Source organism: Lissotriton vulgaris, chromosome 3_1 (assembly GCF_964263255.1).
Source record: "Lissotriton vulgaris chromosome 3_1, aLisVul1.2, whole genome shotgun sequence".
Lineage (NCBI taxonomy): Eukaryota > Metazoa > Chordata > Amphibia > Caudata > Salamandridae > Lissotriton > Lissotriton vulgaris.
Genome location: NC_141689.1, coordinates 276,832,391 through 276,904,479, shown reverse-complemented (window position 1 = coordinate 276,904,479; position 72,089 = coordinate 276,832,391).

Below are 72,089 nucleotides of genomic sequence, written 5' to 3'. Positions count from 1 at the left end.
GGGGTTTACAAAGTCACGCAACTACCTAGATGCGTCACTTTGTAAATATGACTCAACAAGGTGCATTTTTTGCAGCACAGGTGCGTCACAAAAAGTGACGTACCGGTGGTGTAAAAGTGACGCATGGCCTCCTAAATGAGGCCTTCAGTCTTCTACTCATGCCTCATATTAAATATATGATGCATTATGTCGCAAGTACTTAAAGATACGTCAGTATTTCAGATGTATCTGTAAGCGCAAAAGTGATGCATCGCTAGAGTGTGTCACAAAAGTGACGCAACTCCAGCAATGCATCCTTTCACATGGGGCCAGGCCCATGTGAAAGGGCCTGCATCAGTCTTACGCCTGTTGTGATACAGGCACAAGATTTTGACACAATGGCGTCCTAAAAGTGACGCAGTGAAATCTCGTAGATTTCACTGCGTCACCTCTACGACCCTTTCTTGCGTCAATACACCCCTTTTGCATACATTACACCTGACGGAGGTATAATGTGGTGGAGGGGTTTACAAAGTGACGCATCTACCTAGATGCGACACTTTGTAAATATGACTCAAGAAGGTGCATTTTTTACAGCACTGGTGCGTCACAAAAAGTGACGTACCGGTGGCGTAAAAGTGACTTCCTTCAGTCTTCTACTCATGCGTCATATTAAATATATGACGCATTATGCCGCAATTACTTACAGATACGTCAGTATTTCTGACGTATCTGTAAGCGCAAAAGTGATGCATTGCTGGAGTGTGTCACAAAAGTGACACAACTCCAGCAATGCATCCTTTCACATGGGGCCAGGCCCATGTGAAAGGGCCTGCATCAGTCTTACGCCTGTTGTGATACAGGCGCAAGATTTTGACACAACAGCGTCCTAAAAGTGATGCAGTGAAATCTCATAGATTTCACTGCGTCACGTGTACGACCCTTTCTTGCGTCAATACACTCCTTTTGCATACATTACACCTGACGTAGGTATAATGTGGCGTAGGGGTTTACAAAGTGACGCATCTACCTAGATGCGTCACTTTGTAAATATGACTCAAGAAGGTGCATTTTTTACAGTACTGGTGCGTCACGAAAAGTGACGTACCTGTGGTGTAAAAGTGACGCATGGCCTCATAAATGAGGCCTTCAGTCTTCTACTCATGCGTCATATTTAATTTATGACGCATTATGTTGCAAGTACTTACAGATACGTCAGTATTTCAGACGTATCTGTAAGCGCAAAAGTGATGCATTGCTAGAGTGTGTCACAAAAATGCTACTACTAACCCATTGATATTACATTACTTACCTCAAAAACGATATTTATGTCTATATTCTGTCCATTCGATATTTTGCCCATTCTATATTTTAAACTCGATATTATGTCCCTTCGATATTTTTTACTCGATTTTTTGACTGTTTACCACGGATGATAACAGATTTTGCCCAAGAAAGTAAACAAATAGAAAAGATCTTGAGGAAGAATTGGAAAATTCTTCAATTGGAACTGTGAAGGAAATAGTGGGAAATCATCCCACAGTAACTTACAGAAGGGCAAAAAACCTTGAGGATCTTTTGATTCATGGCCATTTCAAGGGAAAGAAAAAAGAAGACATGTGGCTAAAAACTGAAGGATTTGTCAAATGTCATGCATGTAAAATGTACCAGATTGCGAACCCAACTAAAGAGTTCAAATTGGCAAACAATAAAGTGTGGGAAAAACGCCAATTCATCACCTGTAAAACACAATGTAGAGTATATGTAGTGGAATGTCCGTGCCCACAGATATCTGTGAGCTGAAAAAAAGAATAATGGAGCATGTGAGGGCTACAATACACAAAGACCGAACCAATGCAATTTCCAAACATATGGAACAATTCCATCAGGGAGACTGGAAACAACAAAAATTCTACGGAATAGAGACAATTCCAAAAAGAGACCTGTGGGGAGATCGAGAAAAGATCCTCCGCCAAAAGGAATCACACTACATCTTAAACCTAAGAACATTTAATCCACATGGACTGAATCAATCGGAGGAATTGTATATTCATTTGTAAAAAGAATTGTCCTCTACAATGAATTATAATGGGTGAATAAGAGGAATGATTATTAGCCCCACTGGAGGGGAGTAAATATGAGAATATATAAAGATGTAAGTAAAATATGGGACAATAAAGTTACTGTTGAAAAAATGAGGGAAAAAAAAGAAAAAACAGAACCAAAGAAGCTAGTGAACTGAAACATGAGAGGAGACAAATGAATAAAAAGGAGATATATAAAACAAAGATAACACGTTTTAAACAGTTTGAGGAGATAAACTGATGAACTTTCCAACAAGAATACAACTTAACACATTACTGAAAGAAACAAACAGAATAATTGGAAACTACATGTTCCAGAGAGCATGACATCATTGCATTTTGAATATTTTAAGGGTGAATGGTTGAGGCCCCAGGTGATCGTGAAAAAAGGTGTTTGGCAACATCAAAACGCGTCAATCTGAAACGCTTGAAAGCCCTTACTTAATGAAAATTAAAACCAAATAAAAAGTGTAAAATCATCATTTTGGGAGTGCAGCCCTTTTTTCCTTCAGAGGAAGGTTTTGTGCATAAATATATATATATTCACAGAAAAAACATAGGTTTCAGGGATGTTATAGTTAACTGGACATTTCACTCGTACAAAACCATTGAAATTCCTTTGTTATAGTTAGTTCTGCTAACTATAACTCGCGCACCCGCAATGCACTGCTGATGATGTTACATATTACATCATTCATGACATGGTCAGTGACATCACTGATGACATCACTGATGACATCATCCAGTGAATGTGGTTTAGTTTGAAATTTAAATATGTATTATATGTATACCAACATTTAAATATGTATTATACGTATACCAATCTGTATTAAAGATTGAGTGGATATATAACTGTCTGGATGGCGGATTTAGTAGCTGTCTGACTGTCTGTTTAAGTGAGAAATTAAAAGTGTCTCACTTAATACATGGATTAGTAACTAAACTATGTGAATGTGGGCATCACTGTCTCTGTTGTTGTATACCATGCTGCATCAGTTGGTCACTAAATACATGAGTGTGTATATTAGTTATTGATTAGTTGGTTGAGTATTCGTATGGGACACTGAGTTTGTGTGTGGTTGAATGGGGTGTGTGTAAATCTATGCATAGATGTGTGAATGGTTGATTGACTAGGTGTATAGGTTTAAGAGTAAATGTGTAAACAGTTGTTTGGATGACTGAGTGTATTTATTTGTGTGTTGGTGAGCGAATATATGTTTTAGTTGTACATCTTCAACAAAGTAAAAAAATAAAAGACATTGTATATGATATTTAGTGTATATAAATAAGTATATGTAAGAGTCAGTGATTGTGAGGGTAACTATATGAATGAGTATATAATTGTAAGGGAGATTTTTTTAACATATTAACTATGAGTTACTATGTGTTTGAATAAATGAGGTGTTGTGTGTATAATTGTGTAAGTGAGTAAATGTAAGTGTGATTAATTTTTCATGAGTGAGTAGGATGACTGCATAATCGACTAAGATGACTGCTGATGTGTCAATGTCTATATATGTGTATAAGTGAATTTGATAGTGTTCTATTAATTAGTGACTGCATGTATAAGTGATTCTGTTGTTGAATGGGTAGTTGTGTGTGTAGACGTCATCCACGGTCAAATAGTTTTATACGCGGCGGTCAGGAACCACAAGGAACCTAGAAGGCAGTGGGGTACTGTTATTATTGTGTACCAAGTCTAACGACAATCTAGCAGCCAGTCACGTCTTATTACTCCAAGACACACGGCATATTCGGATCTCTTACCGGGGAGCAGCACAAAGGCTCAAAGAAGCCCGGTAAGCGTCGTATGTAGCACTAATCCCTTGGGCATGCGCTGTGGACATGCAGAGGCGAGGATTGAAGCCTCCGTAGTGAACAAGCTTTAGCGGACTGCAGTCTGGACTAGCAGCATTTCACAAAATATTTGACCGTGGATGACCGATATATCGCCACCTTCAATAGGTATTTTTTTTTTTTTTTTAAGACCAACGGTCCCAAACTTTATTTAGTTTTACAGATAAGCCAGTAGTTATTCATACAGTGTCATAACAATGCATTATTGTCACAAACGGCACTCAGCAAATAGTACATGGTGACATTTCGGTTATACATGAGTGAAAATGAACATTAGCTGATGGAAGTGCATTAGTTCATAAGTGACGGTACCAGGAAATGTCTCATGATGCAGTGCTCGCAGGTCGTAGCACTGCAGAAGGACCAGCGTGGTCACGAGAGCCAACAGTCATTGTTCGGAGTTGAGTTCCCTGATCAGTACGGTAGCGGGCAGAGGCGGTGCCATACCCTCTGCTGTCGTATGGGTCGCCGGGTGCCTGTTCCCTGACCACGGACGCATCCAGCCTGCTTCATGCAAGACGTGAACAGGGAAGGGGGACCCAGCAGTATCATGAGTACAGTATGAACAGTCTCTGTGTCAACCAAAAGATATAACGGGGGAGCATAATACAAGGGGAGGGGAGAAACATTTCAATAACTGTTGGACTTGCATTTGCGTGGGTGGTAGTGTATCTAAAACTCTAGCTGTGTGTGGTGCATCCTGTGTGGGTCGCGCGGGGGTGGGGACAATTGGAGAGGCGGTGTCGCTGCGGCTGTAGGGCGAGGGGGGCGAAAGGCGAGGGGAGGGGGGAGCGGCAGGGGACATCTCTGTCGTGTGAGGTCTCAGGAGCCGGGGCGGGGGGGGGGGCGGTGGCGGCGGAGCCTGTGCCAGGTGTGGGTAGCAAGTGATTGTCGGGACGGCACTCAATGCCGGCCTGGGCGCACGCTCGGTGATAAGCGATTAGGGTAGCATCCCAGTCTTGGGCTATCGGGTATTTCCGTAGGCCTGCGGTTTCCTCCCTGTGTAGAGACACACTCTCCGCACAAGCCCAGTTGCCAAGAGAGCGGCGCCAGTCTGCAGGGCGCGGCGGGGCAGCGCTTTTCCATCGTCTGGTGATAAGGCGTTTGGCCGTAATGAGGCCCAAGTCCCAAAAACGCTCCCGTAGTTTAGTCTGCTTGGTTCTCTTGTAGAGTCCCAATAGGCATACTTCCCACGTCTTGGGGAGGGTGACGCCCGTTGCTGCCATCAGCATGTCTGTGACCGCCGACCAGTATGGGGTGAGATGAGCGCAGTTCCAGAGTGCATGTAGGAAGTCGGAGTCCAGGAGGCCACATCTGGGACACGCCGACGAAGTGAGTCCAAAGTAGCGATTCAGCTTATCCGGAGATAGATATGCGCGGTGGATGATGTAATATTGGATCATTTTAAATCGCGCGTTGCGGGGGACAACTCTGGCGCCTGCTAATATAGCGGCCCACTGTTTGTCCGTCCAGTCTGTGCCTCGGTCGTTCGCCCATTTTTCCCTCAGTCTCCGAGAGGAAAATTGAGTATGACTGTGTAGGGCTTGTGCAAGCCAGTGCACAATGTGGGACCCATCGCCCATCACACGTAAGTACTGGATGAGCAAATGAGTGGGTGGCTCATGGCTAAGATCACCCCATGCCTTCGTCAACTCATGCAGGAGTCTGCGGTGTGCCAGGAATTGACCCACTGGCAGCTCTGTGTCCGCGGCCATGGCCTCGAAGGGCAGTAGCTCTCCGTCGCTATACAGGCCGCTCAGGTCGTCCAATTCAATAGGTAATTTATGCCCCCCTGACAAATACCCCTCCCTTTGCCCTCCGCCCACACACACACGGTTTTTGGTATATATTATAACATGGTTTCTGTCTTCTCTCTCATTTCTGTCTAATTCTGCAGGAAGCTCTCCAGCCCACTATTAGTTCCCATTTTGAAATTACTGAGGGTAAGTTGTGTGTTGTGTTGGTGTTGTTGTGCTCATAAGTTTGGTCACTCTTTCATGCAGTCCCACAAGGTTATTTTATATTTTTTCTGTTTTGCAGAATTGTCATGGCCCTGAGGAGAATCCCCTCTGACTCAGGGATTCGAAACGCGTAGGCCCTTGTCTGCTCTTATCACTCACATGTCGACTTATAGTGCATTGTACAAGTGAATTCCTAGTACACAAGCCTTATGATATGTTTTACTGACATTTTGTTCTTTTGACAATTTGTAGTGATATTTGTAGTGTACAGTTTTGAAAACGCGCCACATAAACTGAAAGAGCAGTCTTCTTCCTCCCCAGTGTTGTTTTTCCCTTCCCCCCCCCCTCTCCCGAAAGTGGTACATTTGTTAATCCAGTTAGGTGGAGTGGTTGGTAATAATGCACGTATGCAAGTTGAATGAATGTGATACGATTGACTGAGTGTTGATGCCCTGATATTTCTATTATACTGTGTATATTCCTATTGTGCTGTGTCCAAGTGTCTTTTTATAACTGTATAGTATTGTGTTTGAATTTGATCCATTTATATTTCCTAAAAATGCTTTGAATAAACAGCTAGTTAGTAGCCTATCCCAGTTTGGAATAATTTTTCTGTTCTGGTTGTTAACTGTTGCCTGAGTTTGAGTTTGAGTTTGAAAGTACTTTTAGAGCGCACGTATACCAGCGGTTTCTTGGCGCTATAGCTAACGGGATCTGAGGTTAGAAGCAGGGAGGGCAGAGGGAGAATTTATTCGAAGGACTTCGTGAATAAGTGGGTTTTAAGGCATTTGCGGAATTGTGGGTAGAGGGTGATGGAACGAAGTTCATGGGGAAGGGAGTTCCAGAGGGTAGGGGCAAGAATAGCAAATTTGGATCCTCCCCACTTTTTTCTCCGGAAGCGTGGGATGGTGAGGAGGGACTGGGAGGACGAACGAAGATCCCTGGTGGGAACATATGAGACGATCTCAGAGGAGATGAAGGCTGGCGCCAAGCCCGCTCGGGCCAGGAAAGTGATGGATGCGAGCTTGAATTGGATTCTGGCTCGCACGGGGAGCCAGTGAAGAGTTTTCAGAAGTGGGGTAGAGTGGTGAAATTTGGGAAGATTGAAGGCCAGGCGGGCCGCCTGGTTTTGTATCTGTTGTAGGCGTCGCAGACTGTAAGCAGGAATACCGGCATACAGGGCGTTCCCATAGTCCAGGCGAGACACCACCATGGCAAGGATGATAAGTTTGAGGGCAGAGAAAGTGAAGAAACGGGACACCCTGCGTATAGTACGCAGTGAAAGGAAGGAAGAAGATACCACAGAGCTAACCTGGGAGTGAAGGGTGAGTTGAGAATTAAGTTTTATGCCTAGTGTTTTAACTGAGGAGGAGGGAACAGGAGAAGGACCAAGTGAGTGGGGCCAGAAGAGGGGGGGACCAGGGGCTGGATGAACCACCAGTCAACACCAACTCGGTTTTATCAGGGTTGAGTTTGAGATGGTTGTGGTTCATCCAGTCCCTGATATGGAGCATTACAGTTTGAAAGTTAAGGACAGCAGAAGGAGAGGAAAGATCGAAGACAAGCTGGAGGTCATCCGCATAATTAAATACGGCGACCTCCATCTGTTGAAGAGAGAAAATCAAAGGGGCTATATAAAGATTAAACAAGAGGGGGGAGAGAGGAACCTTGGGGAACCCCGCACTGAACTTTCCAGATGTCCGCTGTGAAGTGCCTTGGAATTTAATTATCAGTTTTGGCATTTCTCTTGTTATATATTGTTTGGTGCTCAGCCTAACTGATTAGAGCCAGCTCATTTTTGTTTTCAGTCAGCTGTTCTGGGCAACTCTCCATCTACCGGCTCGCAGACTCCTCACTCGTGGCACTCTCGGGAAGCTCCTCACTTTCTGGCTGCTCCTCCATGGTGAGATTTTGCGCTCTCCTCTGTCCTGCACAACTGTCTCGTCCGACCACCCACTGTTCTGCTAATGCCACGTCTTCTTCTTCTGACGTGTGTGACCTAAGCCGATGGTCATATCCAACCCTGTCTGCCTGACTTCCTGCTGTGCATGCTGCCCGACTTCTGGTTACTCTTATTGCTTGCGGCTGGAAAAGGGGAAGGGAGTACTCACCTTCATCTATGTCTCTCATCGGCTCTTGACACATCCCCATCCCTGGATTTTTCTGATTTGGAAAAAGGGGAAACCGTGAAAAAAAGTCAGGACCCACTGAATCCCTTCCCGATTTCTGCCAAATTTCAAATTGAAAGAGATGAAGAGAAAGGAACCATCTAAGGATTCTGGGATTTTTCCCTCATTCCAAGAAGGCACCACAATTCTAGTCACGGTAAGTCAGATACATGCCATAAATTAACCTGTGCTCACCCCCTGCTAGCTTGGCACAGAGCAGGCAGGCTGAACTTAAGAGGCAATGCTTAAAGTATTTGTGCAACACTTTGAAAAGTAAAACTGTGAAAACACCACTAAAAGACTCCACACCAGTTAAGAAACATTGATTATGATGTTATCAACAAAACAAGTTATTCAAAAAGGGATGTCAGGGGGAGAAAGGCTTTATAGGGCAGCCCCCACTCAGCGCATATCAAACAGAAAGCCCTATTAAGCCTGCATGCTATATTTCTCAGAATCTGTAACCAATGGGGCCACACATCATATCGTCTCACCCAGGAAATATAAATATATACTGTTACTGTGTTACAGGTCTGGACATGCCTTAAAATATATAAACATGAATGTGTACAGACTCACCCACATAGAAAAAATATGTGAGAACGCCAGGAAAGTACCTCACGGACGCAACACCCGAGGGGGTTCCCGGTTTGTTAATTACCGGTATACCCGCTTCTCATCATCGGCTACTTTCCTGGCACGGAGGATGAAAATAAGTGCAAAAGAGAAGTGCACCAGAGAGAATAGAGAAGGAGAAAGACAAGGAGTGTACAGTTACACTTCCTGGTGGGACAGACAGAGTTATTGATACCAAAAGTGCCCACACCCAACACACAGAGATACATTAAAAATGTGTAGTTTGGCTGGCTGAGTCGATTTTATTCTGGTGCTGCCAAACTGCACGTTTAAAAATGGTTCAACTGATACCATAAGCTTTTACGACTGGACCGACATGTTTCATTGCCTTGTCATTGGCAACTTCGTCAGGGCAAATAGTTGGGTCTCTATTCACAATCCTCCACCTTTTGTATGAGGACCTGTACACATGCATATATTAAAAAAGACAAACAGAGCAGAGTAGTGGTTGTTTAGTAAGTAAATGAAGGAGGCCACAGCATACAACACCACCCCAATGCCGGTGGTTGCACAGCACAAACATTACCTTATGCTCGAATATGGTACTCGTACCTCGAGCATCAAGAAGACGGTGTGTCACAGATCACGAGACCGTCTTGGAAACTCCAAAAAGTGAGTTTACCTGTGCAAAAAACATATAAAGGTGCCGTTTCTAAATTATGTAGAAAATGTATTAGAAATCAAAGCTTTACGAATTTCTGAGCGTGGTGAGGGATTTCTAGGTTCCCATCTAGCTGTCACCAGGATGTAAATGAAAGCACTGGGGTATATAGTGGTTAAATCGTATAAAGCCAACGGAGTAATCAGGGCTGAGACTCCTCCGAAAACAGGTTAGTTGAAAATGGCACTGGCGGCGCCCGTGGATTGTGGGGCGTATTGACAAAGCTGCGCACATATATCTCGTATGGTTATGGGCGCGATGCAGGGCTTACCTGCAGTCCAGATTGAGGAAAAGACCCACCAACCTTCTCGGAAGTGTGCGCAAGCGAGTCTTACACTGCAGCTTAGAATTTGTGTTCGCTGCAGCAGCGTCTCGCCTTCGATTTTCACCTACCGCTGCCGAGTCCCTCCGGCGCTTCCGACGTCTCACAGTGCAATGCTGGAAAGACGATACGGAAGTAAGCCCGGAGGGACTCCTCCCATCACGTGTCAAGTCGGCCATCTTGTGTAAGGATGGAAGTTACGGTAAAGGTGATTTTGAACGCCGATTTTTTGGAAGCAAGAAGATTGCTTCAAATACTGTTTTTAACGCACTAAGTTTGAGGAGTCTGAAACGGGCAGTTTTAAAAAAACTCAAAAATAGGGTGTACAGCCTGCAACACGCACATGAATTGAAAAAGCTCAGTCAGGAGGTAGTGGTGTATAGGGGCAGAATGTAATATAATGCAATACAGCAGTGTACCCTATGAAGGTTGTCATGAGTGAGTGTAAAGAGATACCTAACCCTACACAGAGTGGGACCCACGGGGATTCCTAGATGATCAATGGAACCTACTTAGGGATGCCACAAAAACTAGGGAATTTAGAAATATCCATTGTCTGTGACTACGTGACATTAATGCTACAGGGGGACCACCCAGAGAGCCTAGTGTCTGCTCACTTTATTCCACTCTATGGAATTGTTAAGCCCCTCTTTGTCTGCCTTCTCCAGGTAGATCCACCTAGCTTCTTTTCTTGCCAGTATCGTATCTAGGTTATGAGTATTTCCCACTACTTTCTCCAATACTGTCCAACACAGATCACCCTGTCCATGATTTTTATCTTTAAAGTGTTGTACCAGGCGTGTTGTGAGTTTCTTGGCCCGAATCGTGCTGAGGTGCTCCTGGATGCGGACCTTCACTTTACGTGTGGTAAGGCCTATGTAATGTAACCCACAGCTGCAGGTGATCCAGTAGATGACGTTTGTCGTATTGCAATTGCTGAATTTGGTGAGGTGGCAAATTTTGCCGTTGCGCAAGGTGATTTCTTTTGTGGCGGTGGTCAGTGAGCACACAGAACATCCGCCACAAGGGTAATGGCCAGCTGGGATGGTGTTGGATTCAAAGGTCATAGTAGCATCCCTGGTATGTACCAACTTATCAAGTAAGTTGGCTGCCCTTCTGAATGCAAAACGTGGTGCTGGCATTTTGTCATTTGGAGTGTCCAATAGTGTCCAGTTTTTGCGGATGATCTGTCTTATCTTCGTAGACAGGGGATCAAAGGTGGTCACGACCGGTAAACACGGATGATTTGATTTTACATTCCGTTCAAGCAGAGCCTCGCGTGGGGTATTAAGAACCCTCTTGCGTGCGTGTTTGATTACTCTGGTCGGATATTGTCTCTGTTGTAATTTGGTGACAAGCCCCGCTGATTGGTCCATGTAAGTTTCCGTAGTAGAGCAGTTCCTGCGATATCGCAGAAACTGGCCCACCGGTAAATTGTCCCTTAGAGCTCTTGGGTGGAACGAGCGGTAGTGCAAGAGAGAGTTCCTGTCTGTGTCTTTATGGTGAACAGTGGTGACCAATGTGTCCTCCTCCACCAGTATGTCCACATCTAAATACACAGCCTTGCTGTTGCTAATAGACCAGGTGAACCGTAAGCTGTCATCCGCTTCGTTTAGCCAGTTGAGAAATAGATGCAGTCGGTCCTCTGTACCAGACCAGATACAGAGGACGTCATCAATGTAACGTCTTCATTCCTGGATGTTACTTAGGAACGGATTCGAGGGATAGTAAATCACATTTTCCTCAAACTGGCCCACATAGATGCAGGCCAGGCTGGGGGCAAAAGTAGCCCCCATAGATGTCCCAGACGTCTGTAAGTACAGTTGTCCTTTGTACTCAAAAAATGTTTTAGTGAGTGCCAGCTCAATACATTGGAGGACAAATGATACTGGTGTGTCATAGAACCACTCCATCGCACCCAGGGCCCTAGCTGCTGCCACCAGTGTTGCGCCCTGGGGGATGCTGGTGTATAATGATTCTATATCGATAGTGACCAATAATTGTTTAGTGGGGTCAAAGGTCATATCCTTCAAGATATTGAGGATGTCTCTGGTGTCCTGCACAAACGATTTCTGTGTGATGACCGCTTCTCTGAGAAAAAAGTCAGAAAACTTTGAGAGGGGTTCTAGAATCGATTGGATTCCAGAAACGATGGGGCGTCCTGGCGGCGGCCGCTGTGGCTTATGAATTTTGGGCAAGATGTAAAATGCTGGTATGCGCGGATTCGTATTGATGATGAAATCAGCCTCCTTGGATGTAACCCATTTCTTGGATACGGCATCTGCCACTAGACCTTTAATAGTTTCGGCGAGCTCCCGGGTGGGGTCACGCATAAGTGGAATGTAGTTGGTACGTACAGATAGGAGTCTCTGCACCTCCATCTCGTAGTCGGTGGTGTTTAGCATGACTACGGCCCCACCCTTATCCGCAGGCTTGATGGTAATAGCGGAATTCTGCTGTAATGCTTTGACTGCTTGCCAGTCCTCTTTGGTCATGTTGTGTCCATGATAGGGATGTGATTGTTGTTCAAGGGCCTCCACTTCATGTAGCACTCATTGCTCAAAAACTGCAACTTCCGGACCCAAGACAGATACTGGAGGACAGAATGTCGATGGACGGTGTAAGTTAGTATCAAACAGTGATAGGGGAGTTCTTTCCTTGTCAAGAAAAAATTTATGCAATCTAATCTTGCGCATCATCTCAGACAGCTCAGTTCTGCAGAGGAAGGGGTCATGGTGGGGTGTGGGAACAAACCCCAATCCTTTGTTAAGAACACTCTTCTCAGTAGTAGTGAGTGTGTAGCTAGATAAATTCACTACAATGTCGTTCTCTGGGACTGGAATAGGAGTAGCCGACTCTATCATTTCTGGGATGTGCGGCCCCTGCTCCGTGTCACGCTGGGTGAAAAGGTTTGCCCCCTGTAGCATTAATGTCACGTAGTCACAGACAATGGATATTTCGAAATTCCCTAGTTTTTGTGGCATCCCTAAGTAGGTTCCATTGATCATCTAGGAATCCCCGTGGGTCCCACTCTGTGTAGGGTTAGGTATCTCTTTACACTCACTCATGACAACCTTCATAGGGTACACTGCTGTATTGCATTACATTACATTCTGCCCCTCTACACCACTACCTCCTGACTGAGCTTTTTCAATTCATGTGCGTGTTGCAGGCTGTACACCCTATTTTTGAGTTTTTTTAAAACTGCCCGTTTCAGACTCCTCAAACTTAGTGCGTTAAAGCAGTATTTGAAGCAATCTTCTTGCTTCCAAAAAATCGGCGTTCAAAATCACCTTTACCGTAACTTCCATCCTTACACAAGATGGCCGACTTGACACGTGATGGGAGGAGTCCCTCCGGGCTTACTTCCGTATCGTCTTCCTAGCATTGCACTGTGAGACGTCGGAAGCGCCGGAGGGACTCAGCAGCGGTAGGTGAAAATCGAAGGCGAGACGCTGCTGCAGCGAACACAAATTCTAAGCTGCAATGTCAGACTCGCTTGTGCACACTTCCGAGAAGGTTGGTGGGTCTTTTCCTCAATCTGGACTGCAGGTAAGCCCTGCATCGCGCCCATAACCATACGAGATATATGTGCGCAGCTTTGTCAATACGCCCCACAATCCACGGGCGCCGCCAGTGCCATTTGCAACTAACCTGTTTTCGGAGGAGTCTCAGCCCTGATTACTCAGTTGGCTTTATAAATTTAACCACTATATACCCCAGTGCTTTCATTTACATCCTGGTGACAGCTAGATGGGAACCTAGAAATCCCTCACCACGCTCAGAAATTCGTAAAGCTTTGATTTCTAATACATTTTCTACATAATTTAGAAACGGCACCTTTATATGTTTTTTGCACAGGTAAACTCACTTTTTGGAGTTTCCAAGACGGTCTCGTGATCTGTGACACACCGTCTTCTTGATGCTCGAGGGTACGAGTACCATATTCGAGCATAAGGTAATGTTTGTGCTGTGCAACCACCGGCATTGGGGTGGTGTTGTATGCTGTGGCCTCCTTCATTTACTTACTAAACAACCACTACTGTGCTCTGTTTGTCTTTTTTAATATATGCATGTGTACAGGTCCTCATTCAAAAGGTGGAGGATTGTGAATAGAGACCCAACTATTTGCCCTGACGAAGTTGCCAATGACAAGGCAATGAAACATGTCGGTCCAGTCGTAAAAGCTTATGGTATCAGTTGAACCATTTTTAAACGTGCAGTTTGGCAGCACCAGAATAAAATCGACTCAGCCAGCCAAACTACACATTTTTAATTTATCTCTGTGTGTTGGGTGTGGGCACTTTTGGTATCAATAACTCTGTCTGTCCCACCAGGAAGTGTAACTGTACACTCCTTGTCTTTCTCCTTCTCTATTCTCTCTGGTGCACTTCTCTTTTGCACTTATTTTCATCCTCCGTGCCAGGAAAGTAGCCGATGATGAGAAGCGGGTATACCGGTAATTAACAAACCGGGAACCCCCTCGGGTGTTGCGTCCATGAGGTACTTTCCTGGCGTTCTCACATATTTTTTCTATGTGGGTGAGTCTGTACACCTTCATGTTTATATATTTTAAGGCATGTCCGGACCTGTAACACAGTAACAGTATATATTTATATTTCCTGGGTGAGCCGATATGATGTGTGGCCCCATTGGTTACAGATTCTGAGAAATATAGCATGCAGGCTTAATAGGGCTTTCTGTTTGATATCAACAAAACAAGACCAAGCGACAAACATCCAAAAAGTAGAAGTTAAAATATGAATTTTCAAAGATTAAAAGTGAAAAATAGTGCTTAAAAGCAATAAGCGCCTCTTGGGTTATCTGGTTGTGCTTAACTGGGGCAAAGTCAAGATTTCAGGCCGACCGTGATGGAGCGCGGGTCGGATACAGGAGCCAAGCAACACCCACTGAACAAAAGTATTTTGATCCTGATCATAACAGCGTGATGCGGGGTGCAGCTGAGCAATGCATCTGTGTTGATACCACAGTCGAGGTGATGCATTGATTTTCTCCACACAATGATGGCAATGCGCTGGTTCCAAAATACAAAGGACAAGTTCTGAGATGCATTAGTTCCGAGTGTGATACACCGGGTTTCTCCAGACCATCGAGGGATACGTTGATCGTCTCTCCTACAGTGCCAGCGATGCAGTGGTTCCAATGGGTTGTTTCTGATGGTGATGCGGTGGTTCCAAGTGCGATGCACCGGTTCCATTCCACAACAGCAGCAAGTTGAAATATGAATTTTTAAAGATTAAAAGTGAAAAATAGTGCTTAGAAGCAATAAGCGCCTCTTGGGTTACCTGGTTTCGCTAAACTTGGGAAAAGTCAAGATTTCAGGCCGACCGTGATGGAGTGCGGGTCGGATACAGGAGCCAAGCAAGGCCCACTGAACAAAAGTATCTTGATCCTGATCGCAACAGCGTGATGCGGGGTGCAGCTGAGCAATGCATCTGTGTTGATACCACAGTCGAGGTGATGCATTGATTTTCTCCACACAATGATGGCAATGGGCCGGTTCCAAAGACAAAACACATGTTCTGAGATGCATTAGTTCCGAGTGTGATACTCTGGATTTCTCCACACCATTGAGGGGATACGTTGATCGTCTCTCCTACAGTGCCAGCGATGCAGTGGTTCCAACGATTTGGTTCTGATGGTGATGCGCTGGTTCCAAGTGCGATGCACCGGTTCCATTGCAGAACAGCAGCAATACGTTGATTGTCGCAGGAGAGGATGCGTCAGTTCTCCTGGATCAAGCACCTGGATCCACTTCCAATGGAGCAGGCACAAGAGCAGGGGGTAAGTCTTTGATATCCCTGAGTTTTAAAACATGAGGCATGCCAGCATGCCCTTGAGGATCACTCTGGGTTCAAGCAAGAGTCCAGTACTTCTTCATTTTGGCCGAGAGTAGCATGCGGCAAGGCAGAGGGTAACAGGAAGCAGGGCAGCATAGCAAAAAAGTAGTTCTTGAAGAGCAGCAGTCCAGCAGAGTGGCAGTCTTTGTGGCAGCATAGAAGCCCCCGTCCTGGCAGAGTTTATTCAAAGGTCCAGTAGGGTCTGATTTGGTGGGGTCAGAGACATAAATAATAAGCAATGGCTTTGCCAAGTCATCAATTGCCATGCCTAAGAATGATGTGAAAATGTGGTCCTCGTTTATGGTTCAGTAGGCTGAATGAAGAGTTATCCACCTTGTCAGTGAACAATTATCCTATGAAGCAGATCCTGTAACCATGGCAGGAATTGCTTTAGGCGAAAACATCTTAGGTGGTAGGACTGCGATATCATTTGTCATGGCCATTTTGCAAGCTGGGTCTGGTGGCTTAGTGGACTAATGCATCCACTGTAAAGGCCCGTATTCGACCTCATGGTCACAGGTTCACATCCTGGTGGGTCCACTCAGCCTTTCATCCTTGTGAAGTCGATAAAATGAGTACCATTGAGTTGGGTAACAATAAACATCTGTTATTCAGCGCCTTGAGACCCTAGCTTGGGTGATATGTGCGCTTTACAAATACATGTTATGTTATGGTGGACCTATCACTACATTATTTTCTGAAGAGATACCATCAAAGCAGACGTCCTTGTTCAGAAAAAATAAAAGTAATGTCCCTGTAACAGGGAGTTTTTTTTCCAGCAAATGAAGGACATTACTGGAATCTTTCTCTCTTAGTCTTCCAGGGTTTCCATGGTAGACCAGGACCGAACAGATGCCACCGGGAATAGGCCAGGCCCCTCATGGCCATTCCTGTTGACGTCAGTTACACCACAAAGGTTTTCCAATGGACCTAGGTGTCAACGGCCCTGCCATGGGTAAAACCACATTCTCAAATCAAGAACAGGGCAGACAGAGGCACATCATGACATTTCCGCATATATCTCATTAACTCATTAACACCCTTATCAAAATGAAAGGCTATGATTGCATCAGTACATATATTTGACATCTTCATTTACAACTGTATAATGATAAAAATAGGCTGTAGAAACCCGATAGGAAAAATATGTAATTCCTGTGCTCTGTTACATGTAAAAATAAAAGTAACAATGAAGTAGGTAGATTTTTACTGCCATTAACCACACTGCGTTTTTCAAAACTTGTCCTGAGATAATTAGCAAATCTATAAACTGTGTGAAATAAACATTATTGCTAGCAATATTCAGGAATTTCAAAGGAAAAATATACTTTACACATTCTTAATCATTTAGAACGGAATTCATGTTTTTAAAACAGTCGTGCATTGCATCGCTTACAAGTATCTGTTTATTCTTAACAAAAATTCAACTGCCATTATTAAATCATTAAAATATATTTTGTCTCTAAAGCAGGGAAGATTTCACTTCTTGTTAAACATGTGATAATATGCGCGGCAACAATCAGATACTGAGTTTTGTGTTTGTTTGTGATGCATATTTTTCTCCTGCTTTGTACAGCAGATTGGTTGCCTGCCTCCCATTGAGCGAATAAAATACTTGGATCACTTATCTTTGCGTCACGTGAAGAGCACGACGTAGCCGAGCGCTTTTTCGAGGTCTCCAAATCTCATTTCCTTCCAGTGCTCATAAAACTTCAAAGGGGCTTCTTGAATCAAAGAGGGCGAAGGCAAATGAGCTGTCCATTGTCATCTCTCGCGTTGGAAAGACTCTTTTAACAATGACAACATGATTTGAAGCTAACAGATGCATCTATAAATATGACAGTGGGCCATTGGAAGCCGAGGCTTGGCAATGGCGCAGACACATATCCACCGCTAATTAAAGTTTTAGTATTAGTGAAAGGATCAGCACACTCGAAGGCTTCCAATCACTTTTCACATAATATGAAGCAGCAGAAATTGCTTACCCCATTATGTCTTACTCAAAACGACTTTGAACAGAAAACAGCTACATCCATTTTGATGGGAAACAGCTCTGGTTAAATTGCTACCCATTTGAAGGCTTGGGATGGCTGAGAATATGTACAATTTGTTAAACTAATTTACAACGATTTTGGGGAATACTTAATAAATGTAATGTTGATTTCCCATGATAGGTAGGAAATCATGAAAGCACAGAGGTAAATGTTATGCCAGTGCATTTCAATGTTGCCCAGCCCAACAGAAAACATTAATAAATGATGTCACAAAGTCAAACATTTCTAAAAATAGGACTTTCCTCACACCCTCCAAGTCGGTCACCTTCACCATCTCCTGTAAAGACTGAACCTCGATCCTGATCTTCTACATTATAAACCTATCACTAGGATACCCTTCCGTGTCGAGATAATGTGCAGACTGTGTTGCTACTCAACTTGGAAAATGTATCTCTGACAACCATCTGCTGGGACAGCTTCAGCTGAGTTTCAAGCCACAGTATACAAAGGTCGTGGCTTCAAAGTTTTGCTGACATCCTGTGGATGCTTTGATGAGGGTAAGGCCTGCCTAATCGCACTTGTTGATGGATCTGTACCTTTTCATGCTACTGATCACAAAATCCTTTTCCACATCCTTAGCAGCACAAGGAACCACTCGAATGCTGTACTAGCATGGTTAAAACCATATCTACCAAAGAGAAAACTGTGTGTCAAAACTGGAAATTCCCTGTGTTGGTCCACTGCCATACCTTACAGAGTTCGTCTGAGTTAAATTTTTACTCCTCTTCTATTCAACCTATATGTTGAACCCTTGACTGGATAATTTACAAAGTCTCACACTGCCTCCAGTCAGTGTAGGGATGATGTACAATTCTACTTACAGATTGATAACTCTGAAAATGTTGATATAATCGACTCTGGTCTGAATGAGATTGGCTCCTGGGTTTTCTCCTCTCTCTTCTTGCCTGCATTTTCATTTAGAATCTATGGCCCACATGCATCATTGTTACATTTTGCACTTCCTAATTTGCGAAAAATAAGGAATCGCAAATTAAGAAGTGCAAAATGCTATGCATCATTGTTTTCGGTATTCATTTGGGATTCGGTAAAAATCGCAATTTTTACCGAATCCCAAATGAATACCGAATTCTTAAGTGCATTTTCGCAATTCCTTTTTTTTTTTTTTTAATTCTTTTTATTGACAGATTTGAAATTTTTTCCACCCTCTGGGACCCAGAGGGGGCGTGGAACAAGTAAACAATAATACATAACCATGGAATAATCATACAATACAACTCAGTATACCATAAACAAAAGAAAACTTATTCTTCATAACAAAATAATACCTCAATCCCTATTGAAATGGACTCAATATCATGAAAATTGCTTATTGATATCAGTTATATACATTTTATATACATTCGATATTATTATCAATTATATACATTTCCTATACACGTCATCCTTCTTCCTTCCATTTCGTTATTACCTCCCATATTTTCAAACCTAGTTTCCTCGAGTTTTTCCCCCTTCTTGAGTAGATTGCTCGTTCTAAATTATATATACTCAACAACCTAGATAACCATTGCTGAAATGTTGGAGCCGTTTGTTCTAACCATGCAGATGCGATACATAGTCTGTACACTGCCATAGCAATAAAGATACAGTATTTCCCTGCTTCGTCTTCATTACTTCCATCTACCCCTAATAAAATAATCACAGGTGTTAAATTAGCAGCTAGTTTTAGTGCCCTTTGTAAGAACATTTCTATCTCCGTAAGTAATATGGCTAAGCTTGGACATGATGCAAACATGTGAACAGCATCTGCATTTACACTCATACACCTAGGGCAGTGTATACCAGTTGTCGCCCCCCATTGTGCTAATTTAGCAGGGGTGTAATAAAGCCAGTACATGGTCTTATAATGCTGTGCCTGCAGTGATGCGGAACAAAGGATATTTATCCCTAAGTCTAATGAAACATTAAAACATTCTTGTTCTATACCCAGCTTCGTTGACCAAGTTTCCCTCCATTTAGCCGTGTCGTCTGATCTATGTTCATTTAACTCTGCGTAGAACCTTTTAATAGTGCAATCTACTCCAGTCTCTATTATTTCTAGTATATTATTTTTTTCAAATCCACTTGTCCCCCCTCTTTTATTTTGTAGGAAACTTCTTACTTGTAGGTATTTGAAGAAATGACTTCTTGGCAAATTAAATTTTTTCTGTATTGTTACAAATTGTTTCACCCCTTGTGTCCCCATAATGTCCCCCAGTTTTAGTACCCCTTTCCGATACCACTCTGTGTATATTGAATCAGAGAATATATCTCCCGGAAATGCCATATTCTCATATATCCTCGTATATCTATTAAATTTTCCCAAACCAAACTTTTTCATAAAGGCCTTCCATATATTATAAGCTCCCAACATAGTCTTAAAGCGTGTTCTTTTAAAATATGCCGTATCAAAGTTTTTCAAAAAAATGTTTTTGGTTTCTTCACCCATAAGAATGCCATATATTGCCAATGACCCCAGATGATCCTCTCCTTCTGCTTCAGCTCCACCTATTAATCCCATCATATACTGCAGAGCAGTAGCCCAGTAATAAAGCTTGACGTCTGGTAATGCCCATCCTCCTCTTTCACGTGGGAGTGCCAGGAATCTCGCCGCCCTTCTAGTTTTTCCTTTGGACTGGACCATATGAATTTGTTGATCATATTCTCAATCTTTTTAAACCAGACATTGTCAAACCATAGGGGGATTGTTCGAAAAAGGTACAGAAATTTTGGCATAATTAACATTTTCACAATGTTTACTCTTCCAACCAGAGTAAGGTGGAGGTTGTTCAGTCTCTCTAGATCTCCCCCTACTTTCTGTATAATAGGATCAATATTCAGTTCTACTACCTTTTCTAAAGCTGAGGTTATAGTTATTCCCAGATAGGTTCCCGTCAGCGCCACCCGAGAGTCCTGACATAGAGCTTTGTTATTTTTTATGATTTGTGTTTTTCCGGTGTTCAAAGAGTACCCAGACACCTTCCCAAATTCTTTTGCCTCTTGTTCCACATATCTTATAGCCTCTGTGGGTGAAGATGTTATAACCGCCACGTCATCAGCGTATGCCAGAATCTTACACTCCCCCCTGAGTGTAACGATTGGGGAGATGTTCCTATTTAGCTCCAGTTTTCGAATTAACGGGTCTAAATACATAGCGAACAATAGCGGGGAACATGGACAACCCTGCCTTGTGCCCCTATCAATTTTTACTTTGTCCGTTAACCCCGCGTTAATTCTAATTGCCGCACTCGGGTCTCTATACAATGTCTTTATCGCTGTCAAAAAGCCACTACCAAATCCCACTTTTTCCAAAACACTCCATAGGTATACCCATGATACACAGTCGAAAGCTTTTTCAGCATCCAGTAATAATACCGCAAATGGATCCCCGTTAACCTCTGTCATATCCATAAGGGTAATTAATTTTCTTACATGGTGCGTAGTCCCCCGACCTGGTATAAATCCATGCTGAGTGGTAGTGACTAGCGGTGTTATTACACTGGCAAATCTGATTGCCAGTGCCTTTGAATAAATCTTTGTGTCTGTGTTCATAAGAGTGATTGGTCTGTATGACCCCGGATCTGTTGGTATTTTTCCTTTCTTAAGGATGACCACAATTTCAGCCTCAGACCAGGTATTCGGTATTGAGCATCCCTTCTGTGCCTGTTTCAGAGTGTAAAGCATGTCTCCTGCTAACTCCTCCCAGAACACCTTATAAAACTCTAACGGGATTTTATCTGGGCCAGCAGCCTTTCCTGATGGTAAACTCTTCATAGCTGCTTTTACTTCCTCTAGTTCTAACAAGTTATCAATCCTCTGCTTCTCTGTTTCATCCAACTGCCCCCCCTCATAGTAATTCAGGTACTCCATTATGTCTTCAGGATTTTTTATTTGACTTTCAGAATATAGCTTCGTGTAAAAATTCCTGAAGACTTCCCTTATTTGTTGTACATTGGTTATCATCCTCCCTGAGGTATCTTTTATTGCTTTTATCTCACCAAAAGATGCCTTCTGTCTGGTTCTGGCTGCTAGCGTTTTGCCAACTCTTTCATTCAGCTCATAACAATTCTCTCTATTCACTGTGTATTGTATAGCTGCCCTAACTGCTATATACTCTTCTGCTGCCATTCTTATTTTTACAAGTTTCATATATGCAGGATCCATTGGGTCTCCATTATCAGTTTGGTCTGTCCTATTGGTTAGTTCCTCCTCTGCCAACAATAACTCCCTCTTTACCCGGTCACTTCTCTCTTTTTCCTCTTTCCTTTTTCTAGCCCCAAAGCTGATAGTCTCGCCCCTTACTCCGGCCTTAAAACAATCCCACACTATCCCTACGGATGCTGTATGTCTGTTTATGTTCAAAAATTCAATTATCCATTTCTTCATATGTTGGATGTATGCATCCTCCACTAGCAGTGCCCTTTCGAATGTCCACTCCGATGCCTTCCTTACCACTTTCATACCCTTCAGAGTAACAATGAGAGGATTATGGTCCGAAAAAAGCCTTGGTATTCTTTCAATCTCTGCCCCATCAATGCGTTGGCTACTTATTAAAAAATAATCTAATCTCACACTTATTCTATGAGGCGCTGAGTAATATGTGAAACCATCTTGTCCTGGGTTAAGAGTATCCCATACATCAAGTGATCCATTATTCCTAGCTAAGTTATAGATTGCTTTAAAAACTCTTTTCTTCCTCCCTTTATATTTAACTGGGGGTCCTAGCCCCAACCCCAATCCCCCTGCTCCATTGATGTTAAAATCGCCACCTATCAATATAAAGGGAGCCCAAGTTGCCAACTCAATGTCAATTTCTTCGAAAATCTCCGGATCATCTCCTGTAGATCCATAAATAGACCCCAGAGTGACCCATGTTTCTCCAACCATACACTCTACTAGAGCCCATCTGCCCCATACATCTTCCCATTTTTTTCTAGTACTTATATCTCTTTGTTTTGCCATCACAGCAACCCCCCTATTCCTGGTTCCCTGCCTAGAGTGTGCTATAACCGTAAGACCTAACTGTTCTAGGAGCCTAATTTCGGACACCTGTATATGGGTTTCCTGCAAAATTAAAAAATCCAGTCTTAGATTTTTGATCAAGACTGCTGCCTTCTGCCTTTTTGCCCTGTCATTAAGACCACATACATTCCATGTCATAATACGAATACTCATCCTGGGTTTTTGACAAACATAACCATAGGTTTATTCATTTCGAAAAAAACACACTTTGTTACCACAGCTTTATACATCACAAATATTTCTTCCATTTTGTTAGTCTTCTTATTCCATAATATTTCCTGTGTTCTATATTTCCAAATTACTCTGTGTTCCTTGCCCCCCCTGTGCCCCCCCCTGACCCCCCACCCCAACTAACCCACCCCCCCTACAGGCAAATAGGTCCGAAGGACCTATGTGTGACAGCTGTGTCTGTTTGGGTCCCGTGCCCCCCGCCCCCCCACTCCTATTGTCTCCTGCCCATTGGCAAAGAAAGTGTGCACTTGTTGATACCTCTCTACAAATTACAAACAATAAATACTATACAATTCTAGCTTCTTGTGCTTCTTCTTCTGCTTCTGCTTCCAGAGGCCATTCCCTAAATCCTGCTATCTTTAGCCAATAATTCTACCACCAATTCACTATCGGCATGTGCCTGAGAGTGTGTATGATTCTGCGAATTCCTTTCTTTGAGCCATGCCAAAAATTCAGCCGCCCTGATTTCAGAATAGAAAATTTTGAATTGACCATCTTTTACCACCTTCAGCCTGCTAGGAAACAATAGGTATGCCTCACAACCAATTCTCTGAAACGGAGCTATTAGTTCCCGCAATCTCCACCTACGCTCTACCGTTGTGTGGCAGAAGTCTGGTCTAGCAAAAAACTCTACCTCCTGATATCTACATTTTGTCTGTGGCCTTGCTTTAGCCATTATCTCTTCCCTCAGTAAATAGTTGCCCACATATATTAAAATTGCTCTAGGTTTATTTGAGCCATCCCCCTTCCTCTGTATGAATGGAAATCTGTGAGCACGTTGGATCTCTGACTCCCAATCCCAGCCTTTTATGTCTGGGAGTGCCCCCTTAAGGAGTTCTATTGTGTAGGCTCTAACATCCTTTCCCTCTCTTCCTTCCGGAATACCTAGGAGTCTGACATTATTCCTCCTCTGCCTGTTCTCGAAATCTTCGAGCTTCCATAACACATCACTGTTAGTCTTTTCTTGATCTTGTCTAAATTCCTTCCAACCTTTCATTTCATCTTCCAGAGTCCCAGTTCTTCCTTCAACCTCCGTGAGCCTCCCTGCCAGTTCTGTGCATGCCTTACTTACTTTCCGAAGGGAACTTTGTATTTTTTTACTTTCCTGTCTGGCTCTCTGACTCTCTACCCTCGCCTCAGTTTGGATTTGTTTAAGCATTGAAAAAATCATTTCAAGCCCCCTAGGTGACTCTTGGCGTTGAGGTTGTGACTGATTATGGGTCTGGCTATGGGTCTGGATCTGGGTCTGATTTTCAGAATGGCCTTGCCTAATTCCCTCCTCATTTATCCGTGTAGAGCCCATGGTTTCTTCTAAGGCTCCGGCACCCTCCTTATACATCTGAGATGTGGCTGCATAGTCCCAGTCAAGCCTCTTTGCAACATTAATAACTGCTGGGCTTATAGATCCTTTTGCTCTTCTCCTTTTTTTAGTCAGGACTTTTGATTTACGTTTTACAGCTATATCTTGGACAGAGAGCTCTCCCGAGCCTGATGTGGAGGTAGACCCTGTTTCTAGCCCTGTTTCTAGCCCTGACAGTGTCTGATCACTCCCCAAGTCTGCAGTAGAGGAGTCCTCCGACTCACCCCCCCCCCCGACTGCCCCCACCTCCTCTCCTTCCTCTTCACCCTCATTAACAGAGAAAAAACATTCATCGCTAGGGGAGCCAGTTATAGCTATCAGTGCCTTGGGATCACTGTTAATCATATCATTCATGTTATTGTCACCATTACCATCTCCTTTTTCAGCCCCCCCCACATCAGAATGTCTGCTTATACTGATCTCATGGTTACCCCCCCCCCTGTTACGGACAGATTGCAGACAGACAGATTAGAAACATTGAGGCTACCTTGTCCCTCCCTTTTTGCCTCTGTTAGTGCCTCAGTTAAAGTCAGAATATTGTCTGAGTCCAATTCAGGAGGTAAAGTGTTCTCCTCAGCGTGGTATGCGACACCACTACCCTCCATACTACCGGCACCGTTGTCATTGACAGTGGCCACATCACCCTCTTTTGTGCACCTCCGTTTATCCTGCTCCGAAAAGTTCTCTTCTTTCTCCTGTGCTTTCTCCTGTGCTGAGCCTCCTTGTGATAGTTCAGTATCTCTACATGCCTTCTTATTCAAAGTTTTTGCATTATCAGTCTCTATTAAAGAACAGGATATCGGCAGATTACTATCTACCCCTCCCGCGAAGGAGCCAGGGTCAGGGTCAGGGTCAGGGTGTTGTTCAAGAACTGAGCTCACAGTTTCTACTAATTCTGGTTGAGCAACAGCGGTACCAGACGTCAAAGAATTAGTAGCAGAAACAGGAAAAAAAGTCTCTGACACTAACGGCTGCCTCAAATTCCCTTGTTCTGCTGGTTTTCCCTTATTTCCTTTATTTGTCAGGGCTGCCTTACTTTTGTCTTTTTTCTTTGGTTTCTCCCCCACACAGCTGCCAACCTCCTTACTTCGTGCTGCGCTCCTTCCATGATCGGCAAGCTGTGGGTCCTCAGACTCCTCCTGAGTCCGTGTCAGTTTCTTCGTGCGAAGGTTAGCTGCCGGAGCGTCAGACTCGCTCCATGCAGCTTTCTCCTCCCTCAAAACCTTTGAAATCTTCGGCGCCATTACACGCCAAGTTACGGACAGCGCTGTCGCCGCTGAGCTCTGCTGCCGATGTTGCTGCTGCTGCCGCAACCGCCGATACTGCTGTCTCCAGGTATTCGCCTTCACCATCAGCTGACGAGCATTATCCAATGCCCGCGTCAGCACTATGTCCGCCGCCGGGAGAGCTAGTGCCTCCGTCAATGCCTGCACAAATAGCCACATCGGCCGATTTTTTCGCTCGTTTCTTCTTTTTTCCTTTTTTTTTTTTTTGAAAGCCGCCGCTACTGCCGCTACTGCCACCGCACAGTGTAGATGAAAAACGTTCCAAATCCCGCCGTTCAGTTATATCATATCATTCTTCTGGTCAGGAGCCGGGGAGCAACAGGGAGCACGTCCTCTCCCTACAGACTGTCAGCGGCCATCTTGCCTCCCATAACTCTGAAAATGTTGATATAATCGACTCTGGTCTGAATGAGATTGGCTCCTGGGTTTTCTCCTCTCTCTTCTTGCCTGCATTTTCATTTAGAATCTATGGCCCACATGCATCATTGTTACATTTTGCACTTCCTAATTTGCGAAAAATAAGGAATCGCAAATTAAGAAGTGCAAAATGCTATGCATCATTGTTTTCCGTATTCATTTGGGATTCGGTAAAAATCGCAATTTTTACCGAATCCCAAATGAATACCGAATTCTTAAGTGCATTTTCGCAATTCCTATTGCTTCCTATGGGCCAAAAGGCCCATAGGAGTCAATGGGAAGGCATCAGCAAATTGCGAGTGGCACTTTGAAAATTTCATGGGTGCAGGGGGGGTCCAAAGGACCCCCCCATGCACCCCTGAAATGTATTTTTCGCATCATGTTTCACACACACATGTCCTAAGGACATGTGTGTGTGAAACATGAATGTAGAAAAAAAAACATTTGCAGCATTTTAAACACTTTTTCCAAATTTACCGAGTGGTTCAACCACTCGGTAAATTTGGCACCCTAATTGCGACTTTGCACTTGTGAAAGTAATGATGCATTGCTTTTAAGAAATCGCACATCTGCGACTTCTTAAAAGCACCCGCAAATTTAGAACTCGCAACAATGTTACGAATTCTAAAATTGCTTCATGCATCCCAAAAAGCACTTTTGCATTCGCAAACGGCCGATTTTAAGTAATCGCACCGTTTGCGACTACAAAAATGCTTGATGCATGTGGGCCTATATACTCTCCCATGCACTCCAGCTCCTACATTATGCTTACTAAATATTCCTTTTTCTGTCATCATGACCTCTATAGCCCTCTTTTGTATCTCATTAGATGATTCCATCTTCAGCTTCATGAGCACCTTAGCTTCCATATCATCGTCAACTTTTATTTTTAAAGTTTAAAGCTTTATTGATCAAACATAATACTTGAATAGCTTCACTTAAAAAACAAATATTATACATATATTCAACTGCATCCAATAAAGTAAGTAGTAGATAACCAAGATCAATTAATAACATATTTTCTTCTAAATTCAAAACTAGCAAAGAAATAGTTATTAGCAAAATCTATAATAACATTAAGGTCCTGAATAATAGGGAAGGTGCTGTCTATCACACCTGATAACAATACAGCAGGGTACGCAATTTTCAGATAAGCCAAATAACTCAAAATATGGTACAGAAAATATGAAAACATTTCCCCTGCTAAATTTCAGCAGGTTTAACCTACATATATCTAACAAAGGTTAAGGTATTTAATGCATCCGATAATTATCAAAAGTGTTACATTTAAACCAAACCATAACTCTAAACCCTGAGCAAACAGTGGTTTATTCACAGGTTAGAGTCCAACACACTCGTTATCAGGCGCTAAAAGTTTAGAATGGTAAATAAGGTTAGGAGAAAGAAAAAAGTGGGGCATCAGTGTCATGACAATATCTGTAGACTAAATACTATAATATATAGACAACATAAAAAATGCTATGAAGTAATGAGTTGGAAGAAAACAGAGAGTTTGTAATCTCCTTTCAACTATTTCTTACAAAAAAGGCTAAACTTATAAAGAAAGTTTGCCATGGGCAGAGACATAGCCATTAGCTTATTACACAGCAGTAATGGAGTAACATATGTAGAATCTACCCTATGGTTATAACACCATGCCTTAAGGACAACATTTGAAGATGTTTTCCAATTAATCGTAATCAGTTGGAAGGCACTGGCTATTAACATATTAACTACATTACTAGCAAAAACATCCAGAGCCAAATATCCACTAATCTACGAAGGAATATGTACATATCCTTAAAGGGATGATTAATGTGAAAATGTTTGTTAATTTATCAAACCATTCACTAAAATAACTCAATAGAGACATACATTGTGCATCAAAACACATTGAATGCCATTACATGACTAACATTCAAAGTCAGTGCTTGTATATATCCTAGAAAGCAAACCTGGAGTAACAAACCAGTGGTTATATGTGAAATACGTTTGTGCAGTATTTGTTGATCTTGAAAGTTTTCAGTAATTTAATCCAAATTTTATTCCAAAATGCAACAAATCAACACAGATTCAAAACCTGTTCCCAATCCAATTCAATGTTGGATTTACATGTAGATAGAGTCTGACAGGCAAGACATTTGTAAATGAAGGAAGCCTTAAGATTTTACATTAAAATAGCTATGAGATTTTTTACCTCACGGATACAATGAATTATCTGAGTCAAGTAATGAAAGATTGCCCACAATTATGTTTGACATTATGTTCATATTACTTCTAACCTGCAATTGAATCCAGAAATAAAAAAGGTTAAGAATGTTGAAGGAATTGGCGAACTCACATTATATTTTTGTTTCCAAAAATAGATTTCCTATTAATCTTAATATTTTTTGCTATACCAAATTGAAGATTAAAAAATGCCTATTTTATTTATTGATTTACCGTAATGAAATACGAGGTGGGGAGTAGAAACAGCGCATTCAGGATTTGAGACAGCAAGGGAGACCACCATGCGGCTAGAGAACAACCATGCAAGACAGTAGGTCAGCATGCAGACAAAACTCTGAAATCTGTAATTAAAAGAGAACAATTATGAACACCTTTAGAAAACCACAACAAAAACCAAATAAGCATTACATTTTAACATATCGAGAAGATGAAAGCCTTGATATGTCCATTATCTCAACTATGTTTTCAGAAATTAATCATTTACATTTAGTAGGATCACCATATGTGATTGTCTTATCGTTATGTGTCACTTCAAAATAACATGGATGAATCACATCATATCTAAACCTGCATCAGGAGAGGAGCTGGACGAAAATCTGGAAATCCTTTCTGCCCATTGACTGTTTTTGAGCTGCATCCTGAGACTGAAAACATTATTGCCCATCTAAGAAAGTTGTTTCTTTATCTTAGCTACATTGAGGATCTTAATTAGCGCACTATATACCACAAAATTAAAAATAACACCTGTTATAAATAACCTGTTTGTTGGCCCCAGTCTATGAGCTTGTTGAATATTTAAACTTGTGGACTCCGGCAATGCCAACACCTTGGGAAATAAGGAGGCAAAGTATTAAATTGAATAATTTCCATTTCCTCTGCAAAACCATAAATGCATAAATTATTCTTCCTATTCCTGTTTTCAAAATCTTCTGATAGTTTTTTAGGGCATGTTATTTCCTACCGCCTAGAGTCAATGTTGCAAACTACATCCTAAATATTACAAAGTCTCTGTTCTGCTTCGAAGATCTTGTTTTCCCAAAAAACACCATTTATCATCCGTCTATTTGCTTCCTCAACATAAGGATGAAGGGCTTGTATTTTATCCAGTAAAATCTCCATGAACATATGTGAAGTAGAGGCTGCAGGAGATAGAGGGTCTTGTTTTTTTTTTTTTTTTAGCTGGTAAGCAAAGAAGATTCTTCTGATGATGATATCAGCTTAGGAGTTACAGGAGGCATATTGTTATGTTTCGATGTCAGAGAATCGAACATGTTAAGATGAGAGTCTGAAGAGATTTTATTGTTTTGATTATTGGGAGGTATTTTAGATGAGATTTTAAGATAACTTGTCTTTCCCATATACAGACAATAAATAATGCTGCAAAGTTCAACAAGAACACTAAAGTTGGGACAGGAAGCAACAATAGTTGAATATTGCTAGACCGAATGATAGTCGGATGTGCCAGAGGATACCAGAGAAAAATGAAGCAGAAATTAGACTAAGGCAGTCACATATTATCACAGGTCATTCAAAAGCTTCACAAAATGAGCATTCCTGAACAATGGTACAAATCCTACTTGAAATAATAGAAAGGGGGAAAGAAAATGAAACTTGCTGTTAAGTTGCTCACAAAAGCTAAAGTGGACTTTTTGGGGGCTGCCTTCTACAGCCAATCACTTCAATGCAAAGTCTTGTGGCCTGCTTGAAAGAAAATGGCTGCTGCAACCTCACGTTCCTCAGGAGAAAAGCATAGTAGAAGAAAGAACAGCAAAAAAGGCACGGCTGCTGTTCATCAGGTGCTTGTCCATAATCCTGTATCTTGGCAACTCCATCTCACTTTTATCATGGCATTCCAACATAGCTGTCCAGCATATAATATTACTGAAGTCACCACAAGACCAGAATATAGGTGGTAAGGCAGCCATCCCGAGGAGAGTAATAGACATTATTACTGCTTAGTAGGTGGAAACACAATTGGGATTCAGGCTTATAAAAAATGGATAAAACACAAAGGGCCTGATTATGAGGCCGACATCACAGCTCTCAGAAGCTTTCAATCAATATGCTAGCACATATATGTTTTATGTAAATTATTTATGAACAATTCAACACTCACCATTTAATGAGGACATCAAAAAGGACATAGTTCCAAAACTGAAAATGCACAAAACGAAGTTACTAAAATGACAAAAGCAAGAAAATGTACAAATAAAGTACAAATATTGATTGGTTCAACACAAAAATCTAATACATCTTATATTCCTTTTTTGAACCCAATATTTGTTAGTAATCCATGCAGTCATAAAAGAGGGTTGTAAAGTATACAAAAAATTCCATAATTATTTATGATCTTGAAGTGTTATGTGTAGGACACACTTAATGCAGTCTCACCCCTCTGTGGGCTAGATTACACACCAACACATTTCAACCTCCTTATAAGCAGGACAACAAAAGTTAGGGTTGAGGGCTTTGTCAGGGTGATACACTTAGGTAAATGGGGGGACATTAAACAATGAACAAATAACACATACTTATTGTTAAAGTCTTACAAATGTACTTAGATGTTGCAGCACAGGCAATGGTACATGGTACATAGCCATAGGTTTTCCTTTTCTACAGTGCTTCAGGTTACCTTTTCTAAAGAGAAGAGAGGGGTCTTGTTGACTGCATGTGCCAGGCAGGTGTCTACCACTAAATCTCCAGAAAGTGGCATGAATGACTTTCTCACCTTATTAGGTTTTGATACTGTTTTGACAGACTGGGAAAATGTGTATGTGCAGATTAAAGACTGCATTTTAGGCACATTATTTGCACACATTTTTTTAGAGAATAATAATGCCACTCATCAACAGTAGACTTGACTACGGCAATGCACTCTACACCGGTGTCACCCAGAAACAGCTCAGGAAACTACAGAACGTCCAGAACGCCGCAGCCAGACTGGTCCTAAGCATTCCCTGCCACAGCCACATGACACAACACCTCCAATAACTCGAGTGGCTCCCTATCAACAAGAGAATCACATTCAAGCTCCTCACACATGCCTACAAGGCCTTCCACAAACCAGGACCAGAATATCTGAACCACTGCATCGCTTTCCACACACCCTCCAGACAACTCCGCTCCGCCCAACTCACCCTGGCCTCCATCCATCAGATCTGCAAGACCAGAACCGGAAGAAGATCCTTCACCTACCTCACTGCCAAGACCTGGAACCCCCTACCCCTCCACCTGAGGCAATCCGAATTGTTGACCAAGTTCAGGAATGACCTCAAGACCTGGCTTTTCAACTGAACCTCCACTTCCAGATGAAAGAGCAGCCCACTGCCCTCCCTTCAGCACTTTGAGACCCTCACAGGTGAGTAGCAACACTTTACAAACTCCTAATTATTGATTGATTAAGAGAGATAGATTACTTTAGCTTTCAGAACTTTGTATGTGAACATTCATTTCTGAGGGAGAAGAAAGGCAGGCACTCCAAGTTCTTCTGAGCTTTGCATAGTCAGGGTGAGTCTGTTGCACGTCTCTGCATTCTTATTGGAAGCTGGCACTTGACGGGTTGTTCTCCAACTCTTTTTTGTTGACCTCCACTGGGCTGTCTGTGCCACACTCAATGTAACTACACACAGCAGGCCAGCTTCTTCCTTCAATAGTTTTCCTTTCCTGCACAAAAGGTCGGTAGAGAATAGGCTGATGATGTCATCATAAGGTGCATATACCATTGGCATGATTGGTGAAATCTAATGTTCGCGGTCGGTACATTTCCTTTACTTGGGCTTAGGATTGTTTGGAATAGCATGTATGGGACCTGTGAGAGAACTCTTTCTTGGACCTTAAGTATCTCTCGCCACCTTCCCCTGTTTAATTTTCCATTTCTATTTTTCTTATTCTGGAATACGTTAAGGGTGTATGTATAGAGTGAACGGGATGTAAGGCCTATGTAGGCTATAGTGTGTGTACAGGCCCAAGTGCAAATATGGCAGGGGGAGAGATAGTTATCTCTCTGTCCCGAAATATAGGGAGTATTGTTGAATGAATAACTTTCAGAAAGGTATAAGTTGTTAGTATTCACAGTTCTGGGATGGGAGACTACATACCTCTCATCACATAACATGTGTTTATGTAAAGCACTTGTTTGCCGTAGGTATCTTGGAGCTGAATAACAGATATTTTTAGTGTTATTCAACTCAGTGGTACATATTTTATCAACTTCAGATGGTTGAGTGGACCTGCCAGGATTTGAACCTGTGACCATGAGGTTAAACACCGGCCCTTGCAGTGAACTCATTAATCCATTGAGTCACCAGGCCTGATCCTGCAACATGGTTACCATAGTGGGATATGTGTATTAATTTGTTTGTGGCAAAGGGTGTAGAGAGGGGAGACTGGGATTGAAAGGTTTTTTCTGTGGTATGTTTGTTGGGTTATTCATTGTTCCCTTTATTAGACCACCGGGAGGATGCATTGTACATAAGAGAAGCCTATCTCTGCAAGTTAAGGGCCACAGGTCCGTAGATATGCTGCACAAACACTAAATCTGACAAGAGGATTCAATCTGTCCTCACATGGAATGTAACGGTTAGATCATTTAAATTAAGAGGGGATTAGTAACTGCCTTTATCAGACGCCAGAAACCGGATGTCGTTGTCTGACGAGAAACTCACCTCCAGGAGACCTGCTGCCGCTTCCTTGCACGAGGGGCATATACATGCTGGGTTCTCCTCAAGAACAAGGGGTGTAGCAATCCTGATTGTAAAGATGCCCCCTTTTCAGGACCAGAGAACTTGGAAAGACCCCAATTGGACTCATGCAGCTGTCCAGGGCCAGTGGGAGCGATAAGATCTTACTATTGTCAGTGTATATGCACCTTCACATACATTGAATTAAACACAGTTGGCGAAGTTCTATTATTGGAGGGGACTTCAATGATGTGCTAGCAACTGAATTAGATAGATCCAGGAAGTCTCCCACCTCAACTAAAGCATGCCTCTAGCACGCTTCATTGATATCCTTGGTCTAATTGACCTCTGGCATCGGCATCAACCGACAACAAGAGGCTATTCATACCATTCTGGAGCGCAGAAAGTTCATCTTTGCACTGGCTGGGGAGTTGGGAATAATTCATAGACCAGAATACCTAGCACAGGGTCTATCTGATCACTCACCACTTTGGATTTCCCTGGGAAAGCAACCACGTGGACGCGGCAAGGGATGGAGGTTGAATACATGGGAGCTAAGGGAAGAAATGGTCCTGCGGGAACTCAGAACAGACATAGAACTCTACTTTCAGGGAAATAAAGATTCTGTAGACTCAGCTGTGATAATATGGTAAGCCTATGCAGCCATAATTCAAGATAGGGCTCAAAATATTGAATATTGAAAAAAAGAAAGTAATCGGTGTTATGGAGGAACTTTAGTGCTCCCTGACAAGAGCAGGAGCTGTGAACACGGCCATACAGAGCCCCCTAGCCAGATTGAGGATCTACATGCTGAGCATAGAGCACTAGCAACTAATAAGGGACTCAACTACCTTTTGGCCACAGAGCTCTGCCTATATGGCACTGACAACATGGCAGTTAATCTGTTACGTGGCTGGGTCGACGCGAAGTGGAGGTGCAATGGGCATTCTGTCAACCTGGAGTCCATGGATTGTCCATGGATTGTGCATTATCCGTAAAGTATGTGATGATTTGCTCTTTAATCTCATGGTGAAACACCTGGTCTTCAAGTGATTCTGGCTTGAGGTGCCATGTGGAAATGGACTGCCGCTTGATTGCCCACTGTAGTCGAACTAGTAAAGGATTGTTGTCCGACACCGTTCAGGTGAGGTATTCCACACTGTGGAGTCAGGTGTGCATGTCGGGGGAGCAGAGAAAGGTGTCCAGGCGGACATGTAAGTCATGTGCGTGGGAGAGATGACAGTACACCCTATCTAGTGGGTGTGTATGTCACCACGTATCCACCAACCCCCAGACTGCCATTCCCTGAATGCCTTAGCTATCCTATGCACTGGGGCGTCTCGGAGAGGTGGGTGGGAGCAGTCCAGGGCCGGGTCTGCTATACAATTAAAATCTCCCCCATGACAATGGACCCTATCATGTGTGGGGCCAGTGATCGTGATAACTGCTCAAAGAATGTTCCTTGGTCCGTATTCAGGCGGGCTGTGTGTAGGAATGACCACATCGGTAGCAGGTCAGGAGTGGTGCCCTACATGGCATGTGACAACAGAACATCACGTCGCATACCAGCTCACACACATCTGTGTGGACACATTCTGTTGTGTTCAATGATATTGCTCAACATGGTCAGAGGTTGGGCACCATACTCAGATTGCTGAATACACGTAAGTGCACTGGTCTGCCTGCAACTATCCCGAAACAAATCTCTGGCTCACAGAGTTGGAGCTGTCAAAAGGGACCCACTCCCATTGTACATGCGTCAGTCAGACTCTCCCTGTGTAGTGACGATGCTCATTGTGGCACACGAGTGGTCCACCTAATCAACACTCATCACATTTAGACAACAGTGAAGTTGCGCAGACTTTATTGGCATGTGCGTATTAGTACGGAGAAGGCAACAGCCACAGTAGGCAGGGACATGTTTAAGCACTTGCACGCAGCATAGGAACCTTTCGAGGTGCAGGAAATGGGGAGGCAGAGCTGAACACCAATCATTACGGATGGCAATGGTCTCAGCCCACCTTGCCTTGCTGGACGAGTCTTGTGCTGTTTGCCATCTGCCCATTGCCCCATGTGAGGGGGCACGACTTACTGGCCATGGAGTCTGCCTAGTGCCCTGCCACCTAACTGCGCAGACTGTCTGCTATGCTGACAGTGATCAGGTGAAAGGGTCTGGCAAGGTCACGTGCCATGCTACATTGCCATGTGTGTGCTCCCCCCCAGCAGTGTGTCCAAATTAGTAATGTTGCCAAACGATGCTGTGTTGTTCCGACCAGGGAATGCATCACCTTGCACAGGTGTGTGTACGCACACGAAGTTCCACGCACATGCACTCAGGGTCCGGACAAAGGCAGACATGTCCTTTGTTGTAGTGGGATATGTGAGGATTCCCCACAATGCAACAAGGTGTTGGGACCTGTGCTGTGGGTGACAATCCAATGTGGCTGCAGGAACGTAGGTGCTCGTCCATGAATGCCAGCGCAACCTCATGTGCAATGTGTTCCAACAGTACATTATTGTCGGGTTCAAGGAACACCAGGGTGAGCCAATCCATTAACTGGTCTGGGCAGTTGTGCTCAGTTCACCCCATTTCCCCAATCCGCAACACAGTCCAACACGGTAGTGCCTCGATGTCATCACTGCACACGAGGATTGTTCAATCTCCCATGCGCAACTGCCAGCACATATGCCAAAGATCAGTGAATCCCTTGCACTGGTATCCCGGTGACACTCCTGTTCGTGGAACAACAACGGGAGCACTGTCAGGTCACAATCCAATTCCGTTGCATTGGATAGGCAGACTTCCATGGGCCACTTGAATGTGCATGATCGACAGTGGAACCAGGGCTGGACATAGGTGACGTAGGCAAGACCGAAACTGATTCACAACACTGCCATTGGCAGGGATCCCAACAGATGCAGCATTCGTGATGGTACAGTTTAACGTGACAGGGTTGTGCATGTGCCCGGGAATGCCTGCCATTGCATTTGTTATGCTTATGACACCGGCACTCCTCAGACCAGCAGCGCAGTTCTGTGGACAATATGCCACAGCACTGGGCAATGAGTTGTACGTGTGTGTGACGTTTGGGAGTATGGGTATTCTTTACCTTATGTGTCAAAGCCATCCCTTGCAGGTGTGGGTCATGCAGGGACAAGTGTGTGTGGGGTGTGGGCACGTTGGTGTTTCCTTGGCACAGTTCATGGGATGGGATTTGTCGGAGTTGGTATGGTATCTCACGCAGGGTGTGCCAGCTACATTCAGGACCAAGGTCGGGGATTGGGTTGACCTTCAGCCTTGTGTGTGGAAACAAAGGGGCTTTCATTCTTGATATCAGTCTGACTACTGCTTGCATTTCTTGGATGTGATGTGGACTTGCGCTTAATGCCAGGCCTGTGATTTGGGGTGCACAGATTTTGAGACACAAGCAGCTGTTCTTATCTTGGATATTGTCTTGCAGACTGTGAGTCACAGGTTGTCCAGGGATGCCCCGCCATGATTTTTTAAAAAGGTTGTTTGTTGGCAAATTAGGATGTGACATTTTGTTTGGTATGAATACGGATTTTAGTGCTCACATGTATCTTGATTGTTGCAATTAAGCAACATCAGGCGAGTTCTTTTGTTCATGTTTTGTGCAGTTGATGTGCAGTGTCTTTGGCCGGGGGTGGGTGGGGGGTGCCCGGAGTGGGGCCTGGGGGAGGGATCCAGGGGGTGATGGCAGTGGGTGTTGTTGCCTTCTGGGGCTCCGGGATGCATGTTCTGTGGCACCATGGCCTCTGTTGTTCTTCAGGTGTGGCTCTGGGCTGGGCTTTCTTTTGTAGTGCAGGTTGTAGTCCGACGTTGCACCAGGTCGGAGCAGGTGATAATTTCCTGGTGCTAACGCTCCTTATTGCATGTTTTGTGATCTTGACGCCGATCTGTCTGGTCGTTGAGAATGTTGTGGCGTGGTGTTGTCGCGGATTTTTGCTCGGGAACGCCATCTCTGCATCTCATTAGAGATATTTGCTGGAGTCATCCTTGGCGATGTTTTTTGCGGCTGCTATCGCAGGAAAACTGGCGATATGGGCTGTTGGCACCAGCTTGTGAATGGGGTGGTAAGTTTATTGCAAATTTGGCTGTGTTAAGGTGCCGATAACTCGGCTTTAGCTCCTTGAGAATATGGCCCTGAAAAAACACCACTGAAATCCTTAAAACAATAAAACACAGAAAACAGGATTGACTTAATATGTTGAAACAGGAGGCCATATGGTAACAGAAAAGAAATATCCCTTATGATGGAAGAGTGTGCAGCAGCACCCTGCAGGCCAGAATGGTTGCACTGGATTTGTTTGGTGAGATTGTAAAGGTCGATCACCAGGCACATGCCAACTTGTTCTTCATTTCTCAATGTAGTTTACAGAGTAGTAACATTTGAATATATTGAAATGCAATAATTATGACAGCTGGCAATTTTTAATAATAAAAAGTGAAAGACATTAAATAGCAGAGGGATAGTTTGGGGAAGGGGGAAAACATATCAGATTAATCCATAGCAATGAGAGGCACATGTCGAAGGAATGTTCTTTGTATACATCATGTCGGTGGGAGTCACCTTGGGTATAATGGAATTAATCAAGGGACTTATAGGGCTTATTCTTTTGTAAGTAACCCTTTAAGGCATCCCATAATTTCCTAGATGACGATAAAATGTGTAATGTTTTGAAACAGGTGTTATCCACACTTCTGATAAAGCACACCAAAGTCCACCATGTACAGAAGGAAATATTAGAAGAGCTTTTCCACTTGGAGAGAATCAGTTTGGTACTAATGGCTAAACATAAATCAATGAGTTGGATATGAGAGGAAGAACAACTATTAGAGTGGGTCGAGGGATGTATGCCTAATAATGCTGTGGGGCATCTATAGAGAAGGGAAGATTTAAAAGATTTTGGATCGCATTTACTATGCGTAAAAATGGCAAACACCCTTGCAGTAGTAAGCCATGTGAGTGGTGTCACTGGGGGCAAGCTTACAGTTCCAACAGATATTTGAATCTTAGAGCCCTCATTGGTGAGGTTTCAGCGGTGTCCAATATCCATTATGTTTAATCCATAGAGTCATGTGTGAGAGTGCTGGGGCGATCTTTCCTATGAAGAGGGAACTCCAAACTTTTATCCATACTGAAGGGCGTTTATTGACATCAGGTTTGAAGATAAAGGTCGAGTTCCAGGCATTGGAGTTTGATTTTGTACCTCAATTGATATGGGTCTTAAGAATATTGTATATTTTGGAAGCTACATGGCCTAGCCTTGTGACACTGCCTGAGATACGTGAAAGAGTGGGGTGGTAAATGGAACATAACTTCCTTAATGCAGATTTTGACTTTAAAAAGGTGTAGAAGTAGAAGTTAGATTATTTGTGTTTGTGTTGTAACTCCACAAAAGAAATAGTATCCTTTTCAGACCCAATATCCTTAGGTAGAGAGATAGATGCCTTTTGATGCCCATTCACTCCAAAAAACAACTTGCCCATTTATTTTGATCTGTTTATTAAGCCACTGGGAAGCTAGGTGAGAATTAGAGAGTTTGGGGAAGAATTTCTGATGTACAGCACATAGGGAGTCGACTATATCACATATAATCAGTAGTTAGTGCGATATATTAAGATAGCTTATATTGTGTATCGTTAAAGGGGCACATGAAGAGAGAGGAGCAGATAAATCCCTTTCTATAGGGAACTATGTAGGAACATTAGATGTAACTGTAGAGAACCACCAAGTGTCTTGTCTGCCCAAGAAGGCCTGTTGACATATATTAAACTGTGAACTGAACTCCACCTTCTTTCTTATCCATTTTCAATTTGTTTAGGGAAATTCTGGCTTTTTGCTTCTACACAAAAGTCCATCAAAGTATTGTCTAGTGATTTGTAGAAGTAGTATGAGAGCTTAAAGGGGAGCATACTGATCAGAAAGTTCATTTTAGGTCTGAGAATCATTTTAATTGTTTCCAGTCTACCCCATCAAGTATTTACTTTTGGAGGTCATTTTCTGATTAGCTCTTTCACCTTATAATTTATTCATATTTTTATTGTTTAATAGAGTTTTTCGAGAATTCTTCCCAAACCATATTCCTAGGTATTTTAGTGAAATGCTTTGCCACTTGACACCAGCATTTTGAATATAGGAGGGGAAACGGTGACTATTCATGAGGATATTTCACTGTTCTCCTTGTTCATAGTTTATCCAGATACTTCTAAGTATTTTGTGATTACTTCTAGGTTACAGGGCATAACTTCTTCTGTAAAGATTAAAACATTGTCAGCATATACACCGCATTTTGTGGCTCAGAGGGAAACTGAATTCCTTTCATTCCAGTTTCATTCCTGATTAGTTTCAGTAGAGGTTGAATGGACAGTATAAAAAGAAGTGGGGAAAGCGGGCAGTCTTGACGTGTGGAGCTTTACCTAATTTTAAGCTAGATATGGCTTTGAGGATTTTCTCTTGTTCTACAGGGTTTTTGAGGCCCTCTCTAGAATCTAGATCCAAGACAGGCAATGATGATTTGTTTGTAAATTCTTGCCAAAGATTAGCATCAATTGTATTATTTATTGGGAGAGCATTAGCATTCATAGAAGTCTTGAAAAGAATCCAAAATGTCTGTCAGTGAAGTGACGTTTACGCCATTAGCATTTTTGATAACTGGAATTGAAGATTTGTTTTGTCCAACTTTTAAATAATTAGCTAGAAATTGGCTGGCTTTATTCTTTTGATAATTTTTTCCACTTTGTTGACCTAAACTCATTTATTGGAACCAGGAAGTAAACAGAGTTCTGCGAACGACCGCCGAAGCAGAGAGGCACAGTGAGCAGAGCCGCGTCCCACGGTGATCCACTCCCGTCGGAACGTCTGGACAGCCACGAGCTCCGGATCCATACCGGCCAGTTTTTACTAATTACCCCAATATCCGAATAAAAGGAATATTTTTGATAAATGTGGCAATTCATGATAACTAGAGCGATCCTACCTTGAATTTAATTCACGAGCTTGCCCAAGAATATGCATAGCAGTTGGACTTACTCACAACAGCCGTTAATTGATCTTTAAACTCTGATGAAAACATCTCCATCACCTCGCGAAGAAAGCTCACGTCCTGATGATGATCTAGAATTGTTTAGATCGAAACGCCGTCGACCCAATCAAGGAAACTCCCCTACCCTACTGTATATATTTTTTGGGGAATACCCTTGTTTGTGACACCTTGTATATAGTTGTTTTAACAAATGTTCACTTAGTCACTATAAGCACCTTGTCACATGTGTGAGCACCTGAAAAAATACAATTGAAAGAAAAAACCGAAATAAAGTACGTTATATGTATGCAACCTTACAAACACTTTCTCCCAGGATTTATTCCAGTACTATAGTGAAAACCTTACCACATTAGGACCTTTTGAGGCCACCCAAACCATTGTTTTTCATACTACTAAACTCATTTATGAGCTTTAGTGCTCTACATTTTGTTATATTCATATTTAAGATATTTTAGTTCAGGAAGAGTCCTGGAGCCCTTACAGAGTCCTGGAGCCCTTACAGTGATTTAGTTTAAATTCCAGAGCTTTGAGTTTTGTCTCTAACTCATTTAGGCAAAGGTTATCCTTTTGACTTTGGCCCCCATGAGGTTAAGCATGCATCCACTATCTTATTTTCATTAATGAAATGTGTAATGTTGTTTTGAATGGAGGAATTGATAACTTCATCATCTGTGATCAAGTGATTAATTCGCCATTGTTAAGATACTGCTATAGGAACACCAATCGGAAAACCACAATCGGTTCTATCTGCAGTGAGGCTGACTGTTGGGGAAGACGATCATTTACTGAAGGACAGTCAACCCTAGACAAGGAGGCATTGAGGTGTGAGTGAAATATATCTTCACTACCTGTAGGATTGTGCATACTCCATACATCAGTGAGATTATATGTGGTACAGAGATTGATGAATTAACCATGTGAAAGGTTAAGTCTAAATTTTATTTGAGCTAATCGGTCGATCGTGCCACCTAGGGGAGGTGGAATTCACCACCTAAAATCATGCCATGACGTTGAGGGAGTTCATGCGAGTTTGATTGAAAGAAGACCAGAACTTTTGGATTATTGATATTAATGCTATGGAACTCAATGTCTTTTTTGTCTAGAATGATTAACCATCTATCCTCTTTGTCATGTTTATGGAAGGTAGCTGACATGTTCGAGTTTTTCAAGATATGGAATACAACCCTGTTTTTCTTACGTTGTGCAGGTGAACCAGAGCAGTCATTTATCCAGTGGTATTTAAGCTTCAGGGATACGCAAAAATCCAATTTTGTCAACTGCAGTAGTATAATGTTGCCCTTAAATGAAGGAAGATAGCTGATTAATGCCATAAACTTAACAGGATGAATAAGACTCTTGGTGTTAAGAGAGAGAGTATTAAGAGATGGCACATTTGTGGTACACATATCGACAGTTAAGAAAATAAAGTATAGTGAAATGTTTGTGAAATCTCTTCAGATCCTCCCGCATCACTGTGAAGTGGACTAATGTGATATATAAGTGGCACCAATGCGATACATTGAGTCAGTAACTCCATCACAAAATCCGAGGCCTGATCGTCAGTCGTGAACACTTAATTAAAGTAGTACAAGAGACAATTGTTGCTGGGAGAGTCAGATGCAAAGCATATATGTAAGTGGGAAAACCCACTTTCCAAAAATTGTGGGAATCACCACATATATGGCGAAAAATAAAAGAAAGGCGTGGCTTTGGCCAGCCATGTTGTTGCCTGACTTTCACTTCACCCTTTTTGTAGCTCCAGTGTTCCTGGAGCAAAATAGATGGGGGAAAACGGCCTCCACAACTGCTGCGATGTTAGCCCAGGTGAGCGATGTTTAGAAAAGTTTCCCTTACTGACATTCAGTCCCTTGATGTGGCAGAGGTGTTCTCGATCAGCCGGAAAGAGCACTAAGGTGGCCATCTTGGTTGTGCGCTAAGTCACAACCCACACATTATCCCTATTATTTTCCATTGCATATACAAAATAAATGTAAATTGTAAATCAAAAATTGAAAACAAGGAAAAAACAGGTGTCTATTTGACAAGGGGGATGCATTGCTTAAAGAGATGGTACATTTAGTGACACCAAGAGAGAGACACCTTCAGACTTAACATCAGGAAAGGTTTTCTAAGAAAAGAAATATGCAAAACATAATAATCATAGGTCCCACAAAAGAGATTTAAATTTCAATGAGGTACAGAGGCTTAAGACTCAAATGCATCCTGAGGCTGAACAGAGAGCTTTACATCAGACGGCGACTTGTGAGAAATGTAACTCAGAGGCTAAGGAGAGAGAGGGCACAGTCTTGAGGAGAGCTCTAATTTTAATCTCACAAAACTTGATCAGGCAAACTACCCCTGATGATATAATTTGGTTTAGGTAATATTAGAAACAATTATCACTATTCTTTTCTATTGTTTACACAATTTAACTCGCCACTTTTTGGTAGATTGGCTGAGCAGTAAGCTAACTTTCAGAGATTAGCAAGGGGCATGTAATGTAAGTAATTCTCATCAAACAACAATACAGTTAACAAATGAGGAACATGAACCTTATGAAATCGCATATTAAGGTGACATATTATAAAAGAAAGTTAAATGTTTACTTAGGAGCTAATCATAATTAATTAGAATTGCATCAGAGAAGGCCAAAATCTTAGACCAATTCTTTAATAGGAGTTCAGTAGGAGCTGGGGTTTGGGTACTGCATCACTTGTATACAAGTGTATACTGTAGGGTATACTGTAAGGAGCTTTATGGAGTTTTATTCTCCCATTCTAACCATCTGCTCCATACCTCACAGTCAAACGGGGAGACTGGACAATCTTCCAACGTTTATAGTAGATTTGTCAACCAACATATCAAATTTGCCTTGTACCATGTCTTCCCGGCCTCTGTTAATTGGGACGTCTAAATATTTAAGTAATGAGACAATATACAAAAAGAGAGAATTTAAAGCAAAGTGGAACATAGGTATGTTTTTGGGGCACATTTAAACCAATAACACCGCCAACTTTAGTACTAGTCAATGCACAGATGGTGAAAGTAATAGTGAGGGGGGTGCTGCAGAACCCCAAAATAGACATTCTGGAAAGCACAAGATGTCTGACCAATAAAGATGCCTTTAAATGTTGTTTTGATCTTGTAGCATTTATTATGCGTTCAAAGACAGTGGTCAAATGTCAGGCTTATTATTTTAACTTGTAGATTGGTGTTTACTTTTCTTTCTCGAACTACAAAGTTAGAACATTTTATAAAGTGAACTATAGGAAGCTGGCTCTCTATGTGCTATACCAAAATGAGGTAGTGTGCAGAGAGTTCACTGGATCCCACAGAGGCTGAAGTGGATAATACTAAAGCTCTCTTTTGTGGTAATGTGGGTGAGCAGTTACTCTTATCAGAGGGCAGTGTAAAGCATTTGTTGTACACACTGTGGCAATAAATGAAATACACACTCAACAAATAAATCTGAGATCAATTTATAAAAATAATACTTTGTTATATTTATTTTGCAGAACCACAGAACTTCATCATAGGTAAATAGGTTTTTCAATAAAAAATACTTTTCAGTTTCAGAAATGGACACAGTACAATTTTCAGACTTTGACATGTTAACCTATAGGAGGAAGAAAAGATTCAGCATTAATATGGATAACATCAACATACAAAACCAGTCTTCAGAAGTTAAGATAAGTATTGGGCCAGGTTCAGTTCAGCACCAACAGTGCACTACCAGTGGCACAGAGGCAGCCGGGTGCAGGGTGCAAATTTGAAGTCACTCACCCAATATAAATGAATGGAGATTGGGGGAGATCAATCAGAGATTTCTTATAAGTAAGTAGCAGCGGCTTGGGGGGCCAGTCTCCGGGGTTGAAGCAAGCATTGGATGGGACCCAAGGCAGCATCAACATTACACCACCAGCAGCATAGGGGCGGCTGGGTTGAGGGAGCAAGCACAGGTTTGAGGACCCAGTGCAAAGCAATGGAGACAGCCAAAATCGGAAACAGGCTGCAGGCTCAGGCTAGGATGCAGGAAAGCAACAGCTAGACAGGTAAGTTGCGATGCTCGGGGATGTAGGGACACCTTTGGTCCTCTTCACCAAGGTCTAGGGCAGAGAAGTGTCAGGGGTGCCTTTGGGTGTCGGAAGCGGATTACCTGAACAGGTTGCTGTAGTCATCGTCTCCCTGCAGAGGCTGAAGGCAACATCGAGAAGTCCAGGAAAGGTCATCTCATGGAGAACTCAGGCTCTGGAGTGCTGGGGAAACTTGGTGGAACAGGTGGGCTACTTGGACTCTGGCCAGAGGCATTGGGTGCAGAATTGGAACCGGGGCATGCTTTGTGGTTCTTAAGGTCTTTCTTTGGAAAAGGTTGCTTGGTTAACAGGCCCACAGTTCACAGGAGTTCTGATTTTTGTTCTGTTTGCATTTGATGCCCTACGTGGGAAGGGTATGCCCAGACGTGGGTCCATGGTTGCTATGCCATCAGATTCAAGTTATCCTGGTTGATGAGGGGTGAAACCCTGAAACCGGTCCTAGGATGCTTGTTTCTGGTCTAGGGAGGACCTGGCCTGGCAATTCGAGCTGGACTGTTCCCTTGGGGAACAGGGTCAAGACTGATCTGCATATGGCTGGCCTAAGCTGGAATGGTATGGTGTGGAAAAAACAATGGATTTAACCCAGATCTGTGACTAGGGGTGAATGCTCGATTGGTTCAACATTCCGACCATCATCTGTTCTTTTTGAATTTGTCACCCTAAATGGGAAGGATATGCCCAGAGGTGGGCCCTTGCTCGCTATGCCACCAGATTCAAGCTATCATGGCTGATGAGGGGTGAAACTCTGAAACTGGTCTGAGGATGCTTGTTTCTGGTCCAGGGAGAAACTAACCTGGAAGTTCGGGCTGGACTGTTCCCATGGAGAAAAGGCTTAAGACTGATTTGCATATGGCTGGATCTAAACTGGAATGGCATGAGGGTATGCCCAGATGTGGGTCCCATGCTTGCTGTGCCACCAGATTCAAGCTATCCTGGCTGATGAGGGGTGGAACGCCAAAACTGGTCCTAGGATGCTTGTTTCTGGTTTAGGGAGGATCTGGCCTGGCAGTTCGGGCTAGACTGTTCCCATGGGCAACAGGGTCAAGACCGACTTACATATGGCTGGGTCTAAACTGGACTGTCATGGTATGCAAAAAAAACAATGGATTTAACCCAGATCTGTGACGGGGTGAATAATTGATTAATTCAACATTCCGTCCATCATCTGTTCTTTTTGCATTTGACGCCCTAAGTGGGAAGGGTATGCCCAGACATGGGACCCGTGCGCCCTATGCCACCAGATTCAAGCTATCATGGCTAATGAGGGGTGAAACCCTGAAACAGGTCTGATGATGCTTGTTTCTGGACCAGGGAGGGCCTGACCTGGCAGTTTGGGCTGGACTGTTCCCATTTGTTGCCCTAAGTGGGAAGGGTATGCCCAGACCTGGGTACCATACTCGCTATGCCACCAGAGTCAAGCTATCCTGGGTGATGAGGGGTGAAACCCTGAAACCAGTCCTAGGATGCTTGTTTCAAGTCTAGAGAGGAGCTGGCCTGGCAGTTCAGGCTGGGCTGTTCCCATGGGGAACAGGGTCAAGACTGATTTGCATATGGCTGGGTCTAAACTGGAATTGCATGGTGTGCAAAAAAAACAATGGATTTAACCCAGATCTGTGACTGGGGTGAATGTTCCATTCATTTAGCATTCTGTCCATCATCTGTTCTTTTTGCATTTGTTGCCCTAAGCGGGAAGGGTATGCCCAGACGTAGATCCCATGCTTGCTATGCCACCAGATTCAAGCTATCATGGCTGATGAGGGGTGAAACCCCAAAACCATTCCAAGTATGCTTGTTTCTGGTCCAGGGAGGACCTGACCTGGAAGTTCGGGCTGGACTGTTCCCATGGGGAAAACAGTCAAGACTGATTTGTGTATGGCTGGGTCTAAACTGGAATGGAAGACTCTCGGCATAATAACAGGAAGTGTGGTCGGGCACTTCCTGTTATTGTGCCGGGAGTTGTTGTTCTCCACGGAGTTCTATCCTGATATTGCAAGGATTATTATTCTACCCTCCACCGCCTGATCTGCTCTACTGCTGTACGCGCATTTCATCTTCGGAAGTAATATACATTCCGAAATCATATCTGAATTATTAGATACAGACCTGTACTTTTTGCACCTGGCTATTGATGATATAGATACTACTCTGCCAGATTGTATACGAAAAGGCTGTATACCTTGACTGATCGTTTTTTCGTTTGATGAGATGAGACGGGCCTCACGAGGACTCTATAGATTCTAATTTTTCTTGGCTTATTTGCAAGTGAATTAATTAGATCACTGCCATTATCAATTTACATTGCCCATTGTGTTTCTTGGAATAACCATCTTTTATATTGGTTGGATTTGACTCATCATCTATCGGTTCATTTCAAATAGAGCCCTGACAAAGTTCCTGTTTGGAACGAAACGCGTTGGCTGTGTGCTTTGGTTGGTAAAGAGTTTCTAAATAAAAAGAAAGAAATACTACTGGAATAATAGTGTGTGTGTCTACTTTCAACGAGTGCCCCTTCCACCTTCTGATGAACATATTAAAAAAAAATAATATTAGGCAGAGGTTGCCGATCCATCCACACACACTCGTTCTAGTCCCTTAAGTCAATGTACAATTTATTTTTACCTTTTGTTTTGTGCACAGAAACTACTGGTGACAACCATTTGGAATACTCTATTTCCTCCATCACATCCTGGTCCCATCATTTCTTCAATTCCTCCTTTAATGCATCCCTCATAGCTAATAGTATATTTCTGACTTTAGATATTGCAGATTGTTTAAAAAAAATCTTGTGCAAAAATCTCTTCAGACATCCTAGTTGAGAGGCAAAAACTTTGGGAAACAGCTTCTCCCAATCAGTTGATTTACTGTCATCAACCAGAAGAACTAGATCATTATCACCTAACACTTGATCTGGATGACTTGGATCCAGCGTAATCATTAAGACTCTTTGCTGAGGCCAATCTAGCAAACAAGATCCTTCTTTGGCCACATAAAAATTTTCGTTTTTATGGTTTTACCTTTCAAACTCAAATCTGAAACAAAATATCTTAATACATCAATTGGTTTGTTTCCATAACCAATGTGACATCAAGTTGTGATAAATTCACATTTAGCCATTCCTTCAACCACTCATCACCTAATACGGTATGTTTGGCACCAGAATCTGCCATTACATTTATTTCTTTACCTTTAATCTCAACTGTACAAAAAGGAGCATCTCAGTTTTTCTCATTTATCTTAAATATACTTAAGATAAATTCTTCTTCTACCACATTATCATTTACCAGGTCATCCCTACCTCTCTTACACAATTCTTTCTTTGTCTGCCATCACCACTCACATTTTCTCTGAATTCATTTATATTCTGATACATCCTAGCATAGTGTCCTTTGGTTTCACAATATCTACAAACATGTCTCATAGCTGGATACCCTTTATCAGTAGCCAAATGTCCTGACAGACCACATTTGAAAGATACATATTCTCTTTTTTCATCATTCAAGTTGCTTTCAATTATAGATTTTGTCTTACTACCCATTTTCTCATCAACATTTTTTTTAACCACTTGAATTTTAGCCATTTTCTTGTCCAACAGTTCCTTTATACCCAATTCCATTTCCGCAAAGCGGTGCACAATCTCGATAGTCTTATCTAGCGCTAAATACTCTGCAGATAATAACCTTTCTTGCCTCCTGGTGTCTGTTATCTTGTGCACTATTTGGTCACGTAACATTTGATCATAAAATGGGGCATAGTTACATTTTGCTGCTAATATTCTTAAATTGCTCACAAAAGTATCAATTGACTCATTGGGAATATGACCTCTACTCAGAAATGTATGTCTTGCAACTACCTCCTTTACCTTTTTATATATAACTTATCCAATTGTGCTAATGCCATTTCATGTACATCAGCATCATCTTCGTCTTCTTGATGTACTATTATGGGATGCAAATGACTAAGAATCTGTCTACCCTGTACCCCAAGCAGTGATTTAATATGGTCAATTTACACTTGTCTGTATAATTATCACCACCAATAACATCAGTGTAGGCTCTTAAACCTTCCTACCATTGCCTCCATTCCAATGCAGGCTCCCCAGGTGTAGGGCAAAATAATAATGGGCGCATTAATTCCATCCATACAGATGGAATTAAGTCAATATTCACTGAGGTGTGCGAATCACCGAAATTTTGAAATATATACAATAACTTATAAATAACTCTTTGGTAGAATTATGCACCTAGATGCTTCCAAAGTTCTCCATTGCCTGCATTCACAATAAAAAATGTAAGTGTGTGAATCAAAGAAATAAGTGTGAATAAATACTCCCTGGTGTGTGGGTCACCGGATCCTCTAGTTATCACAAAATAATTGCCACGCAATCAGCTGATCGCAATTGAAAAGTCGCACAGAACACCCACAACATGGAGTTGACGTTCCCAGCAGCCGACAAGCTCTAGTTCTCACTAGAACGCTATGCCATGGAGTGTGGGATGCTTCGCGCTTTACTTTGCCTGAAACAGTGTTGCATTCTAGTCACCAGAGTATGCGTGCAATCATTATCCTATGCAGCGAGTGATTCTTCACGCTCCACTTTACTCACGCTCACGGATAAGTAGACATCCACGGCAATAAATTTACCTTTATAAAAGTTGTACAATACCGGTACCAACGTGTCTTCACCGTACACAGTAACAAAGCAACCATATGGCATATACAAAGTCCCTGCAAACCTTTTGTTTTTCGACGATGCTCCGTTCCGTGATCTGCATCTTAGCAGGACTCAAGGCTCTTCCTCAGGTCTCCAGTGTAACATCCCTCCTTTGTGAAGAAAGTAGGATCACACGTGGTAGTCTTTAAAGTAATTTAGTGGCTCCAACAGGAACCATGTACATATAGTACGAAGGCCCTTGGTCAACTGTCATCATATAGAATCTGGTGGTATGAGGTATTCCAGAAAGCATACAACTAGATAGGCCAGGATATAACAGAAATGCATCAGTTTGAAACATAAGGCACCACCAGAAGTTTTTTGGTTTGGATCACTGGAAATTTCAAACAACACCACTTTTCATCTCTATACTCCTTGTCCTTCCTTACCCACAGTAAAAAAGTTCCTTAACTACCTACACACCACTGATATTGGCACAGGAAACACAGATCCTAAAGCGAGTGGCACATCATTAGTACCAGTTTAACACCTGGATTCAGCAATCAGTAACTGAAAGGTCATCAGTTCACCCTTACAAAGGCTGCCACAGGATGGAATTACATTTTGGTGCTTTCTTTTAATTAATTTGGAATTGTTTGAGTTGAAACTAAATGTATTGTTTGTGAAATCTGGAAATAATGTAGCAGATGAAAGGTTATGTGATAATTTCAACAAATCAACAATTATGCAGAAAACTTAGCAGCCACAGAATCACATAATTCCAGTAGCCCTGCATATAACATTTATAACAATTTAAAACTTGCACAGCCAGCACCATTGATGGAAACACATGACATGGCGGTCCGACTATCAATGGACTGTTAGGTAACAGTAGCAGAAACGTTGTCCTATTTAGGGCAAAGCAAGCCAGCCCCAAAAAGTAAAATTGCTCAGAACCTACCACAATCAGGGAGAAACCTCCCTTGCCATCAGGAACATTGATTGTGTTCTTTAGTAGCGCCCCAACATTCTGATTGATTGTTTCTAGAAAAAAAATTGTTAAGCAGGCACAATAAACAAATGGCTTGCTAGCATCTGCGGCAAGATTCTTCTCTGCAACTGAGACTACAAATTTTCGTCGGGAAGGTGGAGATCTCTAAATAGCGCAGACGGTCCTCCAGTAGGTCTGTGGACAACATAGGCTCCACTGCCCTGGTAGCATGGTAGGCCATCCGCCAGTTTCCTACTGAGCTAGTGGGTGTGTAATATTCAGATTTTCAGCATTGGTGTCTTGACTAGTGATGTGTGTGGATGCGTTTTCACCTCGAGAGCAATGCTTGTTGCATGGTACGTAGAGTGTCAGTGGAAAACCTTGTTTTGTGTGGTCAGTGCTGAACCCTTTTGAATTTTTAACTTCATATTTATGTTTGGTGTGTGGGTAGATGAGTGTTTGGTACATGGTGCGCTTGCCACGTGACACTGGAAATAATTATTTTCCTAAAATAATGCCTGAAATACATTTTTTCCAAAAGCAATGCCTGAGATGTCAGGTGACCAGCATGTACATTTGTGCTGTGCAAATGTGACAAGCTGAGTCATTCAGAAAGGTTTTATTACCAATCACTGTACAAGTCAGACAAACAGGAGCCTGATGGTGTTTGTCGGGACTAGTTTTCTCTGCTTTGTAACAATCCCAGTGCTCATAAAATTTGGTCCAGATGGACAGTTTTCGAAAAATAATTTGGACAGGTTTCCAAAAATATGATGCAAGTCAGGCTGAATAAAGGCAATGCTATGCAGGCTTACAAGCACAGCCCAATGCATGTGTCCTGGAACAACAACATCTATCAGAGTGAGGGCAGTTTGGATTTTTGGCCTAGTCAGTCCTTGGCCCATCTGGTGACATTCGCATTTAGAGTGCCAATTAGTACCAAATGTGACAGGGATGTTCGTGATGTGAACACCTGTCCACTTGGAACTGCAGTGGCGTAACGCACCACACATTGACCATTGGATGAAAGTCAGATGCCAAATACTGTTACTCATTACTGACGAGTTCTCACTTAAAATCCTGACCAAAACATAAAAAGCTTTGTTTGCCTGCGTACTGTGCGCTAAACTTAATTTCTTGGTTTAGTGTCTATCCGTTTGTTCACATTTTCATGCCCGCCTTTTAAGGCCTTGGCTGTAGCACAGCCAAGGCCTTTCATAAAAGATAGCAGAGAACAGAAAGAAAATTAGTAAAATTTAGCGACTTCAGCAGAGATATGGAGAAAGCTGGTTGCACGAGGATACGCGACATCATACAGTCTATTTACAAAATTATTTCGGAGAATGTAAAGTTACTCCTGTGATGCTCTTTTATGTACCGTGATACGCCTTTGTGGATTGGCCACAAAACATATAACATGAGAATATTTTGAGGAATATTCATATAGAATTCGTACAGTGCCTTTTTCTAAAACTACTACTTCAAGGGCGTTGGATGTTTCAGGTAGACTCACAGACACAGGTAAGGGTGTGTAAGAGCGCACTCCTGTAGTACTACTTCCTATATTCAGAAATGCTTCTGTGAATTGGTTCCAAAGGGTATATTTAACCAGAAAAAACATTACAATGGAATTGAAAAAAAACACACGAAATACAAATATTGAGGACAAGATTAAGAACCAAAATGCCTAGAAAATAGCAGGAATGTTTGAGTAAAGAGAAACAACTGGCAAGAGAGGCTTCATTTTGAATCTAACAAAAGACAAGGAGGCCCCCCGCCATATTACTTAAAGGTAACAAGATAGCTCTGCAAGGTGAGCATTCACTGATGAAATGTGTGCATCCTCGAGGTCAGACGTTGGATTTCCAGCTCCGTCAGATGAGCCAGTCATCCTTCAAAGCTTGATGAAAGGAGTACCAATGGTTAAGCCAATAGTAACATGTTATTCAGGCCTAGCTTTAGGTGTGGTGCATCACGTGCAGCCTCACCTGGCTTGGGGAGCTTGGGGAGCTTGGGGAGCCCTGTGCTTGGGAATAACTTCTGGGTTTTAGAGTATCTGCTGCAGTGTTCTTTGTGTGTTCATAGTTTTAAGGGACAATAAAAATGTCAAGTTCACTCTGGTGATTTATGTTCCTGCTGCCGAGAGTTTAGAGTTCTGGCTAGTGGCAGTTTTGACTTATCATAAAGTAGTGCAGAGGGTTAATATGCAAAGTTGCTGCAAAGAACTGCTCCATTGAAATCACAGAACTATATTTTATCTGCATAGCTCAGTGGGTTACTGCTTTTGTTACAGAGATCCTTTTGTTATTTGCAGTTCATAAGTTACATCCTAATAAAGCACAGTGATGTATTATGTTATGAAAGAGGTGCATGAGAACTGCATGGTATAGGATATAATGTTATATTTGTTTCCCCAGCATTCCCCAGCTGAAAAGGGTTCATTTCGGTAAAAAAAAATTGAGATCCCAACCACTGTGTTACATTCTAAATCCTGACTTTCTGCTTCCCCGGACCAAACACTCTTAAAATAAATTGCCTACCAGTATGGATGGCATGTGATTCCTACACCTTGTAATCCTCATTGTTTTATGTAACATTTCTTATACAGTGATTTACACATGTATGATTCATGGACTCAGTATAATGTGTGTGTGATTAAATGTGCTCCAACACCCTATACTGGTATGAATAGCGCTATAAAACAAATGAAATGCATCTAAGAAAAGCACTATGTAGAGATGAGGGGCACTATTGGAGGGAGGTAGTAAGAGAATCCATGGAGAAGAAGGTAATTCAGGAAGGGGTGTCACAAAGATTGTCGCAGCAGGCGCCACCAATGATGGTATTACAGCAACCCAAAACAAAAAACTATAAAGGCAAGTACAGAATGGAAACAACAATTATCTGCACAACAATTCCCAATCTATTAGTTGTTAATACAAGTAGGACAGGCATTTGTGTGTTTCAGGCCACTCCGAGACCTCTACCTGCACAGCGTGTCTCTTTCTCACTCCATCGCTACAGTTACTGAATGACAAGTAAGGATCTATTTCAACTGTCAAACAGTAACTTGTGGTACTAGGGAAGATAAGTAGTGCAAGTCTTCTTTTGTAACACCTGTCTGTTAATTCAAAAAGTGTTCATATTGAGAAGACTTATCAGTTATTTACCACCCCACTTTAAATGTCCCACAGTGAAAGTATGGACCAGCTAACACCCAGGGTGTCCTCTAAGATGAAACCCTCAAGAAAGCTTTTTGTGAGTCTATTTATGTCCAGATCCCTTGATTGTTAAGGTGCCGCCTTAACGATCAAGGACCGTCCAAAAGAAGACTGTGTATTGAAATTCACATTTTTCTGCGAATCATTTGTGCATATTTATTCACTTTGGGGTTTCTGCCCTGACTAGAGTGACTCACTTTGCCCTACTGGGGGCACATCTAAGCACAACTTGTGGCAAACATGTTAAGTGATTCTACTGACATACAATGTGCTCTAACCCATTTTTTTGTGAAATTATTGACATATGTGAATTGATGTTTTATTACAGTAAATGCATGTGTACTGTACAGTAAAAAATAATAAAGTTTAGCTGGAAGGAATTGATCTTGTACATATATTGGAATTACGGCAGCAAAGTACTGCGGGTGCTCACTAGGAATTCTAGCAGTACTCAGACCACCCAGCAAAAAGGACTACTATGGTTCATTACTCAGACTACCCAGCACAAAGGACTATTATGGTTCATCTGGCGAAAAAATGCCAACAGGATTTCACATGTCCATCATTACTACTGTGTGAGGCCTGTATGACCTCTGACCTGCAACGTATATTCTTGTTTTTTTGCCATGTATAACACCCACATAATCGTGCAATGCTAGGCAAAAGGCTACAGTTGCTATGTTAATAATGTGCCTATATTTCATGCAGGCATAATGGGGACTATTCACAAATGCATTATGAAGTACGTGAATTAGTACTCCTGTAGTATTCATTTACATACTCTTACTTGCCTTTGTGAATTGGCCCCAAAACAGCGCAAATAGACTGATTCACACAGGCATGTAAAGACTTGTTAAAGAGTACTACTTTAGTACTAGTTCCCATGCTCATAAATGCTTTTGCGTTCACTATCATAATATATATGGAGTTCTTAGTCAAGTAATTATACAAACCTACAATTATGCAAACCTTTGGGTGAGGCATTTTCTACATAATTTTGGTTCTAACACAAATACAACAAAATTCACCATCTGCTCCTCCTCGACCAAGGCAAAACCACAGCCCTCATCCTGCTGGATCTCTCGGCTGCCTTCGACACCATCTCCCATCGCACCCTAATCACAAGACTCCACGATGCCGGCACCAGCGACAAGGCCCTGGACTCCTTCCTTACCGGCTGAACACAAAGAGTCAGACTACCTCTGTTCCTCTCAGTGCCTACAGAGATCAGTTGTGGAGTGCCCCAGATTTCCTCCCTGAGCCCCACCCTCTTGAATGCCTACATGGTCCCCCTAATGGCCATCATCAGAAGCCACAGACTCGACATCGTCTCTAATGGCAATGAAACCTAGCTGATCCACTCCCTCACCCACAGCTGCCAAAATCAACTTTCACAGAGGGGTGAAGGCCATTGCCACTGGATGAAAGATACCTGCCTCAAGCTCAATTCCGACAAGACCGAAGTACTCATCCTGGGACCCACCCCATCAGTGTGGGATGACTCCTGGTGGCATGGCGCACTAGGAACACATCCACGGACCACACACAAATCCTCGGCATCATACTGGACTCATCGTTCATAATGAACTGCCTGATCAATGCTTTCTCCTCATGTGTCCACATGCTTTGCCTGCTTCAAAAGATGTTCAGATGAATCCCCATGGAATCCATAAAGACGATCACACACACAGTCATCACCAGCAGACTGGACTACATCAATGCACTCTAAGCCAGCATCATCCAGAAACAGCTCAGGAAACTACAGAACATTCAAAAGGCAACAGCTAGACTGGGTTAAGAACAAAAAAGGGGACACTAGTGGCCAAATGGTATGTGGCTGCGAGAGAAACATAAGTGGCATAGGCTGTGTCTTATGTGCATGGCACCACAGTGTACAGAAGACCCATCAGCCCACCCAATGGCGGGGCATCATCATCTGGGATTTTTTGTAAAAGAAAACTGGTACTTCATCCAGGTGTCCCACTAGTTGTTATCGTGAGATATCCAAGGAAGGGCACGCCAGTGATGTAAAACAACCAAAGATTGAGATGCGGTGGTGCTGAAAAATGAATTGCAGTGTTAGAGAAGGTGAAAAAAGTGAAAACTAAAATTGACTATCATGATGCCAGAAGAACCAATTTATTAAAGGGTCATCATGATGTCAAGGTTAAAAATAGTGTTAGGATAGTATAGATAGATGGTAACTATCCCGTGATGTTTAAATAGGTCGACATGTTTCAGCCAATCAAGGACGGTAGGTAGCCCAGCGGCTTTCTTCAGGACCAATACTGAAACACTACTGCAAATGTGCGGAAAATGTAAATATTCTGAGAGACCCTACCATTTAGCGGAGTTCCAGAATCTGGACGCGGTGTCTCTCAGAAATAGTTTGGTTCCTGCAAAATAAGGTACATACATATATATACAGACATACACATATATACAGACACAGACAGGAAAAAGCCACTAAATATAACATATACAAAACCACATAAATACATGCTGTAGCTAGTATATTCCATCAGCATACTTAATTGATATCCATATGGTATACCAATGTTGACTCACCCAGAGCAATCTTGGGATCAGACCACACTTCTCCTGGCACTCGCTCACGCAATGAGGCCCGCTCTATTGATGTACAAAAGAGAAATAGCAAGAGAGACAAATATTATCCTGCTATTTTTGTTATATTATTTAAGCAATCATGCAACCTTAGTAAATGCTCGAGACACACAAGGACAGTCTCTAAGAGACCTATTGATGTTTAAATAATGTTTATTATAACCATAAGGTTAGATAGCCCAGTCTATGTTGTCATAAAGTGCCTGGTGTCACATCATAACCTGGTTCTGGTAAAAGGGCCGCTCAATACACAAACGCTGGTCTCTGCACTACCTTTGAAGAAATTGCCAGAGGGAACTCAAAAGACGGCCACCCGGACGGACCGAGACTTAGAATGGAAAAAGCCTGAGGTCGAGAGAAAATTATGCTAAATCTTGGTATCTCCCTGGAATGAGGCAGTTAGTAGTAACAACCCAGTCGAGCCTTCCCTGATGTCTTCTGGCCGTACCTGTCCGTCGGAACGTCGGGCTTAGTCCTAAGCCAAGGTGGAGGTACCGACCAAAACAGGAAAAGTGCAATTTGTATCCCTTTCAATTAGCGTTAATTGGTCTTACCGCTCAAAAAACGTGCGGACCGGAATGGAGGCTGCAAGTAAACTGCACGTGTGTTTTAACAGGATACTGCGTGTTCGAATGGTTGTTATCAAGCAGATTGTAGATGTGCACGGGCGGACCACACAGGGACCCACATTGCCAAATCTAACTGGAAATGCTATATCGTATCCGGTTTGTGTAGAGAGAAGTCATCAGCCAATTTTACTTGTGGAAAACAACAACGTTTAGTTAACGTGCGAGAGACATTAGCATTCATTAGTTGATGCTGAACACAGCCAAATGAAGTTACGCCGATCGGTGTTAGTAACGAAGGAAAATCGCCGATCATACTAGGTGTAATCAATCTGTTTAAAAAGGCGCGCTATTATTCATTAGCCAGTGCAAGCATAGTATTCCAGGAATTTTTAGAAAATATTCTTTTGATTCACGAAAAAATACATGAATACATCTAGGTGGACCACAGAGGGGCCCGCATAGCTACTCTACCCGGAAGTCTTAACTTCATCCGGTTAAGGAGTGTAAGCAGCCAATGCCCGTATAAATACCGGGACTTTAGTGTTAAGCGGGAGGACTTCGCTCTCATTGGTTGCCGCTAATAAAATCCCGAAATAGTAACAAAGACCAGTGTAGCCAATGGGCAAAGACCGTTGTCAGCGGGTCACCCTTGTCAGGGGGTTTTGCTGTGATGGTCAAATCTTTAGACAATGAGTCAGCAGCCGCTTTCTCAATTTTGGAAAGATTTTGAAAAGTTGTTGATTTCAAAATATTAAGGGACATGATGTTATGGGTTACCGCTTTCTCAAAAGCCCCAACCATCGGGGGTACTTGATGAAGAAGTGGGGTAAAAGTGGACGGTCTTTTAAGTCCAGTATTGATATCTCTCCCAACATCCTCATTGTCATTTATAGTATCTGAGAAAAAGAAATGAAGACGTATCTTCCGAAAAAACGTTTCTAATTCGCAGCGTAACTGGAACAGGTCTCTGTGGTTAGTGGGCACAAATCCTAGGCCCTTGTTCAAGACCATGTGCTCAGCATCAGTGAGGGTATGGGTGTTCAGGTTGACTACAAGTTCCTCCCTTCGGCACTCGTCCCTGCTTGCTGTTGCTGCAACTGTTGTCCCAGTCTGCTGCGTGTATTGGGAAAAGTCTGTTCGTCTTTGCATTGTACCTGCTGAGGGCCTCTCCGTCTGCCTCTGCTTCTGCCATGACCCTGTCCTAAAAAAGTCTGTCCGTCAAAGAACTGGGGCTGAGGTGGATAATGTGGCATCATGTGGGGGTATTGGGATTGTGGATAGCCCCATGGTGCTGGTGGCCACCAAGGGCCTTGTTGATAGAAGTGTCCTTGTGTCCCTTTCCTGCGGTTGGATCTGCGGTATTGTCCTCTACCTGTCCCTTGTGGTGTATTATCAGATCCAGAATCTGAATTACTTGAGTCCTGGTCAGATGAAGAGTCATTTGATCCAAATCTTCTACCTTTTTTATTAAACTCGGGGGGAGTGTATGTAGTGCTGGTATATGGATAAATTCTTTCAAATGAAAAACGTGACAGGTCTTTTTTGAATTTTTCAATTTTTTGTGAGGAAGATGGAATCTTTATACTCTTTATTGGATTTGTTGGTCTCATCCATATTTTTAGTAAATACTTTACTCGATAGTGTGGTCTTTATCTGGCCCTCTAGAACTTGAATCTCTATGAGGATGGCATCAGACACCCTCTTAGCTGTAGTAATGATAAGGATCAACCAATCGCGGGTGCACCGCCATGCGATTAGGGAGCAGTCTTTTATGAAGGTCTTATCATTTAGAAAAAGTCTCGGGCATTGGTAACTATCAAGCCCGTAGGTGTGCATTTCCCATGCAAATATTCACCCATAACCTGCCCATGTATGCATGTACGTGTATGTGTTTTTTTCAGTTGAAGAATGGTATTCCAATCCTCCGGAGGGTTGGGACCAGTGGTGGGTAATGGCTCTAGAAGACTTGGATACTCAGTAAGAACTGATAGCAGTGTATCATCATCAAATGCAAGGCCAGCAAAATAGGCCATCCTTAGTGTCTCGCAGAATTACCAAGATGAGCAAAGGCACAACCAAACTTAGGTTGTGTTGATCAATACGGACCCCCAGCCGGATCTGCTCAATTACAATAAACAACAAACGTTAAGGAGGGCCCAAGGGGATTTGAGATTACCGACCTTCAAGTGTCCTATCCCCCAATCTACACGTGCTAAGAACAAAAAAGGGGACACTAGTGGTCAAATGGTATGTAGCTGGGAGAGAAACATAAGTGGCATAGGCTGTGTCTTATGTTTCCCTCCCACCAATGAATCACTGTCATTGGTGGCAACATAGTTTTGTCTGCCTACAGAGAGGGGACCTAATCCACCCAAAATATTGATTTTTAAATATCGACATACAATAATCTCGATGCTTAAATATCGAAGGGACATAATATAGAGGGTAAGTTATATCGATATTTTTAATATCGATGGGACAGAATTTCGAAGGGAAGTAATATTGATTTTGTTAATATCGATGTTAGTAATATCAAGGTTACTAATATCGATGTTAGTAAAATCGATTTTTATATGATTTTTATGTATATTATTATGTATTTAATATGTATTTTGTTTTTATTTATGTAATTTAAGTAAATATTGTATTTTAGTACCATAGCAGGTTGTGGGTTTATAGGGGAATAGGGTGGGAAGTAATTTAATAATACTGAATTAATTATACATTTTTAGGGATTATACATTCATTTTAATTAATTGGTGATTAAATGTTATTAATTGGTAATTAATTTTAATTAATTGATTAATTGATAATTATGTTCTGTAGCAGGTTATGGGTTTATAAGGGAATAGGGTGGGGAATAATTTAAATATACTAGATTAATTATTAATTTTTAGGAATTATAAATTCATTTTAGTTAATTGGTAAATACATTTTAATAATTTGTAATTCATTTTAATTAATTGATCAATTGATAATTATGTTCTGTAGCGGGTTGTGGTTTTATTGAGGGAATAGGGTGGGAAGTAATTTAAATGTAATTAAGTAATAATTTATTTTAATTAATTGTTGTGTTAATTAAATTATTGTTAATTAATTATTAATTGGCAATTCATTATTATTAATAGGTATTTCTTATTAATTTATTTTCACTTAATTATTGCTAATCATGTTTTTTATGATTATGTATTGGTATTTGTAAATAGTTTATATTGATTTAATAATACATTTTTGTAATATTTTAAAATATTAATTTATTTATAAGTATGTTATTTTTAACTTCTACGCTATCCAACACTTTTCCTACTGTTGCACTCTCTGGAGTTGGAATAGTAATTTTTGCCCCTACCCTATCCAACACTTTCCCTACTGTTGCACTCTCTGGAGTGGGAATAATAATTTTTACTCGTACGCTATCCAACACTTTCCCTACTGTTGCACTTTATGGAGTTGGAATAGTAATTTTTACCCCTACGCTATCCAACACTTTCCCTAATGTTGCGCTCTCTGGAGTGGGAATAGTAATTTTTACCCCTACGCTAACCAACACTTTGTTAATGTTAATGTTAATGTTAATGTTAGGGGATGTTTTATATAGCACTCAGCTACTCCGAGGAGTGTCCAGGCGCTTCAGACCTAACACGGACAAGGGAACGGAAAGACGGGGGCGGGCGCTACTGAACATACAGCCAGGATTTTAGATCCTTCCTAAAAGCCAACAAGTTAGCATTCCTGCAAAGGGTGACAGGCAGGGTGTTCCACAACTGAGGAGCCAGGCGCTTAAATGACCGGCCGCCAATCCGCACTCTTCTTATGACCGGAACCGACGCCAGGGCCAGCGACTCTGACCTCAGAGATCTAGAAGGCTGATAGAAAGCCAGCCGCCTTTGAATGTATTTGGCGCCGGAATTGTGAAGAGCTTTGAAGGCCAGAGTAAGTGCCTTGAAAACAATACGTTTTCGAATGGGTAGCCAATGAAGAGTCTGCAAGAGATCAGAAGGTCTGGTTCTCCGATGTAGGCCAAAAATGGCACGCGCAGCCGAGTTCTGAACTATTTGCAGGCATTGAAGAAGATACTCTGGCAGTCCAAGGTACAGGCTATTGGCATAATCCAGGCATGATCCAATAAGAGCCTGCACCGTAATTTTCCTGTGTGCCAGCGTGAGCAGAGGAAGGAATTTTTGAAGCATCTTAAGAAGGCCAAAACATTTCCCTGCTAGGCCAAGAATCTGGGGCTTCATCGATAGATCATTATCGATCTTTGCTCCAAGGTTCTTGGCCGTCGTGGATGCAACCGATGGTGGAAACATATCCCCAGGCCACCAGGACTGCCAACTAGGATCAGACCCGCAGCCGAAAAAGAGCACCTCGGATTTATCCGAGTTGCACTTGAGGCAGTTTTGCTGGAACCACTTAAATACGGCCCCAGGCAGCCTCTAATATTCTCCCCATCAAAATCAGACCCCTTTCCACAAGTGAAGAGGAGCTAAGTGTCGTCGGCGTAAGACACAATCTGGGCACCAAACTTTCCCTACTGTTGCACTCTTAGGAGTGGGAATAGTAATTTTTACCCCTACGCTATCCAACATTTACTTTTTTTCTTTATTTGTTTCACATTTTTATTAATTTGTATTCATATTATTTTATGTGTGTAATTGTCTTTGTAATTTACAATATTTTTATTTATTTATAAGTTATTAAAATAATTGTTAAAGTTATTATTAAGGAAGTATATATTATATATTATTTGTAGATTATTAATTATTTTTTTATTAAATTGTGTGTATTATTTATTGATTTTAAATATTATAACATATTTTTAACCATGTTTATTACATTTATAAGTATTATTTTATTTATATTGCATTTTTTAATTGAAAAAAATGATATTTTTTTAATTACGATATTTTTGACATTGATATTTTTTTCGATATTTTTGTACTTACCTTGTTAGAGATAGCATGTCAATATTTTTGTAATCGACACTTTGTTGCGATATTTTTGTAGGTAGATATTTTTGCAAGAGATATTTTGTCAGACATTTGACCCACTCTACTTCGCTGAATCATCTCGAGCGGGGCAGTGCAAGATGGTAGCAGAAGGAATGGTCTGTCAATATTGCCTAGCTTCCACCTTACATAGTCCCTAATAGGCCAGCACATGGAATAATGGTGCAGGTGGCTCTGCGATGTCAAGTGATATTTACTCACCCCACTTCTGTGACATAATATCAACATTCAAAATATTGTGTTGCACAAATATTATAGCAAAAATATCATTGTACTACATACTGAGTTATCTAAATTACACATTACAAAAATATTGTGGTTGTAAATATTAAGATTACATAGATATATATGTTTTGAAATGTAATAACATTAAAAATATTATTTTACATATATATATCTATATAGATATATGCAAAAAAGAAGCTGAGAACTCGGTAGATCCCAAGTTTAGGTGAAGAGCAGCTCCTATACAGAGCACCCTACAACACCAGCGCAGCAACACTCTGAATCCGCTCACCTCAAATGTCTGTTTTCCTAGCAAGGTTTTTAGGCTTAGGATTAGCACAGTGCCACCCACAACGAGCTAGAACGAGACATAGGGCCTGAATATGATGTATGATGGCAGTTGGACTGCACACGACAGGTCATCGGTGGCGGGCTGACATTCCGTTAACCCTTTGGTCCGACCGCCATATTACAATGCTGGATGCTGGACCCTATTTAGTCAAGGGAAGGACCACCACCTCCGCCAGGATCAGTGTTCCCAATAGGGTGGCGGTTGGAATCATAGTCCTGAAGGGAAGCAGTGCCTAGGCAGGCACCCCCATCAGGATTACGATATGTCTTTTCAACAGCCTATTCATGTCGGAAGACCGCCATGAAAACATTGTCGGAAATGGATTTTGAGGGCCCCAAACAGTGCCCCATTCTATTGCAGGCTACTGTAACGTGGCTCAGTGGGCACGTAGTGCTCCCATGCACCTCCATGCACCGTATGCCATGCACCACGGATCAGGACAGTCAGACTGACGGAGTACAATGCATCTGGATGCTTCCCGATACAATTTGGTTGGACTCCCATTTACTTCAATGGGAGCATATGTTCCTACCCGCATCATAATTGGGCCCTGGGTCAGTCCCGATCTGATTTGGAAGGAGCAAATGCCAGTAGGAGGCCTTCCTAACCGCATCAGAATCAGGCCGTAGGTGGGAAAGCTTTCCAACCTGCATCAGAATCAGGCCCTTTGTGGTTAAACTTTGTCTTGACACAAGGGAGCACCAAGTAGATGTTACACCAATATCATTCCAGGCTTAGAATGCTGCATAAATTAAGCAAAAAAGAAACATAGGTAGTTCCCAAGTTTAGGGGGAGAAAAGTTCCTGAATAGAGCACCCTACAACATAAGTTACACTCTGAATCTGCTCACCTCAAATGACTGCTTTTTTAGCTAACTTTTAAAGCATAGCAATAGCACAGTGGCATCCATGCCGTGCTAGGAAAGGGACAAAGTCTTCTTCCATTTCGACAGCAAAGTCTTATTGCGAGAGGTATATATATATATTCGGTAAGCATGCACGTCAAAAAACAATTCGATGTCTTGAATGACGAGGCAGGACCCATGGATAGTGCAGATTGTTCAATTTATTGTGCGACCCAACACCAGTCCGACATGACGCGTTTCGGCTTTTACAAGCCTTGATCACATGACACATACAGGTGGCTGATGACCCTTATTTAAAGTGCACAGTGCTCATTTGCATAATAAAAAGTGAAGACATACTTTCGTATTGATAGCATAATGCTGCTTGAAAAGCGATTTGCACATTGATTCAGTATCAGCAACATCAATTGGATATCATTGCATTTCAAGTTAATGGTCAAGTGCTGTTGTATTTTGGAATACAATTAGTCCAAATTTACACAAATAGCTAGTAATGGGGATGCAAATATAAAAACCATCATTTTAAATATTGTATCTTTAAAACAATAAATATATACATATAAATTCCTGTGCGTCCCGCCTTTCTCCTCAGGAGCATAAAGTAAGGCGCACACAAGGAGGTGATTTCAAATATTTATTTCGCAACACAAATGGCCCGACAGATGCGTTTCGGCTACACGCCTTTGTCAATGTCGGGGAGGTAGTGATTCAAAACATTTTTATAAACAAATAAAGTTCATTGCGTGAAAATACTTCGCACATGTTAGAATTCATTGAAACCGATGGGGGACACTTAGGTCAAGCTTCCATATTTTGACTCTGGGGGCCATCTTGTGTATTGTGTAGGGAGTTCAATTAGATTCATTGTTGCTCCACATCTAATCCATGTTTTAAAAAACATATTTACAAATATATACAGCTTATTACACCAAAACCAAATACATTAGAAGGTCTATGATGTTGGTGGCTCAACAAACTATTGCAATTTGCAACACCTGTCAAGATCTTATATGCATTGTGAGCCCCTGCATGCAGGGTATTGGTATCCCTGTTTACTCTTCGAGCCCTGGATGGCCACCTAGCCTAACCACTGTATAGACGACAAGGCATGCCTTCCCTACTCAACGTGGGTAGCATATGTGTCTCTGCTCCTCTACTCCTAGCTGCCCCTTATATGTGTGCAAGACCCTAGTGTGCCTCTGATCCTCGGTGTGTGGCAGTACGCTATTCTAGGTGAAATCAATATGCCTGATGTCTGTTCTTGTGAAGGCTCCAATCCTGTCTCATCGCATGTGTTCTTCCTCATTGTTAAGTCCAGTGGGACTCTTTGACTGCATCTCTATTATATACCTGGACTTTAGTTGACGCAACTTTCTAAGTCTGTCGCCCCTTCTCTCATCTTTCGGGATGCAATCTATACAAAAATACTTTAAGAGTTTCGAATTAGATTTGTGGAATTCTTGAAAGTGGCGTGCCACAGGATACACCATATAACGGTTAGTTATAGCCCTCATATGTTCGAGCACCCTCTTTTTAGCGGGGTGGATCGTACTCCCAACGTAGTTGAGTCAACATGGGCAGGTCAGGCAGTAAACTGCAAAATCAGTGTTGCAGTCATCAATTTGTTGATTTTCTATTTGGTTTTCCTGCCTGGAATGCTGAACTCCTTTACTTTTTGCCCATTCCTGCATGCTTTGTAATTCATGCAAGAAAAGTATCCTGTGACTACATCTTTTCTTTTCGGGTTTTTCGGAAAGTGACTCCTAACTAGGTGGGTGCTGAGTATTGGCCCTTTTCTATATGTCATTAATGGTGCTTCTGGTAGATCTCTTCCTATGATGTTGTCTAGTCTGAGCACTCTCCAGTTTTTACGGACGATTTGGTGGATTTCTGCGGACTGGGCTGAATAGTCCGTAATCATTCTAGTATCCTTATCATCTTTGCATTCCTTACTCTTGGCTTCTCCCATAACCAAATTTGTCCTTTCTAGCCGTTCACCTTTCAATTTAGCAGCTCTTAAAGTGCCTTCTCTGTACCCCCTCTCTCGTAATCTTTGGAAAGATTCCCCTTTGGCTTTTTAAAATTCCCTCTCTACTGTGCAGTTCCTTTTTGTTCGCACAAGTTCACCAAAGGGAAATCCCTTGATGACTTTATCGGGAGGAAAGCTGGACGCATGTAGCGTGCTGTTTCCAGCTGTGGGTTTTTGGTACAGGGCTGTATTTATATTGCCTTTCTCTATATATACTCTTAAGTCCAAGTATGCAACTTCCTTTTGACTTACGCAGGCAGTGAATTCCAAATTATAGTCATTGTTATTAAGGGCCACTACATAGGACTTTACATCCTTCATTGATCCCTTCCAAATAATAAAGAAATAGTCTATGTAGCGAGCCCACAGCACAATGTTTTCTAGCCACCTTTCGTATTCCCCCGCCCATGCCACGTGCTTCTTCCACCAGCCTACGAAAAGATTTGCATAGCTGGGGGAGAAGCACGAACCCATAGAGGTCCCCTGTTCTTGTTGGTATAGTTCTCCTGCAAAAAGGAAAATATTATTCCGCAGACAAAACTCAGTTAGTTCCATCAGCATACAATTATGTTCATAGTATTTCGCTTCTTGTTTCTTCAAGAAGAACTCAATCGCCTGAAGCCCTTTCTCATGTTGAATACTAGTATAAAGACTTGTGTCTTCTAACGTCACCAGGAGCATGTCGGGTTCCCACTCTATGCCAGCTATGAGTCTCAAAAAGTATTTCGTGTCTTTGACATATGAGCTCTAGTCCCGGACCCATGGGTTAAGGAAACAGTCAATGTAAATCAAAGCTTTTTCTAGTAGGCTATTCAATGAGGAGACTATAGGTCTTCCCGGTGGATTCTTAGTGCTTTTGTGCACTTTCGGTAAGTGGTAAAAAGTCGGTATCTCTGGTGCCTCACATCGGATGTATTTATAGTCCAAATCTTTGAGGATACATTTCTCATGCCATTTCTCTATTATCTCATGGAAATCCATGACACATTTCTCATAGATTGTTCTTGTGACAATCTTATAGCATTCCTGGTTCATCAGTTGCCTCCATGCCTCCTTTTGATATTTTTTTCTGTCCATGAGGACAACATTCCCCCCTTTATCCGAGGGTTTTATGATCAAATTCTCATCATTTTTAAGATCCATAATTGCCTTCCATTCCCCTTTGTTGATATTCTCCTTCCTAAGATCTGGACCTTTTGCTTGTAGTTTTTTGAGGTCCTCAATGACTAGGTCATGAAAAGTATCTATGGAATCATGCGCTGTTTGTGGGATGGGTTTGGATTTCACTTGATATTGCTGAAGGCCCGACTTGTATTACTCCTGCTTCATCCAGTGTTCTTGTAATGTCGGCTTGGCTCAAGAGGGTGGTCTCATATTCCAACTCCCAGAGTAATAGTGTTGTTTCCATGTCAGCACTTGCGATGCACCCTCCCGCTTGAGATTGCATCTCACTGGGTGCACTTTGAGGAGACTTAGGATGCAATATGTGAAGTTTCTTTAGTTTCAGTTTTCTTATGAATTTGTAGGTGTCAATGCGTACACTGGCGTAGTCAAATTGGGGAGTCGGGCAAAATGAGAGTCCTAGTTCTAGTACTCCTTTCTCAGTTTCTGATAGTATTCGGTCTGTTAAATTCACAATTGTTTGTTTGTGTTCTTTTACTTGTTTGTTGCCCCCCGCTTGCTTCTCATCATATATCCCACTGCCAGTGTTTTTGGATTTCCTCCCCTTCCTGCCCCTTCTTGTTCTCCGTCTCCTTTTCCTTTTGTCGGTGGGTGCGTTCTTGCCGCTGGTCTCTGCTGGGCTTGTCTCAATAGTTGGTATTCTTGAAAAAAAGTCGGTGTTACTACTTTTTCTTGGCGTGGTGCCTGTTCCCCTACTGAAACTTCTGATTCTGAAGTTTCTCTGGATGAGGCCTTGTGTGACTTTTGCTGCAATAATAGCATCCTTGGGCCTTCGAATTTCTTGGCGAAGGTGAGAATTCTTCCTGATTCGTAATCCTCTTCATCACAAATAAATTTGGTTTGTTTGCAGCGTTTAATTACCCCTTCATAATCTGTCAGACGCCTTTTCATTTGCTCATATAATCCTTTCTTCGTCTTCTCGTCTTTCTCTAGTGCAATTTCCGCTTCTATTTTCTTAATCTCCTCTTGAAGCTCCTGTCTGTCAATCCAAGCATATTTGATCAGCATTTTCACCATCCCACTCGAGCTTTCGTGGGTATATTCCACCCATTCTTGCAATAGCTGGGGGTTAGGATTTTCATAGGCGGGGGTTGTGTAGATTCGAAGCCCCCTAGGTACACGTTTGGCATCTAGGTATCTCTGCAGAGAGGTGGCCTCTCACCATTTGCGTGTTTCTTTTTCATAAGTTTTTTCTAATTTGACAAACAATGATTTTAAATTGTTAGTTTCTCTTATTCCACTAGCTCCGGCTTGTGCTTCATTAGCATTCTTCTTCTGCCCCTTCGCCAACAGACTATCAGCTGCCTCTTCCCTTTTACGGTCTGTGAACATGCTCCGTAATATTAAGCCTCCTCCTTTCTCCAATTGCGAAATGGGATTAAAGTCTTGCTTCGTTCCCCAAACGAGCCTGTCACTGTGATGTATGCTGCAACTTGCATTAAATACATAAAGCAGCTCCGCTTACCGGATTAGGTTTCCGACGAACTCCAGAGCTCCTCCGACCCTCGACATTTGGCTTCCTCCTTCTCACGGCTACGCATTGCCCGCCTTACTTTCTCCACTTCAACTTTGCCAGTGGAGTGTGTTCCTGCTCACAGCATAAGTTCAGTGACGGAGCCAGCACCACTTTGTCCAATTTTCCGATACCCCCACCAGCTGGTTCTCCCTCGGCATGGGTGCTCGAACCTCGGCGTCCGGTGAAAAACGCAAATATATTCCTCTGCGTCGCTCCTTTCTCCTCAGGAGCATAAAGTGAGGCGCACACAAGGAGGTGATTTCAAATATTTATTTCGCAACACAAATGGCCTGACTGACGCGTTTCGGCTACACGCCTTTGTCAATGTCGGGGGGGTAGTGATTCAAATTTTTTTTATAAACAAATAAAGTTCATTGCGTAAAAAAAATCTCACATTTTAGAATTCATTGAAACCGATGGAGGACACTTAGGTCGAGCTTCCATATTTTGACTCTGGGGGCCATCTTGTAGTGTATAGGGAGTTCAAATAGATTCAATGTTGCTCCACATCTAATTCATGTGATGTAATATGTGATGTCATCAGCAGTGCATTACGGGGGCGAGTTATAGGTACCTCAACTAACTTTAAAGACCGAATTTCTCTGGTTTTGTACGAGTGAAACGTCCAACTAACTGTAACGTCCCTGAAACCTATGTTTTTTTCAGTGAATTTCTAAGGTTTTTTTAAATGCCAATTTCTAACTATAACGTCCCTGAAACCTATGTTTTTTTCAGTGAATTTGAAAGGTTTTTTTAATGCTAATTTCTAACAATAACATCCCTGAAACCTATGTTTTTTTCAGTGAATTTCAAAGGTTTTTTTAAATGCTAATTTCTAACTATGCCCACAGAAGTAGGACGTGTGCAGAAAGAGGAAGAAAGGAGCAGAAAGAAGCAAGAGAAATGCAGAAAGAGGCAACACAAGTCCAGAAAGATGAAGAAAGGTGCAGAAAGAAGAAATATATATGCAGAAAGATGCCTTGTTGCAAAGCTCCCAATTTCTTGGTGACTGTTACTGGTGGTAACTCTCTCTGACTAACAAGGCCCGGAACCCGTGCTATGCTTAAATACACTTAGAAAACAGTGAAAGGTGCAGAAATAGCCAAGAACGGTACAGAAAGAGGGAACAGGGGTGCATAAAGAGGCAAGAGGGATACAGAAATTTACAAGAGAGGTGCAGAAAGAAGCTAGAGCAGTACAGAAAGAAGCAAGAGAGGTTGAAAATAGAGTAGAGGGATGCAGAAAGAGGCAAGTGAGGTGCAGAAAGAGGAAACAGAGGTGCAGAAAGACGCAAGAGAATTGCAGAAACAAGCAAGAGAAGTGCAGAAAGAGACAAGAGAATTGCTGAAAGAAGCAACAGAGGTATAGAAGAAGCAGGAGGAGTGCAGAAAGAGGCAAGGTGCAGAAAGAAGCAAGAGCAGTGCAGAAAGAACCAACAGAGGTACAAAAAGAGGTAAGAGGGTGCAGAAAAAGGAAGGAGAGGTACACAAAGAGGCAAGAAGTACAGAAAGAGGCAGGAAGGGTACAGAAAGAAGGAAGAGAGGTGCTGAAAGAGGCACGAAGGGCGCAGAAAGAGCAAGAGAAGTACAGAAAGAAACAACAGAGGTACAGAAAGAGGCAAGAGAGGTGCAGAAACAGGAAGGAAAGGTACAGAAAGAGGGAACAGGAATGCAGAAAGACTCAAGAGAGGTTCAGAAGGAAAAAAGGGGTACAAAAAGAGGCAAGAGGGGTGCAGAAAGAAGCAAGTGAGGTGTAGAAAAAGTCAACAGAGGTGCAGAAAGACGCAAGAGCAGAAAGAGGCACTTGAGGTGCAGAAAGAGGCCAGAGAGGTACAGAAAATGGCAAGAGAACAGCAGAAAGAGGCAAGAGGGTTGTAAAAAAAGGGGAGAGGGTGCAGAAAGAAGCAGAAGAGGTGCAGAAAGAAGCAAGAGAAGTGCAGAAAGTAGCAAGAGAGGTGTAGAAAGATGGAGGACAAGTACAGAAAGAGGGAAAACAAGTGCAAAAAGAGACAACAGGGGTGCAGAAGGAAGCAAGAGAGGTGCAGAAAGAGGCAATAAAAGTACAGAAAGAGGCAAGTGATGTTTAGAAGAAGGCAAGAGAACTGCAGAAAGAGGCATGAGAGTTGCAGAAATAGGGAAGAGGGGTAAAGAACGGTATAGAAAGAGGTAAGAGGGAGGAAGAAATTTACAAAAGAGGTACAGAAAGAATCAAGAGCAGTGTGGAAAGAGCTAACAGAGGTGCAGAAAGAGGCAAGAGGGGTGCAGAAAGAGGTAGAAAGGTTGCACAAAGAAGCAACAGAGTTGCAGGAAGAGGTAACAGAAGTGCAGAAAGAGGCAATCGAGATGCAGAAAGAAGCAAGGGAGGTGCAGAAAGAAGAGAGTAAGATTCAGAAAGAGGCAACAGAAGTGCAGAAAGAGGCACTTGAGGTACAGAAAGATGCTCGAGAGGTGCAGAAAGAGGCAAGTGAAATGAAGAAAAGGGTAAGAGAGGTGCAGAAGCAGGAGAGTGAGGTGCAGAAAGAGGCAAGAGAGAATCAGAAAGAGGCAAGGGAAGTGCAGAAACAGGCATAAGAAATACACAGAGAGGCAAGAAAGGAGCAGAAAGAGGCAAGAGAGCTGTAGAAAGAAGAAAGAGATGTGCAGAAAGAGGTAAGTGAGGTGCAGAAAGAGATAAGAGGTACAGAAAGAGGCGAGCGAAATGAAAAAAAAGGTAAGAGAGGTGCAGAAGCAGGAGAGTGTGGTGCAGAAAGAGGCAAGAGAGAATCAGAAAGAGGCAAGGGAAGTGCAGAAACAGGCATAAGAAATACACAGAGAGGCAAGAAAGGAGCAGAAAGAGGCAAGAGAGCTGTAGAAAGAAGAAAGAGAAGTGCAGAAAGAGGTAAGCGAGGTGCAGAAAGAGGCAAGACATGTGCAGAAAAAAGCAACAGAAGTGTGGAAAGAGGCAAGTGTAGTGCAAAAAGAAGACAGTGAGGTGCAGAAAGAGGAAGAAAGGTGCAGAAAGATGCAAGAGAAATACAGAAAGATGCAAGAGAGCCACAGAAAGAGGAGAGGTTTGTGCACCATTAGTATCGATTTAACACCCACATTTAGCGATAAGTAACATATGACCATTCCAGCAATGCAAAGGGCCTTCCACCACTTTGTAACACGTGCAGCTGCATTTTTGGGAACATTTGAGCCATTTGAGCTAGAAATAAGGCTTTTTTTGTTCAGATAAGGCAGCAGATGATAGAATATTTGGCAAATGCAGAAAATATTTAATTATGTGAAAATTGGTGCAGCCAAACAGTCACAGAGGTGCAGAAAGAGGCAAGAGGGGTGCAGAAAGAGGTAGAAAGGTTGCACAAAGAAGCAACAGAGTTGCAGGAAGAGGTAACAGAGGTGCAGAAAGAGGCAATCGAGATGCAGAAAGAAGCAATCGAGATGCAGAAAGAAGCAAGTGAGGTGCAGAAAGAAGAGAGTAAGATTCAGAAAGAGGCAACAGAAGTGCAGAAAGAGGCACTTGAGGTACCGAAAGATGCTCGAGAGGTGCAGAAAGAGGCAAGTGAAATGAAGAAAAAGGTAAGAGAGGTGCAGAAGCAGGAGAGTGAGGTGCAGAAAGAGGCAAGAGAGAATCAGAAAGAGGCAAGGGAAGTGCAGAAACAGGCATAAGAAATACACAGAGAGGCAAGAAAGGAGCAGAAAGAGGCAAAAGAGCTGTAGAAAGAAGAAAGAGAAGTGCAGAAAGAGGTAAGTGAGGTGCAGAAAGAGATAAGAGGTACAGAAAGAGGCGAGCGAGGTGCAGAAAGAGGCAAGACATGTGCAGAAAAAAGCAACGGAAGTGCGGAAAGAGGCAAGTGTAGTGCAAAAAGAAGACAGTGAGGTGCAGAAAGAGGAAGAAAGGTGCAGAAAGATGCAAGAGAAATACAGAAAGATGCAAGAGAGCCACAGAAAGAGGAGAGGTTTGTGCACCATTAGTATTGATTTAACACCCACATTTAGCGATAAGTAACACATGACCATTCCAGCAATGCAAAGGGCCTTCCACCACTTTGTAACACGTGCAACTGCATTTTTGGGAACATTTGAGCCATTTGAGCTAGAAATAAGTTTTTTTTTGTTCAGATTAGGCAGCAGATGATAAAATATTTGGCGAATGCAGAAAATATTTAATTATGTGAAAATTGGTGCAGCCAAACAGTCACATTATTCCAGTGGACCTGCTCATACCTCTGACTAGGTCCAGAAGTGCTCTTCATTCGTTCCTTCTTTTTTGATGTCTCATTGAGTTTAAAGTTTAGCTTCTATGGAAACGAAGAAGACTAAACCTGAGATTACCACTTCACAACACAGACTACAATAACACATAATTACTCTCCAAAACAGATAATCCCACTCCACGTAATTCTTATACACTAAATGGCACATTTTTTAATTCACATAATTTCACTGCACAACATACCACATAATTCCACTACACACAAAGTACATCCACTCTACACCCAAAAACATTAGTAAAAATCATTTACAATGCCAAAAGCTCTAACTCTCACAAATGCGAAACGTATTACATTGCAAATGCTTCTTTAACTAGTAGTTGCGTTTGCAGAGTGGTGGAGAAAGGGTGCTGGGCCTCTGATCAGGTCTCAGGAATTCTGCTGAGTAGGACTTACAGGAGGGCTTCTTGGCCCCCTAAGTCCCTCAGGAGTAAAACCTATTACCTTCAGTAAGTCCCACACAGCAGGACTGCTAAGTTCTCATAGCAGGCCACGCCCCCTTTGCCCACCACTCTGCAAACGTGCTCCCTGGTGCTGAGGTTCCGTGACGATTTGAACCCGTGTTTTCAACATTGTCGTAAATACATAATTTTGGTATCAGTGAACCGCAAATGATCCATTTAGCATATCCTG